A 72,089-nucleotide genomic window follows, 5' to 3' on the forward strand; every position below is an offset into this window, starting at 1 on the left:
TCCTTCATTTCTCCTTCACCCCTGGCTCAAGTAGAACCATGAAAAATAGCTAGGTTCTATCGCACATTTCAGAGGCATTAATTTTCCCTGGTGTCCCAGCCCACCAGTGCCACAGTATGGTCCAGAGTGGGCACTACAAGCGTTGCTGGCCTATTAGATAGGATAGGGGAGGGGAGGGGACGGGCTAGAAGAGGGACTCCAGAGGGTCATTAAAGTACAGGCACTACAAGCCTGGTTTTGGTTATGTCAGAGCCAAGGGACCACCTGGTCAGCACAATGACCACATCTCCCTTTTTGAAGAAGTCTTGGGCCTTGCCAACATTCTTGGCCAAGTTTACAGGAAGGTCAACATGGTCAGCCCAGGCTTCCTTACACAGAACAGGGAAGATACCATGGTACGGATGGGCCTGGCGAGCAGTCTGGGGATTGTATGTCACAGCAATGATAGGAGCACAAGGGCAGTACCTGACCACTTGGTGAACACTCGTGCCAGACTTGGTGAACACAATAGAAGCTCCATTGCATCACTTGACGGGTTCTTCCACGGGACTCCCACAGCAGCAGCTTCCTTGGGATCGCTGGTAACGGGCACCAGGCAGAGTTCCTCCAATAATTACAAGTGGTAGAAGGCAGGCTCTGCCTCTAGGGCAATCAAGTGCTGCATGAGAACAGCCTCCAGAGGGCAGTCCCCTTTGGCTGTTTCTCCAGACAGCATGGTGCAGTCTGCTCCATCTAGGACTGCATTGGCCACATAACTGCCTTCAGCACGTGTGGGGTGTGGCTTCTTGTTCATGCGCTCTAGCATTTGTGTGGCACAGATGACAGGTTTCCCAGCTTGGTTGTATTGCCCGATCATCATCTTCTGAGTCAGGAAGACCTTCTCTGCAGGAATCTCAATGCCTAGGTCACCACGAGCCACCATGATCCCATCGCTGGCCAATAAATCTCATCAAACCTGCGGACACCTTCACAGTCGAGTTTACTGATGATCTTGCTGTTCTTGCTCTTGTCTCCCAGGACCTTCCTAACCTCATGCACATCAGCTGCCTTGCAGATGAGAGACGCAAACACCATTTCTACATCCTGCTCCACCCCAAACTTCAGGTCCTCCATGTCCTTTTCTGACACATCGGGGAGGTCCACAGAAGCACAAGGCAGATCCACGCCCTTCTTGCTGCTCAAGGAGCTACCATTCTCTACCTCTGTCACCAGATAGTCAGCACCTTTCTCCTTCGCCTGCAGTGGGATGAGCCGATCGTCCGTGTAGATCTTGCTGCACACCTCCACCACCTTGCAGATGTTCTTATAGTTCAGCCACAGGATGTTCTCGTCATACTTCTCCATGTATACATTGTCCAGGGTGATCTTCAGAGTGGCTCACTTCTCCCTTTGTGTCCAAAGCTACTGCAATGGGACGGTAGAGAATGGGATCAGATGTAAAGCTTTCTGTGATTGCATGGACATTCTTATTCATTTCTTTTCTTTTCTTTTCTTTTTCTTTTTTTTTTTTTTCGGAGCTGAGGGCCGAACCCAGGGCCTTGCGCTTGCTAGGCAAACGCTCTACCACTGAGCTAAATCCCCAACCCGTGCATGGACATTCTTGATGGTCTCTGCATGGTATTCATGGGTTCCATGAGAGAAATTCAGCCGAGTCACATTCATCTGAGACTTCATCATCTCCTTCACTATCTCCACAGGTCAGGAAGCAGGGCCAGTGGTACAAATGATGTCAGTGTTGAGGGCCACGATGGGTGCGGAATCAATGTCCAGGTGGCACATGTGTTCCAGAAAGGAGTCAGTTATGACTGCATGAAGCTGTTGGGTCTGAATGAAGGCAGTCCCTGCTTCGTTGTGTGGCTTCTGCATGGTTCCTGGGGTCCTAGGCCTCACTTCAGATTCCTGTTGCGAAACCTAAAGTGAATGTCTGTTGAATCAGGATGTGACCCTGATGTGCAGGGGAGGTTTTTATTCTTATAAGAGGATTCAATATTGTATCCCTGTAGAATCTGTCTTTCTCTGCATTGCTTTATATGATTAAAATACATTTATTTAGTGATTATAGTCAATACTTTCAATGATGTCAAAGGAACCTTAGTGTTGAACTACATTCTATAATATTCTGTAAAACACGTTCAAAAAATCTCAAGAGTAACTATGTCAAAATAGGAAGATACTGAATCAACTCTGTAATCAATATGAACATGAGTGAAATAATTACAAAAGTAATTTATTTCATTGAGGAAAATTATATATATATATATATGTATAATGTTCGATATATTTGGTTCTTCAACATCACTGCTTATCTAGCAGTGGTAGGCAATTATACCCCAACAAAAATATCTACAGAAAAAGGTTTTACTAAGATATCTATGAGGCCACTGATGCTTGTTGATAATATATTACTAATAAATTATTCAGGAGTTGGTGATTTACTAGCCATAGAGAACTTTACCCAGATTATTCAGTTCTCATTAACCATAGTCGTTTTAGAAATATGTTTCCAAAACCTCTTAAATGTCAATTTATGTATTTATTAATCCTCTACAATAGCCATGTAAAGTGTCCAAATGTAAAAATAACACAAAATATTGTTAAACTTTTTAAAAAAGTTGTATCAGTAAGTCATTAAAACAAGGTCAACCAGATGGCTTAGAGAATAAAGGCACTGCCTTGCAGGGTTCACAGTCTGAGTTCTATTCCTGAAAATTATATGGCAATAGATAGTATTGAGTCTACAAATTGTCTCTTGACTTCTACATACAATTTGCCATTTGTTTACTGTGGCATCTATTTGTTCCCTCACTCACAGATGAAATCATTGACACACAAAGACACACACACACACACACACACACATACACACATCAAATGAACAGGAATTAAGGTACATTAGATATTAATGTCTCTCAACATCAATGAACTTAATTCCCCAATAAAAAGATACAGATTTACAGGATGGATGCAAAAATATGATTCATCATTCTTCTGTATGCAAGAAACATACCTCATCAACAAAGATATTTCCTCAGAGTAAAGTGCTAGAAAAAAAATTTCCAAGCAAATGGACCCAAGAGACAAACTGGAGTAGCCATTCTGATACCTAATAAAATAGACTTTCAACCAAAACTAACATATCGCAAGCTATGAAGGAGGACAATTCATACTCATGAAAGGAAAAATCCACCAAATCATGTTTCAATTCTTAGCATCAAATGAAAGGGCCCACATATTGATAAAGGAAACGTTACTAAAATTTAATCAAACATCAAACCCAATAGATTAAGAGTGATAGAGAGAATCAGCCACTCTTACTAATAGACAGGATATCAAGGTAGAAACTAAATAGAAAAATAATGAAACTCACAAATATTATGAATCAAATGGACCTACTAGATATCTACAGAAGATTTTACCCAAACACAAATGAGTATACCTTCTTCTCAGCACCTCACAGTCCCTTCTCAAAAATTGAACATATACTCGGTCACAAATCAAGCTTCATTAGATACAAGAAGATTGAAACAGCATAGTGCTGCTTATCAGACAGCCATGGATTAAAGCAGGATTTCAAAAACAATAGCAAGCCTACAAGCATGGAAACTGAACAACTCTCTACTCAATGACCACTGAATCACAGAATAAATAAAGAGAGAAATTAAATACTTTCTAGAAGTCACCAAAGGAGAAGGCACAACATACCCAAACTTATGAGAAACAATGAAAGCAGTGCTAAGAGGAGTGTTTATTTGGCTAAGTACCTTCATAAATAAATTAGGTATTTCTCATACCAACAATTTAAAAGTACATTTCAAAGTTCTAAAAAACATGAAGAGGAAGAGATGTTAGAAAATAATCAAACTTAGGACTGAAATCAGTACATAAGAAACAAAGAGGACAAGACAAATAATCAAAGAAACCAAGATCTGGATCTTTGAGAAATTCAACAAAATAGGTAAACTCTTAGCCAATCTAGCTAAAAGGGAGAGAAACAGTATCCAAATTTATAAAATCAGAAATGAAAATGGAGATATAACAACAGACACTGAGGAAATTCCAAGAATTATTAGGTCTTATTTCAAAAGCCTTTACAGGATTTGAAAATTTAAATGAAATGGATGATTTTTTTTCTTAACAGATAATACCTACCAAAGTTAAATTATGATTAGGTGAACCATTTAAATAGTCATATAGCCCATAATGAAATAGAAGCAGCCATTAATCATCTGCCAACAAACAAAAGCCCAGGAACAGATAGTTTTAGTACAGAATTCTACCAGACCTTCCAAGAAGAAATAATACCAATACTCCTCAAACTATGTCACAAACTATAAAAAGAAGGATTCTATAAGGCCACAGTTACCCTGATACCTAAACCACTAAAAGACTAAACAAAGAAAGATAATTTCAGACCAATCAACATGATGAATATTGATGCAAAAGTACTCAATGCAATACTCTCAAGTTGAAACCAGAAACTCATCAAAATCATCATCTACCATGATTAAGTAGGCTTCATCCAATGGATGCCTCAATATATGAAAATCCATTGACATAATCTTCTATATAGACAAACTAGAATAAAAGCACATGATCATTTTATTAGATGCTAAAAAAAGCCTTTGACAAAATCCAACACCACTTTATGTTAAAAGTCTTAGAGTGATCAAGGGTATAAGGATAATTAAACATAATAAAATCAATGTATATCAGGCCAATAGTTAACATCAAATTGGATGGAGAAATATTTACACCAATTCCAGTAAAATCAGAGACAAGACAGGGCTGCCCACTCTCACCCTATTTATTTAACATAGCACTTGACATTCTTTCTAGATCCTTAAGACAATAGTATACATACTTGACCACAAAATCCCTTCTAGAGATTTCCTAAGTTTATAAACTCCTTCACTAAAGTGGTTGGAAACAAAAACAACAAAAACCCAAGCAAACTAAAACAACAATCACAAAAAAACAGTAGCCCTCATTTATACAAATAATAACCCGTCAGAGAAAGAAACCTGAGAAATAACATCCCTCACAATATTCACAAATAGTATAAAAGCTGGAAATAGCCTAGGTGTCCCTCATTTGAAGAATGGATAAAGAAAATGTGATACATCTAAGCAGTGGAATACTATTCAGCTATTAAGAGCAAATACATCGTTAATTTTACTGGAGAATATCATCCTAAATGAGGTCACCCAGAGCCAAAAATACACCCACCTAATGTTTTCATGTATAAGTGAACATTATCCATAAAGTCTGTGATAACCATGGTATAATCTACAGAGCAAAAGAAAGAATATAATAAGGACATCCCAAAGAAAGATGCCTGAATCTCACTCACATGGGGAAACAAAATAGTCATCCAAGATGGAGGGATGAAGGGAACTGGTTAGGTTAGGGGGTAATGTAGGGAATAGGGATGGAAAAAATGTGGGGAGATATACGGTAGGAAAGGACTGGGATTGAGAACTGCAATTAATGTGGGGTGTCTCTGGGAGTATCTGGAGATGTGGTGGGAGACTCTCTGTGTCTTATTTGAGGGTGATCCTATCTAAGAGTCTTACCAGCTGCATATATACGGAGACTGAAGTGACCACCTCCTGTAGGGGAACATCACCTCATGTATAAAACCTTCAATATAATTTTGCCCTGCTTACAAGATGAGAAGGGTTAAAGTTGGAGCAGAGATAGAGGGAACAGCTAACTAATGACTGGCCCAATTTGAGACACAGACAGTGAAACCATTAATGATACTCTGCTGTGCTTGCAGAAAAATGCTAACATTAGTGTCTCCTGTGAGGCTTCACCCAGCAGCTACCTGAAGCATGGACAGACCAACAGTCAAACTTCAAGTGGTGCTAGGGAAGTCTTATGGAAGAGTGGGCAGTAAAATTGAGCAGGCTAGAGTGTTCAAGACCTACACAATTAACTAACCTGTGACTGTGAGTATTCACAGAGACTGAACAAAACACGAAAGAATATGTAGTAGATTAGACCCAGGTTCCCTACATATTCATAGATATGCAGCACCATCTTCATGTGGGACCCCAAACAATTGCAGTGGGGGATGTATTTGACTCTGTTCCCTACCATTGGATCCCCTTCCCTGAACTGGACTGCCTAGCTGGTCTTCAAAGGGAGAGAATTCACTTAGGCCTACTGCAACTAGATGTCTCAAGGTAGGGTAGTATACAAGGGAGTCCTCTCCTTCTCAGAAGCAAAGGGTAGGGTTTAAAGGAGGAGTTAGTTCTAAGGGTTGGGCTTGGAGGAGAAGATGGACAGGGCCTCCAGACAGGATGTAACATGAATAAATAAATTTAAAACAAATCTTTAAAAGCAAGCATCATTTTTTCATTCTAATGTTTTTCATTCTAGAAGATAAAATTTGGTTGTGATACATTCCTATTATGTTTCCTAAATTATCAAATTAAATTATATCTACAAAGCTTCTAATTATAAATTTAATATCATTGGTTCATGTGGAAATATATATTATATAGAGAAAATAAATATATAGTATTTAAACAATAAATAAAATATGTAAAAAGTAATAAATATTTCATATTTAATATAATAATTCTGCTCAACATGTACATATGCAATTATACATATAGCTATACACATATACATATGTAAATATATAAAATCAACAAAGCCAAATATTTTAATGAGAATATTAACACTCAAATGTTCTGACTACTTTTGCTGTTTTTAAAGTTTCCTTTTATTTATAGTGTTCAAACCAACAGGATTTAAGGATAACGCTGTTTTTCGTAAGGAAATAAATATGACATGTAAATTTTTATGAGTTCAATAAGAAATTCCAAATAAGGTAACTGTTCGATCTTTCTATCATGCATGTAGACATGTGAGGCAGAGCATTACATCTCTGAAATCAGCTTAGGAATGATAAGATGTTCTTCCATGATCTGCTGAATGATGAGTGTGTGGATTTCTCCACATCCCAAATACTGATAAATGTCAACAAACAAGTAAACAGATGTGATGCATCAATAGTTGACTATTGAGCCAGGAGCATATGGGCTATGTATTGTGTGTGAGTACAAACATACAAAGTGTGACTCGCAGAATGATTCCACTGCCCAAAATTGCTATACAAGTAGGACAAAAATTAATATAAAAATAAAAAAGAATGCCTAAAATTGACAAAGCATTGTGAACAAGAAAATTAAAGTAACTGGTACACTGTACAAAACCTATCACAATGGAAATATACAAAATGCATTAGTACTAAATATTTACAAAATAATAATACAATGTTTTATTCATAAACATTCATCATTATGTGCTTTGTGCCAACAAACATCCTACTTTCAAAATCATAAGTGCCAATACCAAACTCCTATTTTTAACTGACTCAAAGTATATGCTGTCCTAAACCCAACCAATTTACACTAAACACACTCAAAATGTAGCATACTGGCTTTAAGTACCAATGTAGAAATCACAGACACACACACACACACACACACACACACACACACACACACACTCACAAAAGAGACTAGAGAGATGACAGAGAGAGACTGACAAAGACAGGCAGGACAGACCGGTATAGACAAAGAACACGTGTACCTTCATACAAAATCTTTCTCAGAAACAGTGTACAAACCTATTTTTAAAAATTATTTTAGCACTTGTATGCATTGAAATACACATAAATTAGGGACCAAGGAAGTGACCCATTCTTTATGATTACTAACACAGAAGCAAATACTACAGTGTTTTGACCTCCATCCTGCCAGTGTTGGAGTAACAAATACTGTGCATTTTGGATAGAATTGGTTGTCCTTTTTGGAGAGTTCTTTTTCCTCCTGTCACATCTTTCTGTAGTTTATAGTCCGTGATCTTTCCACACTGTCTCATGATTCAACTGATGTAACTCCACCTCATGTTGGCACGATTCTATTTCATGACGTCTTGTCCAACATCTCCAAACAATGTAGTCTTCTTCAATGAGAATCATAAGTTAAAAAAAATCACCAATCCAAAAACCCAAAGCACAGAATAATCCTGATGAACTAAAAATAAAATAAATAAGATGAAATGAAAAATAAAAAAGAAAAACCTAGCAAGAACAAAATATTTCTATCGAAAATAAAAGTTGATATACTGAGACAGATTGAATTATTTCTCAGATATATTTCTAGTGCAAAAATATTATTACATACATAATTTCTCTTTATTATGTGTACATGATATTCTATGCTATTAAGTTCAGATAGGTTTTTAAGCTATTTTATGTATATGAGTGTACTATGGCTCTCTTCAGACACATCAGAAGATGGTATTGGATCCCATTACAGATGGTTTTGAACCACCATGTGGCTGCTGGGAATTGAACTCAGAACCTCAGAGTCAGTGCTCTTAAATTCTGAGCCATCTCTCCAGCTCCAAATTGGGAAAATAATATGTCATGGGTAATTTACATAGTTTATTTTCAAATAACAATTCATTAGTTTGATATATATTTAAGTGTATATGGTATAACATGAGAGTCTAGAACATATGAAATTTAATAAAACTGAATTTCAATTAAGTCAATATCATTTTCTAAACAATTTACATATAAGTGCTTATAGAAAATATAGCCAAATAAATATATCAAGGTTAATTAGTTAATGGAGTGAAACTCCAAGGCCATTGTGTGTCATGGTGTAATTAAACAAACATGAAAGCATCCTAAATTATAGGGAAATAAGAAGATGATATACAATTGAGTTTTAGAAAGTTGAAATTTACATTGACACTGAGTGTATAGTACTAAATTATAGGAGAAATAGGCTAGAAATATTTACAATAAAATATTCCTTAGTTCTTGTTCTATGTGAGATTATGTTGGTGGAATGTGTATGTACCCATGAATTGTGCACATATACAGATATTTATGAAATTATACAACTCAAAAAATGTATTACATTGCTAAAGATTGTACACTTTTAATTTAATCATAACATACATTTTTGTGTGTTCAATGTACTTTTATTCTTAGAAAAAAATGACTAATCAAAAGAAATCCAGGGTGACAGAATACTTCTTAATGATTAGAACAAGATGCATCATATGAAATCTGATAATCAACATCACTACAAGATATCTTAAAATTTACTTTGTCTTGTAGAAAGTATTTACAATATTTCTATTACATGAGGTATAATCAACAGAATAAATTATATAAAGGAAATCAGAGGAAAGGAGGGATGGAGTGAATAAATGTACAGCTTTCTATCCAGGTTGTATATGCCTCATATTTTTAAATTATTATTCTTTAATCATTTTTTAAAATCCAGTCATTATGACTTGTCCGGTCCAACTTCTGCCTGTTCCTACTCCATACCTCCTCCCCCATCTTTAAGAGGATGTCCCTACCTCCCCCACCCCACCCCCACCTCCCTCCAACACACATACCACCACACCTCCCCACTCCCTGGTGCCTCAAGTCTCTCAAAGTTTAGGTGCTTTTTCTTTCACTGAGACCAGACCAGGCAATTCTCTGCTGTATATATGTCCTAAGCCTCATATCAGCTGGTGTAAGCTGCCAGGTTGTGGCTTAGTGTCTGAAAGAAGAGGGGGGTTCAGGTTAGTTAAGACGGCTCATCTTCCTACTAAGTCTCCCTCTTCTGCAGCTTTTTCCAGCCTTTCTCTAATTAAACCACAGGGGTGCCCAGCTTTTGTTCATGGACAGAATGCATCTGCATCTGCCTTTTTTAGCTGCTTGTGGGCCTCTCAGAGGGCCTTCATGCTAGGATCCTGTCTGTAAGCACACAGTGGAATCAGTAATTGTGTCAAGCCTTGGTGAATCCCCTTGAGCTAGATATCAAGTTGGGCCTGTTACTGGACCTCTTTTTTTCCAGGATCATCTCCATTTTTGTCCTTGCAGTTCTTTTAAAGAGTAACAATTCTGGGTCAAAGTTTTTAACTATGAGATGGCAACCCCATTCTTCCACTTGATGTCCTGTCTATCTACTGGAGATGGACTTTACAAGTTCCCTCTCTCTACTGTAGGGCATTTCATCTAAGGTCTTTCCCTTTAAGTCCTGAGATTTTTTTCACCTCTCAGATCTCTAGTACATTCTAGAGGTTACCCCCCACATGTTATCTCCCAAAGTTGCCTGTTTTCAGCCTTTCTGCTGGGCTTCAGGGTTTCAGTCCTGTACCCCCAATACCTGATCATATTCCCCCTTTCTCCTCCCTGTCTCTTGTCCCACACATGTCCTTCCCTTCCTCTGCCCTCTGCTTTCTTCTCCTTCCCAAATTGGATTGAGTCATCCTCACTTAGACCCTTAGGCTTGTTATCCTTCTTGAGTTCTGTGGATTGTTTCCTCGGCATACTGTACTTTTATTTATTTATTTTTTTTGGCGATAACCACTTATTAGTGAGTACATACTGTGCATGTACTTTTAGGTCTGAGATACCTCACTCAGGGTAATATTTTCTAGTTCCACTAATTTGCCTGCAAAAAGTATGATGTCCTCATTCTTAATAGGTGAGTGGCACTCCAGTGTGTAAACAAACCACATTTTCTGTATCCATTCTTCAATCTCAGTGCCTTTTCGATTAGCATTTTCCTGATAAAGAACTTTGAACATTTCTTTAAGTGTTTCTCAGCCATCCGAGATTTCTCTGTTGTGAATGCTCAGTTTAGTTCCTTACCCCATTTTTGATTGTTTTATTTGGTTTTTTGGAGGTTAGCTTCCTGAGTTCTTTGTATATTTTGTATATTAGCCCTCTATATGATATGGGATTAATGAAGATCTTTTCCCAATTTTATAGGTTGCTGATTTGTCTTATTGACTATAACCCTCAACTTAGGGAAGCTTTTCTGTTTCATGAGGTCACATTTCAAGAATTCAAGGCCCATGACTAAACATAATAAAAGCAATATATAGCAAACCCACCACCAATATCAAATTAAATGGAGAGATACTTGAAGCAACCCCATTAAACTCAAGGATAAGACAAAGATGCCCATTCTCCCCAGATATAATCAATATAATACTGAAAGTTCTAGCCAAAACAGGAAGAAAAGAAAAGACCAAGGGGATACAAATTGGCAAAGAAGAAGTCAAGGTATCACAGTTTGCATATGATATGATAGCATAGGTAAGCAAACCCAAATTTTCTACCAGAGAAGTTCTACAGCTGATAAACAACTTCAGCAATGTGGCTCGATAGAAAATTAACTCAAATAATTAGTAGCCTTCCTTTATACAAATGATAAGTAGGCTGATTTAAAAAATAGCCAAAGGACACACTTTTACAATAATCACAAATAACATTAAAAATCGTGGGGTATCTCTAACCAAACAAGTGAAAGATCTGAATGACAAGAACTTTGAGTCTCTCAAAGAAATTGAAGAAGGCCTCAGAAATGGGGAGGTCTCCATGGTCATGGATTGGTAGAATTAACATAGTAAAAATGGTCATCTTACCAAAAGCAATCTACAGATTCAAAGCAATTCCCATCAAAATTCCAAAACAATTCTTCAAAAACATGGAAAGAACAATTCTCAAATTCATCTGGAAAAACAATCAAACAAACAAAGGAAAAAAAACAGAATAGCAAAAACAATACTTATTTATTTATTTATTTATTTGTTTGTTTGTTTATTTTTACACTCCAGACTTTATTCCCCTTCTGGTCCACCCCATGACTGTTCCACATCTCCTACCTACCCCCCCTCCCCACGCCTTAGTCTCCACAAGGATGTCCCTATCTCACCCACCCCACTAGACTGCTAAACTTCCTGAGGCCTCCAGTCTCTTGAGGGTTACGTGCATCTTCTCTGATTGAATCCAGACCCAGTAGTCCTCTGCTATATATGTGCTGGAGGCCTCATATCAGCTGGTGACTATTGGTGATCCAGTGTCTGAGAGGTCTCGGGGGTCCAGGTTAATTGAGACTGCTGGTCCTCCTACAGGGTTGCTCTCCTTCTCAACTTCCTACAGGTTTTCCCTAATTCAACCAGAAGGGTCAGCAGCTTCTGTTCATTAGTGAGGTGCACATATCTGCATCTGACTCTGGTTGTGCTGGCCCATGCAGGTAGGATTTGCTGTAGGAGACAGAGGCAGTAGGATCATGAGTTCGAGGCCAGCCTGGGTGAAAACAATTCTCTCTCTCTCGCTCTCTTGCTTTGTTTTCTTAATAATTAATTTTTATTGGATTCTTTTTATTTACATCTCAGATGTTATTTCCTTTCCCGGTTTCCCAGACATAAGCCTCCTATCCCCTCCTCTCTCCCCTTCTTCTATAAGGGTATTCTTTTTCCCCAACCACCTCCCCCTTTCCTGCAACCCCTGACATTCCCTGGGAGGACCATCCATGGCAGGGTCAAGGGATTCTCTTTCCATTGGCGCCCAGCAAGGCCATCCTCTGTTACATATACAGCAAGAACCACGGGTCAGTCCATGTATAGTCTTTGGTTAGTGGTTTAGTTCCTGGGAGCTCTGGTTGGTTGGCATTGTTGTTCTTATGGGATTGCAAGCCCCTTCAGCTCTTTCAATCCTTTCTCTAATTCCTGCAATGGGGATCCCCTTCTCAGTTCAATGGTTTGCTGCTAGCATTCGCCTCTGTATTTCACATACTTTGTCTCTGTCTCTCAGGAGACAGCTATATCTGGCTTCTGTCAGCATGCACTTCTTCTTTTTTTTTTTTTTTTTTTTTTTGTTCTTTTTTTCGGAGCTGGGGACCGAACCCAGGGCCTTGCGCTTCCTAGGTAAGCGCTCTACCACTGAGCTAAATCCCCAGCCCCCAGCATGCACTTCTTAACTTAATCAATCTTACCTATTTTTGATGGATGTATGTATATGGGCTGTATACCCAGGTGGGGCAGGCTCTGAATAGCTGTTCCTTCAGTCTTTGCAACCATTCTGAAAATCAATCTGGAGGTTCCTCAGAAAATTGGACACTGCACTACCTGAGGACCCAACTATAACACTCCTGGGCATATACCCAAAAGATGCCCCAACATATAACAAAGACATGTGCTCCACTATGTTCATAGCAGCCTTATTTATAATAGCCAGAATCTGAAAAGAACCCAGATGCCCTTCACCAGAGGAATGGATTCAAAAAGTGTGGTACATCTACACAATGGAGTACTACTCAGCTATCAAAAACAATGACTTCATAAAACGTATAGGCAAATGGATTGAACTAGAAAATTTCATCCTGAGTGAGGTAACCCAGTCACAAAAGAACACACATGGTATGCACTCACTGATAAATGGATATTATCCCCAAAGCTCAGATTACCCAAGATACAATCCACAGATCACATGAAGCTCAAGAAGAAGGACGACCAAAATGCAGATGCTTCACTCCTTAAAAGGGGGAACAAAAATATTCATAGGAGGGGATATGGAGACAATTCTGGGTGATAAAAAATTTCTGGGAGAATCAGTCTCCCTGACCTCAAGCTATACTACAGAGAAATAGTGAAAATAACTGCATGGTATTGGTACAGAGACAGGCAGGTTGATCAATGGAATAGAATTGAAGACCCAGAAATAAAGCCACACACCTAAGGGCACTTGATCTTTGAAAAGAAGCCAAAAGCATACAATGGGAAAAAGAAAGCATCTTCAATAACTGGTGCTGGTGTAACTGGCAATCTATGTGTAGAAAAGTAAAAATAGATTCATATTTGTCACCTTCCCAATGCTCAAGTCTAAGTAAATCAAGGTCCTCAACATATAAAAAGAAAAACTGAATGTAATAGAAGAGAAAGTGAAAAAAAGTCTTGAACTCAATGGCATATGGGGAATTTCCTAAACAGAACTCTAGTGGCTCTGGCTCTAAGATCAAGAATTGATAAATACCTCATCTTCTTAATTGAATAGGTATTTAAAATAAAATATTGTTTATGTCTAACGCTAGTCTCCTGAGATCATGTGTTGTCATATATATATATATACATATATATATATATACATATATGTGTGTGTGTGTGTGTGTGTGTGTGTGTGTGTGTATAGTTTTACTCTTCTCCTCTATTTTGAATACAATGAAGTGTCTACAGGGTAAAGGCAGAAATACCTATTTAATGGCAGGTCAGTTTGTCACCATTTATTTCCTTTTATGTAAAAATTAATTTGAATGGTTTGAAAAGCAAGCATTTGTGTCTGCAGCTAGAAGAGAGCTGAGAAAAGCTTATACACTCTCTTTACTCTTGAGAGAGTATTGCATTTGGTTCCCTAAGGTTTTCAATTGGCTGAATATATGTTAAGCCAGAGCTGAACACTATTAAGTTGACAGTTGAAAGTGCAAGTTGCACGCAGCATGTTGCCTAAATAAAATGCTAACCTTATAATCAGGAGCTACTTGCCCTGCTCTGAGGCCAAATATCACTGCTTCACAATTGGTATGATTTCCCTCTCCACTAAAATCCATGTTTTTTTCAAGTGCAGATTTGTAAGAGCACTTAGAAAGACAATGTTCAAGTGTGTTTTCCACCATATAATCTTCTCGATTATGGGTTCTGTTTAGCTCTTTACGGGTCCCAGTCTTGAGAGGTTTAGCTGTTAGGAAGGCGTAAAAACATTTTAAAATTTAATTTAGCAAGATGAAATACTGATTATTTTTTCATCAGATAATGCTCCCTCTAATTTTTAAAAAATATTGACCTAAAAATCCACCTTTATGCAAGCAATTTGATTTCATTATGCTGGTGTAAGTCTATTGGTAAATCCTTCTCTTATGATCTGTATAAAACAGCAGGGAAGAAGGATAATCACATGATAATTCTTGATAGTCGTTTTGGTGAGTTCCTTTGTGCAGGAGTACTTCTACAGCTCCACTAACTCTCCAAAGGAAATGTCATTCCCAGAAGATCTACCACTGTTTTATGAAAGACATTAAAGCTGAACACTCTATTTAATATTTTAGGCAAATATGTCTTGTATTATGAAAAGAAAGAAAAAATATTCATGATTTGTTTCATTCTTTTAATAAAGTAAACTCTGATTTTATTTCTTGAAAAGTCATCTCACCAAATAAACTCTATTTATTATATTTGATAATAGTATGCTTTATATAAACATGACAATGTGATCAACTCCATGTACTTACACATAAATTTACTGAATATACAAAATAGTTTTACAGTATGAAGTGAAATCTCAAAATATTTATTATTTATTCATTCTACTGTAAAATTTTGTATATTCTTGATAAAATATTTTATTCATAATTTATTATTTATTATTGTATATAATATATTATCATATATTATTTATTAGTTTAAAATATGAATAAAATATTCATAATATAAATTTATTTAAAATACTACTGATCTATTCAGATGTTGTAATTGATTGTAGTATTAAGTACATTTTCAAAATGGAGGGAAATCAATATTATATATGATAGGTGCCATTATCTTTTATGTGTTTTCCTTAAGAAAACAAATTTAATAAATTAAGGTACGTACTATAAATCAAAGACTTCTAATGTTTATAAAATATCATTGACTATCAAAAATCAATGATGGTTAGAAATATTTTAATTAATTGCTTACATGTGTTTTCATTATTAATTCTGTAGTAACCAAACCATTTATTCTTTATAATTTTTAGACTGGTCTATTTTATGTCTATGAGTATTTTGGCTTTAGGTGTGTCTGTGTAACAGCTGTGGCATGACTGGTGTTTGCAGTTGTCAGAAGAGGCTGTGAGCATATCTGGAAGGGGAAACTATCAGGCTTTAACAAATTCTAAGTTAAAAAATTATTCTTTCAACGTAATTATAGCTGTTTCATGCAATTTATCTTGATAATATTCTTTTCCATCTCCAAACGCTTCTCTGATACGCACACCTTCATTCCCACAGAACTTTTTCATTCTCATTCTCTCTTCCCCCTCAAAATAATTAAATAACAAACAAAAAACAATATGATCAAAAACAAAGAGGGAGCTGGGGATTTAGCTCAGTGGTAGAGCCCTTACCTAGGAAGCGCAAGGCCCTGGGTTCGGTCCCCAGCTCCGAAAAAAAGAACCAAAAAAAAAAAAAACAAAAAAAAAAACAAAAAAAAAAAAACAAAAAAAACAAAGAGGAACAAACAAAAACTATTGAAACAAATCTGAAGAAAACTGCTCTTTTCTCTTTCTCAACATGGATCAGTTGTGAATAGCTTCTTGGCTACTAAGTAACTTTGTGTCCACTTATTTGCTAGAATTTCTGTCTGCATTGAACCTGTACAGATTTGTGATTTCTATCAGTTTCTGTGAGTTCACATGTTTGGAAATCTTGTTATATCTGGAAGATATAGTTTCATTGAAGTTATCTACTATCTCTGGCTCTTACAATCTTCCTAACAACTTATCCAGGTAGATTCCTAAGCCTTGAGGAAAATGGTTTGGTAAAGGAATGTCATTTACAAATGTGCCCTTCAAAGTCTCTCACTCTGTGTACATTTTCCAGTTGTGAGTCTGTTAATTTCTAACTATTACAAGATTTTCTGACGATGCCTGAGTGATGTACTGATATATGGGCTTACCAATATACCATTTAGCATAATAATAGTTGGTAGCCCCTTAGGCCCACATGACCTAATTAGTCTTGAGTTCTTTGTTACTTATATTTTTAAAGGTGTATGTGTGTATCTGGGTAGAAGCACACGAGTGCAGATTCCCAGAATTGTCAGGTCTTTTCAATCTGTTGTTATAATTGCCTGTGTAAAGTCATCATCTCAAGAGCTCTTCCAAAAGAACTTAATACTAGAATCAATGACCACATCTGACTAGGCCAATGGTATGTTAAATCTTATGCCCAGATTTCTTTTTTTTTAAGGAGATAGGTTCTTTTACTATATAGAAGTGCTTATATTACCATACAATTCAAGATACACTGTATAATATAAACAACAAAGAAAGGATTTCATATGATGATGAATATTCATGAAACTAGAAGATGCAAAGAATTATATTTATCTATGAGTCCAGTTATCAAGCTTCAAATGATGAGGTGAGAGGTCAAGTATGTTTAAGTTTTAGGAAACTAAATCCTCAAATTTTTCTTCATAAATTTCATTTTTATTTGGTTAAACCTTTGCTGTATTAATATAAACATATTGAGGTTGTGTGGGTGAATGGCAGGATTCCTTTACACTAAAGATCAACCTGATAAATTTCCTGGCTATGCTAAGCATCAAACTTCAATACCACAGGGACAGTTTCTAGAACAAATTAACTGGCTCAAAAATATTGTCAAAGCTTGAAGAGATCTCCAGAATGTTTCCTAGATGCCCCACTATTCATTGTGGAAGCTGAAGGGTTTTTTTTTCTTTTATAGAAAATAGAATTTTTTCATTCAGTATATTCTGATTACAGTTTCTCCTATCCAAACTCCTCCCAGTTCCTCCCCACATCCTCTCTTGTCAGAATCCATATATTTTCTGTCTCTCCTTAGAGAACGAAGGTGAATATAAGGAACAAAATATGACAATAAAATAAGAAAAAAACAAAACAAACAAATTGGCATATGGAAAAATAACAGAAGAAAAAGAGCCAAAGAAAAAGCATAAGAAACCCATGTAGATACAGAGAAACACATTCACACAAATAGGAATCCCATAAAACCAAAAATCTGGAAACTATAATATATCCAAAAAGGATATTTAAGGATTAAAAAATGACTTGACACATTGTGAAATGAGGAATCTCTAAAGATGCATTGAGTTCATTTTCTGTTGGCCACCTACAGCTAGGCATGGGGCCAACCTTTAAGAATAATGTTTCCCCGAGTGATAACTTCGTTAGAGAAAACTAATTTCTCATTGGCAAGTGATTACCAAATTTTTGGGTTAAAGATAGTGTTACAATCAGAGCTAACAGTGTTTCAGAAAATTCTGACCAACATTCAAAAACATTGAAATATTTATTTACACATTCCATCATTGCTAGCAATAGGGAAGACGTAGAAACAAGCTGTTTTCAAACCTGGATAAATGGACTTCACAAATATGTGTCATACACAGGGAGTAAAACGTAATTAGGTAATTAAGAAAAGAACAAAGAGCTTCTTCTTCTTTGGGAAAACACCAAATGGCGGATGACGCGCGTGCAGTGGGAGGGCCCGAAGGACCCGGGCCCAGGATTAGGAGGCCACGGTGGCTTCCGCGGAGGATTCAGTAGCGGCTTTAGGGGCCACGGTTGTGGTCGAGGCCGTGCACTTGGTGGAGGCCGCGGGGCTCGTGGAGGTAAAGCTGAAGACAAGGAGTGGATCCCCGTCACCAAGCTGGGTCGCCTGGTTAAGGACATGAAGGTCAAGTCCTTGGAGGAGATCTACCTGTTCTCCCTGCCCATTAAGGAGTCTGAGATTACTGACTTTTTCCTGGGTGCATCTCTAAAGGATGAGGTTCTGAAAACCATGCCAGTGCAGAAGCAGACTGGCCAGCGGACCAGGTTCAGGGCTTTTGTCGCTATTGGGGACTACAATGGCCACGTTGGTCTTGGTGTTAAGTGCTCCAAGGATGTAGCCACTGCCATCCGAGGGGCCATCATCCTGGCCAAGCTTTCAATCATCCCAGTGTGGAGAGGCTACTGGGGGAACAAGATTGGCAAGCCCCACACTGTGCCATGCAAGGTGACAGGCCGCTGTGGCTCTGTGCTGGTGTGTCTCATCCCTGCCCCCAGAGGCACTGGCATTGTCTCTGCTCCTGTGCCCAAGAAGCTACTGATGATGGTCAGTATAGATGACTGTTACACTTCAGCCAGGGGCTGCTCTGCCACTCTGGGCAACTTTGCCAAGGCCACCTTTAATGCTATCTCCAAGACCTACAACTACCTGACCCCTGACCTCTGGAAAGAGACTGTGTTCACCAAGTCTCCTTATCAGGAATTCACTGACCATCTTGTGAAAACCCACACCAGAGTCTCTGTTCAGAGGACCCAGCTCCAGCTGTGGCTACCACATAAGGGTTTTTATACAAGAAAAATAAATGAATTAAGTCTGATAAAAAAAAAGAAAAGAAAAGAACAAAGAAACAATACTGCATTCGACAATAAACTCACTGTTGTTTAAAAAGTGGGAACTATCCAAAGTGAGTCATTCTCACAACAGAACAAATATTACTTAACCCACATGTGTGACAAATGCTAAAATTACAAACATTTATAAATATATTTAGGATAGTAGGTTTCAGATTCTGGGGTTGGGGAAAAGGCAACTTGAGCTTCAATGTATATGAGTTTTAGATATACAGGTTGTTAAGTAGTAAAGATTTGAAAAACAATGTGGCTCTTTTTCTTCAAATTCTGTATACTAACAACACGAAGAACAGCATCTCATGTTGTGTGTTCCTACAATCAAAAAGAAAGGGGCAAATGAAACATCACCAGGAAACCAGTTTTAAGACCTAGGAAGTACATTCTGCATTCATATATGGTGTCTTCTGTATTCACTACAGACTGACCATCTCTGAGTCTGTCTTGGATTGTATACCTCAGCCTATTGATTGGTGCTTGGTTTCAATCTTCATTCATATACATACAAATGTGTAAAATAAAACCATCCATGTGTACATGGAAGCAAAATTCAAACCGTTATGCTCATTTTCCAGTAAACACACCTTTAATTAAGTAATTTAGGTGAATAAATTTACACTAAGTTCTTTGTTTCTATAGAATGCTAGCTTATCCTATTCATTTGGACAAGTTTTATCTAAGTCTGACCAAATGGAGTAGGTTTTATTATGCTGTTAGATTTTTTGAGATTGTTTGGGCTCTGTATTGTTTTATAAACCAATCTGATGAATTATATTATTAATAAATCCTGATTACACATTGAGTAATTTTTGGATTTAATGACAACGAATATATAGTGGCAATAGAACCCAGAATTTGAGCTTCTGGAGAGATTAGTCAATGGTTAATAGGACCTGTTGATTTTGAAGCAGGCATGAATTTGGCTTTCAACACCCCAGATAGTGACTTATATCCAGCAGTGACTTCAGTTCCAGGGACTCCACCATCATTTGATCTTTGCAGTCATCAGGCACATACATGGTACTCATGTTTATATAACCTACAAAACAAGTATACAGATAAAATTAAATGAAGCTAACGTTCTTTAAGAAAAGAAATTTCCTTTTTTTCACTCTCTGTCTGCATTCGATAAGCCTGGTAACTTCTGGTAATTTTAAGTGTCAACAGAATGAATGCATAACTTGTTATTTAATTGAACATGATCATTTAATACTTCAAGATCTTCTGTGAATTATAGTCTCCATTCAATGGTAATGATTGTCAAAGTAAAAATAGATTGAAGATATTGATCATCTCAAATAGGCAGAAATTCAAGGTAATTCCTAATGTCCCTTAGTAACCTGCAGATATTTCTCTTTTTAATGTTATGACCTTGGTGCTAGACAGTTGGCTTAGTATTGAATAAATTTACTGTCACTGAAGAAGACAAGGGTGTTATTCTCTGCATTAACACGACAGTTACGTCCATCAGTAAGCCTAGTTATATGTAATCAAATGTCTTATTCTTGCTTCTTTTGGTACCTGGGGTATATTTGAGGTACAGACCTATATGTTAACAAATCTTTCATCCACACAAAATAAAATATTTTTTAAGGTTTTTACTTTAGGTACTGAAAATGTCTTGATTCCAGTAGGTCGATAGTTTATAATACCTAGTAGTCCATGGAGACCTTGTTTGTAACAAATTCTGTTGTACCCTGGCAATACATTTTCTTATTTTCCAGACAAAACTTACTCTATATATCATACTGTATGTTGTAGAGCTATTTCATCAAATAGAAACACTTCTGTCTAGAAGGAATGGGAAAGTCATAAAACTTAGAAAGTTACAAAACACGTTATAATGAAGAAACTCAAGGAAGTTGTGAAAGTCAAAAGACTTCTTCCTAAGTTAGCAGAGAAATATTGCTAGGAGAGAGGAGAGCATGACTGGTGTTGTTCTCTGCAACTTTAGTGGAAACCACAATAGTTACAGGTTTTATAAATTCTCAGTCATATCTGTGTGGTTCTTCATGCTAATGGGCACTTTTATTGAGCATTCACATTCCCACATGTGATGGTTTGTATGTGCTTGACCCAGGGAGTGGCACAATTTCGAGGTGTAGTCTGGTGGGAGTAGGTGTGTCACTGTGGGTGTTGGCTTTAAGACCCTCATCCTAGCTGCCTAGAAGTCAGTCTTCCACTAGCAGTCTTCAGATGAGGATGTAGAACTCTCAACTACTCTTGTACCATGCCTGCCTGGATGCTGCCATGCTCCCACCTTGATGATACTGGACTGAACTTCTGAACCTGTAAGCCAGCCCCAATTAAATGTTGTCATTATAAGAGTTCCCTTGGTCATGATATCTTTTCACAGCAGTAAAACCCTGACTAAGTCAGAAGTTGTTTCTCAATCCTCTCCTTAGCTATTTTTTGTTTGTTTGTTTGACAGCAGTGCAAGTACATTCCTAAACTTTTAAGGAGCAAAAATAGAGGTGTGATGGTCTCCATCAGACTCAGAAGGAGTCAGTGAACACGATCAACAGCTACGAACAAACATGAAAGAAAAGTGCTAATTTCATCATTCCTATTACAGTTGTATATCCCTACATGTTCATCACAATGTCAATCACAGCAAAACTGAGTTACAGTTGTTCATATACTTTAAAATATTGATGAACGTAATCGTTTGTTGGTAACAATTATTTGCAGTAACATGACTCCTTTTATGTTTCTACCACACATCTAAGATCCATAATTTAGATAATATATTATACCTTTGTTAGAAATGATCAAAACACTGACTTTCTTACTATTCTAACTTTCTTTTAAAATTTGAATTTGTTGTCTAAAACATTTTTAACAAAATATGCTTTACTGTCTTTTTTGAAGAAAAAAATTGGAAGGAGGCATTTTAATGAAATTTTCAATAGTTCCTTACACTATATTATCATACTATTTTTTAGTCCTTACTTGACATACATGTCATATATAAATCAATATATATGTTGTTGTAATGTATTGACATTGTTTATAGTAATGGAAAGTTAACTTCATCAACTTTAATTTAAACAAATATTTTGACATATTACTACATATAAATGATATTAAATGTTACTGTTAGTAATTTTCTAAGATAATATCCTAGATTTATCAGTATGGCAATATTTAATATAATAAATTTATAAAGAGTAACTTTTCTACATGTTTAGAGATTTATAGCATAATATTTTATTAAGCAATCTTGATCTAAACTTTGAATTGTATAGTTATCAGCTCAATAACTTTCAATTGTTAAAAGGAAAATAGGCCAAATTAATAAAATATGTAGATTTTGAATTTCAATTGATTGGTTTATTTTGATAAATATTTCTATATTATAATAGGTTTAAATAGTACTGCTCAAATATTTGTATGAAGATTATCCAGTGTTGAAGACTTGTCCATGGAAAATCAAATTAAAGCTTCGTCAGTATGGTTAAACTTTAAAACATAAACATTTATATAATTTTTAAAATTTTTCTATACTTACTTCTAAACATAATATTTTAAAAGGCATAGGCATAGACATGATATTTGATTAACTTCTTACCTAAATATAATTGTTACATTTTAGTATAAATATTAACCACATTTTCTCTTTCTAACATTCAAAATCCATTATTTTGCCAAAACATAGCTATGTGCGAAAGTTCACAAGAATTATTTATGCTTTCGAGGAAAATATTTTGATTTGCATTGACTTTCAATTACTTTCATCAGTACTTAACTCATGATATCTTCTTCAAAATGATAGTATTTCTAAATAGCACTATCAAGTAGAATCTCATCCTCATTGAGGGGATAATACATTTTAATGCTAAAGTACTATCATATTGAAGTCTAAGAAAATATACATGTTCTCAGTAGACTGAAAATCCTTGTAAGTATAGACTTTCAGTTATGTAATTTTCAGTTAGAACTTTAAGAAATATAAATTTTTATAACATTACTTATTAAATTAATATTAATGGTTTGGAATTTTTCAGAAAATTTACTAATATGAAATAAAACAGTTGCTTTCAGAATATCAATGTTTATGAAGGCCTTACTTAGATAAAAGTTTGATTTGTTTTATCAAAGACTTTTAATGGATATGGCATAAATTGTTTATAGAATAGATATACCCTGATATTAGAAATATTGATGACCTAATAATTATGAAAATGAGATCTTTATGTAAAAATCTTTTACAAGTATATTATTATTATTATTTGAAAAAATATGTTATATATCTATGTACTAATAAATGACAACTGGTTTCAATTTTCTTTCTGGAATATCAATATTCTAAAATATATCATCACGTTCAAATTTGATATGAAAAACCAGGTAATAAGGGCAAGCAAGGTATCTCAGTGGATAAAGGAAAGCCTGACAACCAGAATCCAATCACCAGGACCCACAAAGTGAGGGCATTGAACTGAGACCTATGAGTTGTTCTTTTACATGTTCTTACACGTGCACTGTGGTACACATATACATATGCAGAAAATATACGGTAAATAAATAAATATATACTAAATGGTAAAGTACATAAATCAAATAGCCAATTAAGCTGATCATTTTTATTTTCAAAATTTCAGCTTTCTTTGAAACAAAGAGAACGTAATATGACAAAATGAAATTGACTACAAGTCTCCTGGGTCAAGTCATCTAATTGGAAGAGGATTTATCTGCCAGAAAGTCATTTGACTTATTTTCTTTTACTTATAAAGCTTTTTAATGGTCAGAATAAGATCAATGGATCTAGAAAAAGGTGTCAGTATGAATATTACACTAAATTACTTTTTGCAGCCAATACCCAGAACATCCTGTGGGTGGTAGGATCAAAATTCATAGACCTGCCGTTAATGGTTTTGCACTCATGCCCCACTAATGAAAATTGACAAAAAGACAAATAGTATACAAAAGAGGCATAAAGGTTTAAAATCGAAATTGAACAAATTAGCAGAGAAAGTTAATAATCTGGAAACTGCAATCAATGGCCCAGAGGAGCTGACAGCAAACATCGACTGTGCCATTACGTGAACCTCAAAGGAAATGATACACTCTAAAAATTCTGCACTAGGTGGTAGAAAGGCAAGGTAAAGTTTTGAGATTTTAACTAGAAACCAGTGATAACTACACATGCTCCATAAACAACTTTCACTCTGGGGAACCGACTAAATCAACCAGCTCAAGGAAAAAGTGATCATTTTAAAGTCTGTTAGCTCAACACAGGAGGAAGTAAGCTGATTCCTCAGGAAAGAACACAATGGGGAACCTGCGCTGATTTATTATAAGCCTAGCTTTCAGTAACCAGCTGTTTTTAAGTCAACAGTGGTAAAAAATAACCTGAAAGGCAGACATAATTGTCTTTCTAGATATTATACTATAGTAATCTCCATGGCAGGAAAGTTTTACACAACATTAAAAGTACCTGAAGATACTGAGAAAGCATTTGACAAAATTCAACACCCCTTCATGATAAAAGTCCTGGAAAGAATAGGAATTCAAGGCCCATACCTAAACATAGTAAAAGCCATATACAGCAAACCAGTTGCTAACATTAAACTAAATGGAGAGAAACTTGAAGCAATCCCACTGAAATCAGGGACTAGACAAGGCTGCCCACTCTCTCCCTACTTATTCAATATAGTTCTTGAAGTTGTAGCCAGAGCAATCAGACAACAAAAGGAGGTCAAGGGGATACAGATCGGAAAAGAAGAAGTCAAAATATCACTATTTGCAGATGATATGATAGTTTATTTAAGTGATCCCAAAAGTTCCACCAGAGAACTACTAAAGCTGATAAACAACTTCAGCAAATTGGCTGGGTATAAAATTAACTCAAATAAATCAGTAGCCTTCCTCTACACAAAAGAGAAACAAGCCGAGAAAGAAATTAGGGAAACAACACCCTTCATAATAGACCCAAATAATATAAAGTACCTTGGTGTGACTTTAACGTAGGAAGTAAAATATGTACAATAAGAACTTCAAGACTCTGAAGAAAGAAATTGAAGAAGTCCTCAGAAGATGGAAATATCTCCCATGCTCATGGATTGGCAGGGTTAATATAGTAAAAATGGCCATTTTACCAAAAGCGATCTACAGATTCAATGCAATCCCCATCAAAATACCAATCCAATTCTTCAAAGAGTTAGACAGAACAATTTGCAAATTCATCTGGAATAACAAAAACCCCAGGATAGCTAAAACTATCCTCAACAATAAAAGGACTTCAGGGAGAATCACTATCCCTGAACTCAAGCAGTATTACAGAGCAATAGTGATAAAAACTGCATGGTATTGGTACAGAGACAGACAGATAGACCAATGGAACAGAATTGAAGACCCAGAAATGAACCCACACACCTATGGGCACTTGATTTTTGACAAAGGAGCCAAAACCATCAAATGGAAAAAAGACAGCATTTTCAGCAAATGGTGCTGGTTCAACTGGAAGTCAACATGTAGAAGAATGCAGATCGATCCATACTTATCACCCTGTACAAAGTTTAAGTCCAAGTGGATCAAGGACCTCCACATCAAACCAGATACACTCAAACTAATAGAAGAAAAACTAGGGAAGAATCTGGAACACATGGGCACTGGAAAAAATTTCCTGAACAAAACACCAATGGCTTACGCTCTAAGATCAAGAATCGACAAATGGGATCTCATGAAACTGCAAAGCTTCTCTAAGGCAAAGGACACTGTGGTTAGGACAAAACGGCAACCAACAGATTGGGAAAAGATCTTTACCAATCCTACAACAGACAGAGGCCTTATATCCAAAATATACAAAGAACTCAAGAAGTTAGACCGCAGGGAGACAAATAACCCTATTGAAAAATGGGGTTCAGAGCTAAACAAAGAATTCACAGCTGAGGAATGCCAAATGGCTGAGAAACACCTAAAGAAATGTTCAACATCTTTAGCCATAAGGGAAATGCAAATCAAAACAACCCTGAGATTTCACCTCACACCAGTGAGAATGGCTAAGATAAAAAACTCAGGTGACAGCAGATGCTGGCGAGGATGCGGAGAAAGAGGAACACTCCTCCATTGTTGGTGGGATTGCAGACTGGTAAAACCATTCTGGAAATCAGTCTGGAGGTTCCTCAGAAAATTGGACATTGAACTGCCTGAGGATCCAGCTATACCTCTCTTGGGCATATACCCAAAAGATGCCTCAACATATAAAAGAGACACGTGCTCCACTATGTTCATCGCAGCCTTATTTATAATAGCCAGAAACTGGAAAGAACCCAGATGCCCTTCAACAGAGGAATGGATACAGAAAATGTGGTACATCTACACAATGGAATATTACTCAGCTATCAAAAACAACGACTTTATGAAATTTGTAGGCAAATGGTTGGAACTGGAAAATATCATCCTGAGTGAGCTAACCCAATCACAGAAAGACATACATGGTATGCACTCATTGATAAGTGGCTATTAGCCCAAATGCTTGAATTACCCTAGATTCCCTAGAACAAACGAAACTCAAGACGGATGATCAAAATGTGAATGCTTCACTCCTTCTTTAAATGAGGAAAAAGAATACCCTTGGCAGGGAAGGGAGAGGCAAAGATTAAAACAGAGACTGAAGGAACACCCATTCAGAGCCTGCCCCACATGTGGCCCATACATATACAGCCACCCAATTAGACAAGATGGATGAAGCAAAGAAGTGCAGACCGACAGGAGCCGGATGTAGATCGCTCCTGAGAGACACAGCCAGAATACAGCAAATACAGAGGCGAATGCCAGCAGCAAACCACTGAACTGAGAATAGGTCCCCCGTTGAAGGAATCAGAGAAAGAACTGGAAGAGCTTGAAGGGGCTCGAGACCCCAAAAGTACAACAATGTCAAGCAACCAGAGCTTCCAGGGACTAAGCCACTACCTAAAGACTATACATGGACTGACCCTGAACTCTGACCTCATAGGTAGCAATGAATATCCTAGTAAGAGCACCAGTGGAAGGGGAAGCCCTGGGTCCTGCTAAGACTGAACCCCCAGTGAATTAGACTATGGGGGGAGGGCGGCAATGGGGGGAGGGTTGGGAGGGGAACACCCATAAGGAAGGGGAGGGGGAGGGGGATGTTTGCCCGGAAACCGGGAAAGGGAATAACACTCGAAATGTATATAAGAAATACTCAAGTTAATAAAAAAAAAGAAAGAAAATATAAATTCTAACGTTATTGAAAGACAAAAAAAAATACCTGAAGATCTACCAACTATACATGCAAAAATACTTACCTAAACTGGAAAGTACAATTTTTGGATGATTTTCTCTCAGTAGCTCAGTCTGTCCTCTATTTCTGATCATCTGAAATCAGCTTCCAGAGTGTTTGGGGTTGAGGCCTTTGCTACCATACATTTCTTGTTTGAAGTACTGCATACTTATCTATATTTCTGGAGTATGGTAATAAGCACACTGCAACTGAACTATATCAGCAACCCCTTTTTTAAAATTGACTATTTCAAGATAAATTATATCCTATCATTAGACTTGATTTTTGATTCCAGAATTACACAATGTCCAAATATTCCCCAATTTTCACTGACACAACTTGGAGATGTTTGAATAATGTTTTATTTATTTAGCACCCTTGTAAGGCTTGAGTTCCTGGTGATCTAGTACATTCTACAAACCTCCATTGAACGTACACTAATATTTCCATGTTATGTCACATGCACAAAAGCACACAAAATAAAAAGTAAAAATGGTTTTACAAATTTATATTTACTCATTTAAGGAGCTAACAAATGTCATTATGTGAAACAAAAACAAAATCAATTGCTCTTTCCTTTCCCAGCTAAACATTTAAAATATGATGTTATCAAATTAAGATTAATTATTTCAATGAAACAAACACTTGGAAATTAAATTTAAAAACCTCTAGGTTAACATATCTTGATTCTTCTTGTGTAAAATAGAAAATGAAAAATCTAGAAAATGAAAAATCTACACTAATGTGACTTTTCTAAAGTCTATAAATTAGAACATATGAAATTGTTCAGGTATAATATTTGAAAGTGATCTTAACTGAAAGGGGTTGCTACCGCATAAAAACAACAATGCCAACCGACCAGAGCTTCCAGGGACTAAACCACTACCCAAAGACTATACATGGACTGACTCATGCCTCCAACTGCATATGTAGCAGAGGATGGCTTTGTTGGGCACCAGTGGAAAAAGAAGCCCTCGGCCCTGACAAGGTTGGACCCCCAGTGCAGGGGAATGTTGCGGGGGAGAAATTAAGGGGGAGTAGATGGGGGAACACCCTTATTGGGGAGGGGGAGGGGATGTGGGGGCTTATGGACAGGAAACCAGGAAAGGAAATAACATTTGAAATGAAAATAAAAAATATATCCAATAAAAATAAAACAAAAAGAAGACAAAAAATCAAAGTGATCTTAATTTGCAGTATGTTCTCAAGCAAATAAAAACAATTTTTATAAATCATTAAATAATTAATTTAATACTTGATGTGGAAAGAGGAACAAAAAAATGTTAAGAAAAGAGCTGAAGAACAAGAATGAAGATCATGAAGAGCTAAAAATATCTGGGTGCCTACAAAGGTAGGTATTGACTTATACATTGATAATCTTTCAAATCAAACATAATATAACTGGGGATGCAGCATGGTAACAAACCTCTGATTAAGTATGCACAAGTTGAGTGGCTCTTTCCTGTCACAAAATGAACGAATACATACACAAGAATTAAAATACACATGTAGAAAACATTAATGTTTCAAATAGAGCAAAGAAGATATGAAATCTAATAATTATGAAATGTCTATAAAAGAATGTAGTATAAAATATAAGCAAAGAAAACGAACATATTCAATATAAAGACAAAGATTTTGAACACTAAACTAAAGAAGAAACAGTGCAAATAACCGTCATAACATCACACTTAGTATTATCTTTCTTGGGAATATGCCTATTCAAAGAGCTTGGGAATTTCTCAACTTTGCTATTATGAGTACCAAGTGTTATAATCATTTTGGAAGATTTTCAGTGTTATATGGAAATAATTATGGACTTAACATCAAGTGCAATGATTATATTTAAGATAATTTTGCAAATATATTTTCCATAAAATCTGCATAAAATTTAGTTATAAAACTTCATAACCACTAAAAACAGAAAATGTGATGACTTCCAGTAAATAGGTTTATAAAGGGATTTTATGCATAAATGTAAAGGTATGACAGAACAGAAAATTAAGTCATAGAAAACATAGATGATTTTAAAATACAGATTTCAAAGAAGTCAGTTTAGGATGTCTATACCATGTATGCTCATTTTATTTGACATTCTAAACTATCAAATATCTCTAGTTTCCAAGGACAAGTATATTTCCAAGGAAAGTGTATTGAATATGTCAGAAAACTAAACTGAGGTTCATTAGAGTGTAGAACAATTTTCAAGTCATAACATGGATGTAGAACATTATGTTCTTGTCAAAATCCATAGAACATTATAGCAAAATGTGTGAACTTATTGAATGCAAATTAGAAATAAATTACAGAAAGAGCTAGGAGAATCCAAAAATTGAAATAAGACATGACAAAACAAACTGAATTTATTGAAAATGTGTGAAACAGGACTACTGAAATGAGTTGGGCAAATGTTCCTTTGGATATTAGTGGAGTCTTGGAAAAGAATGCCAATTTAAAAAAGCATTTCCCAAAAGATATGAAATATAGTTTTGAATCAAGTTAAAGATATTAATAAACTCATTGGATGATGAAAAGAGTAGTTTTCCATCGCCAGAATCACTTATCAATGGTAGATATTTTGTTCACATGCAGGAAGATGAAAATATAGGTATGATAATACAGTGGTAGAAGAAAGTATTAGATATCAAAATAATACCCTTGAAGATAGCCCTAAATGTTGGGGTTTATGGAAAAATAGACTATGAATGCTCTGGTAATGTGGATGTAGTCAGGGGAATTTGTTTCCCTACATCTTATAAGCAATGCCTTTGCCATTTTATTACATAAAAAGAATGATCTAATTTAAGTCTAGATCCCTACACAGACAACAAATCTCACTTTATTTCCAGTTCTCCATATCTGTGACTTTTTTTCATCTGATCATGCTGAATGATAGTTTTGATTGTTCTTTGATTCAGTTTGCAAGAACTTTATGGAGTATTTTTTGCATCAATAGTCATAAGCAAGATTGGTCAGAAGTTCTCTTTTTTGGTAGGGTCCTTGTGTGGTTTAGGTATCAGAGTAATTGTGGATTCATAGAATGAACTAGGTAGTATTCCTTCTGTTTCTATTTTATGAAATTGTTTGAGGAATAATGGTATCAGGCCTTCTACGAAGGTCTGATAGAATTCTGCACTAAATCCGTCTGGCCCTGTTTTGTTGCTATTTTGTTTTGTTTTGTTTTGCAGGTTTTTAATGGCTTCTACTTCTTTATGGGATATGGGCCTGTTTAGAAAACGTACCTGCTCTTGATTTAATCTTGGTATGTGGTATCCATCTAGAAAACCATCCATTTCATCTAGATTTTCCAGTTTTGTTGAGTATAGGCTTTTGTAATAGCATTTGGTGATTTACTCTGTTTCTGTTGTTATGTCTCCCTTTTCATTTCTGATATTCTTAATTTAGATACTGCCTCTGGGCCCTTTAGTTAGTTTGGGTAGGGGTTTATCTATCTTGTTGATTCTCTCAAAGAACCAGCATTTTTAGTTTTGCTGATTAGTTGATTTCAGCCGAGTTTGACTATTTCCTGCCATCTACTCGTCTTTGGTGAGTTTGCTATTTTTTGTTCTAGAGCTCTCAGGTGTGCTGTTAAGTTTCTAGTGTAAGATCTCTCCAGTTTCTTTACAAGTGCACTTAGTGCCATGAATTTTCCACTTAACACTGCTTTCATTGTGTTCCATAAATTTTGTATAATGTGTCAACATTTTTTCATTAAATTCCGGGAAGCCTTTTATTTCTTTCTTTATTTCATCCCTGATGAAATTATCATTACGTAGAATTATTCTGTTTCCATATGTGTATCAGTTTTCTGTTGCTTTTGCTGTTATTGAAGACCAGCTTTAAGTCATGGTGGTCTGATAGGATGCATCGGATTATCTCACATTTTTTGTATCAGTTGAGGGTTGTTTTGTGACCAATGAAATGGTCAATTTTGCAGAAGGTACAATAAGTTGGTGAAGAGAAGGTGTATTCTTTTGTTTTAGGGTAAAATGTTCTGTAGATAACTGTTAAATCCCCTTGGTTCATACCCTCTATTAGTTCTGTGTTTCTGTTTAGTTTGTTTCAATGACCTGTCCATTGGTGAGAGTTGGGCATTCAAGTCTCCCATTACTATTGTGTGGGGATCAATGTGTGATTTGAACTTTATTAAAGTTTCTTTTCTAAATATGGATGCCCTTACACTTGGGGCATAAGAACTTAAAGACTCTCAAGAAAAAGATCAAAAAAGATCTCAGAATGTGAAAGATCTCCCATGCTCATGGGAGAATTAACATTGTAAAAATGGCTATCCTACCAAAGGCAATCTACAGATTCAATGCAATCACCATCAAAACCCTAACATAATTCTTCAAAGACATGGAAAGAGCAATTCTCTAATTCATTTGGAAAGATAACAAAGCCCAGAACAGTGAAAAAATTCTTAACAATAAAAGAATGGCTGGGATATCACCATCCCTTACCTCAAACTATACTACAGTGGAATATTGATAAAAACTGCATGATATTGGTACAGAGCCAAATAGGTTGATCAATGAAATAAAATTGACAACCTAGAAAGAAGACCACACGTTTATCCTCACTTGATTTTTGACAAAGAAGCCACAAATATACAATGAAAAAAAATAAAGCATCTTCAGTAAATGGTACTGGTCTAACTGGATGTCTGTATGTAGAAAAATGAAAATAGGCCCACATTTGTCACCATGCACAAAGCTCAACTCCATGTGAATCAAGGACCTCAGCATAAAACCAGACACACTCTATCTAATAGAAGAGAAAGTGGGAAAGAAACTTGAAATCATTGGCACAGGGAGATATTTCCTAATCAGAGCTGCAATGGCCCATGCTCTAAGGTCAAGAATTGATAAATGGGACCTCATGAAACTGGAAAGCTTCTATAAGGCAAAGGACATAGTCAATAAGACAAATCACAACATACAGATTGGGGGAAAAATCTTCACTAGCCCCACATCTGATAAAAGGAAAATGTCCAAAATATACAATGAATGCAAGAAGCTAAGCACCAAAAACACAAACAACCAAATCACAAAGTGGGGTAAAGAACTAAACTGAGAATTCACAACAGATGAATCTTGAATGTCTGAGCAACACCTAAAGAAATGTTCAAAGTACTCAGTGATCACAGAAATGCAAATCAAAACGACCCTGAGATTCTAACTACACAAGTCAGAATAGCAAAGATCAAAACCTCATGTGACAACACATGTTGACAAGGATGTGGAGAAAAAGGAACACTGCTCGATTGCTGGTGGGATTGCAAACTGGTGCAACCACTCTGGAAATCTATTTGGAGGTTCTTAAAAAAAATTGGAAATAGACCTCCTAGTGACCCAGCAATATCACTCTTGCAAATATACTCAACAGATGCCCCACCATGCCATAGGGGCACGTGTTTCATTATGTTCATAGCAGCCTTATTTGAGTTAGCCAGAACCGGGAAACAACCCAAATGTCCATTGACAGAAGAACGGAAACAGCAAATGTAGTTCATGTGGTTCGGTATTGCACAATGATTCCATTACGCAGCTATTAAGATTGAGGATATCCTGAGCTTTGCAGGCAAGTGGATGGAACTAGAAAATATCATCCTGAGTGAGGTAACTCAGACCCAAAAGGACATACACTGTATGTTCTCACTAATAAGTGGATATTAGCTCTTCAAAAAAAGCACAGAACAAAAGTACAGACTACCCAATATACAGTCCACAGAACTCAAAAAGGTCAACAAGCTTAAGGGCCGAACCGAGGTTGCCTCAGTTCCCCTCTGGAGGGAGAAAAAGCAACCGCAAAGAATGGTGGTGGGAGGAGAGGGGAACATGATCTGGTATGGGGTGGGGGAAAAGGACTGAAGCAGTGAGAGCGAACAGAAAGAATGGAAAGAGCAAACCTCAGGAAGAAGGAGGTTGGGAGGACCCTCCAGGATGTACTAGAGACCTGGGAAGTGAGAGGACCCTCAGGCCTCAAAGCGGGGGACCTTACATGAAAAGCCCTACAATGGGGAGAGGGAACTTGTTGAGCCCACCTCTAGAAGAAAGACAGGGCATCAAGTGAGGGATGGGGTTGTTATCTGACAGTCAAAATTCTTCCTATCTGGAAGATATGCAAGGATGAAAATGGAGTAGAGCCTGAGGAAAAGAAGGTCCAGCGGCAGGATCAAAGTGGGAACCACTTTAATGGGAGGCCCCAAGACCTAACACCATTATTGATGCTATGGGGCACTCACAAAAAACAACCTATCATGACTGCCCTCCAAAAGACCCAACAAACAATTGAAAGAGTCATATGCAGATATATGTACCCAACCCATGTTCCCTCTGGTTGACCCCTCTGGTTGACCCCTCTGGTTGAATTAGGGAAAAGCTGGAGGAAGCTGAGGAGGAGGGCAACCCTGTAGGAGGACCAGCAGTCTCAATTAACCTGGACACCGAGATCTCTCAGACCCTGGATCACCAAGTTGGCAGCGTACACCAGCTGAGATGAGGTCTCCAACACATATGCAGAAGAGGACTGCTTAGTATGGATTCAGTCAGAGAAGATACACCTAGTCCTGAAGAGATTGGAGGCCCCAGGGAGTTTAGAGGTCTGGTGGGTAGGGCTGTGGAACACCCTCCTGGAGACCAGGGGTTGGGGGTGTGGCGAGGTGGAGGTATTAGAAGTGGAAGAGTGGGAGGGTGGACCAGGAGGTGAATAAAATCTGGAGTGTAAAAAAATATATATAAAAATAATAAAAAGTAAAACATATATTTTACAAAAAAGTAGGATAAGTTAACAATAATCAAATCTGTCATGGATAACCTTAATTAAGTGATTAAATTTAACATGATCAGAGTTGAATATCTCAAAATCATGCCTGAACTTCATCCTAAGTAATGAGAAGAGTAGGCTCCGTTGTCACATTTCTGGCAAAAGAACATCATAAATCCGATAGAATATTAAATGTGCCTGAATCAAATGTATTCACTAGAATAATTGGTCTGGAACTTTCATCCATGTCAATCATGGACATAAATATTACAAGGTTGTTATAATGTAGTAAAAGAGCTGGCAGCTGAATAAAATATGTGATTCTTAACTATTCTTATGAGTCTAAAATAAATGACCCAAGTAGTATCAGCTTGCTCACTTTCTGAAGATAGCATAGTGGTAGTAATCTGTGAGATTCTGAACTTCAGTCCATGGTGAGCACTGGGAAAAACGTACAAACAGATTACTCCACTCGATTTACATTTCTAATATTATGATTATTTTATTATTCCTTTCTAATATTAAGTATAAGTATTACAATAAGTATAGTAATACTTATTGTATAAAGCTAGGATAATTAAGTTTTCATACTGACATATTTGCTATGTATTATCCACACTAAATGTATGTTTAATTCGGCAATTTCTTACCACTGTTTGTCGTGTCCCACAAGCTTTCATTGTTCAATATCATGCATTTTACTTTATAATAATTTGGATAAATCTTAAGCTTTCTCTTTCACTGAACAAGGCTATTAGTTTTAAAAGAATTATTTTCAATTAATTTAGACGAAGCTACATTTGAAGCTCGTAATTTGAAAAGGAGGAGTAGTAAGTTAGTTGTACCCTATAATATACAGAATATAATTCTGAGTTATGGTGCTAAATTTACAGTGTCATCTTTCAAAAGTGCTATCTTTTCTACAAGTTACACAATTTTTACTTAATATAAATATTAAAATTCTTAATAGCTGTAGTGATATGAGATATTTTGATACTTAAAGACAGAAAAGTATTCTGCGTAAATTCATTTCTAATGTTATTAACAGGGGTGTACTGTTTTCCATGGGTTAAAACTTTCTTATATTTTATTCTAACCTTTTAAATCTTATAGAAGTGATAGTTAAAAGATGTGCAATTATATTGTTATCTATGTATCATCAAAAGTATTATATGACTAATTATTATAAATTTTCATGGATATACATGGATAGGTGAAGACAACACAGGGTTATTCTTTCAAATACCTTCTCACTAATTTTTCATAGACAATAGTCATCAATCCACACATAGAACAAGTTACCACTTGAACATCATGCTTGCATCAAATAATTATTTAATCTAGACATAGCTTATTAGTTACATGGATGGGAGAAATTTCTGTTAACTTCTGATTTCAACAGAGCCTAAAGACACACTATACTAGCTACTATACCTGCTGCCAACATCTTATTATTAAGATGAATAACACATATTTCTGATGTGAAGAAATATATACTTTTACAACAAGGCATTGTTGGTGGTGATGTTAATTAAACCAACTAAACACTTTGATTACGAAGATTTTCAGTGGGCACAAGACAAGACAACTGCAGTGACACAATTTAATCACCAAAATATTTAAAAGTCATGTTGATTTTAGTGGCTGTCTAAAATGCTCAACAGAGGTAAGCTTATTTTAAGAGTGCTGTAAAACCCCGCAATAAAATAACAGATAACACAGGAAGGCTAAATGACAGGGATATGTATAAATGGCCCATTTTATTTTCAGGACCATAGGCAACACAGGTGTCAAAATGAGAGCTTAGCTTCCCCAATCCCACAGTTTAGTTATTTGCTAGGAGTTCTGAAGACCCCATGCAATTTCCTACCACTAAATCTTTATTGGTTTTGGCTTTGAGGTTCATGAAGCATCCTGGGCATGGTGATATCTACTTCTTTTCTTCTGTTGTCCTTTTTGTCCTTTCTTATGGCGATGCATGTGATATATGACAAACCTAAAGCCTTTATGAGTAGCAGCTACACATTGCAAATAGGCTGCACCTTGATCCTTCCATTTAGTATGCAACCCGGCAGTTTGTCACTGCCGTCCTCTGTAAGGTTTTAGAAAGTAACTTAATCAGCTGTACACTTCTGTAACCCTACCTTCTGCTACTTTATCCATTCCACTCTCTGTCACATGCACAACAAAGTTCTTCTCCTCAATTCCCTTTCTGTATTTGTTACCTAGATGACATATATTTCTTCCAGATTTGTATATGAACATTTGTGAGTTAACTCCCACAAAACTTCACTGGTTTTGGCTGCTAATGCTTAATTTAACTTACATTTATTGTTGTAAAGCGCTCTTCTACTGTACAGTCTACTGGGTACCCATTATCATGTAATTTATCATTCAGCTCACTGTGAAAATATTTTTGCAGTGAAGTCTGGACAATGGATTATAGAAGAAAAAAAGCCTTGAATTTTTTTTTATGATTTCCACACTGTAAGTGTTCTTATAAAAGTTTTTATTTAACATAACAACGTGAATGATTCTAAAATTACATATAAATAATATTTGCAACATTTAATAATTTGTTAAAGAAAAATATATTTTGCCAAGCTAACCCACTGTTGAATATCTGTGTGGTTGGCTTTGCTTTTCTCCAAAGGCCTATTAAAGAAACAGGTATTCAATAGTAATTTCAAAATATTGGTGAATAAGTTAAAGACATACCTTTCTTAATTTACACTTTTTATTTAAATCATGCCTCCATTCAAATAGCTGGCTGATTTCTATATTAAATGATTTACATGATTATAATTACAGTGTTGGTTTTAATCATATTTGGGCAATTGTCATGTTTCATCTAATTTCAAAGATTCTCTTCACTTAGGTTAAATTTATTCTTTTTTTTTCTTTTTTTCAGATCTGGGGACCGAACCCAGGGCCTTGCTAGGGCCTTGCTCTTGCTAGGCAAGCGCTCTACCACTGAGCTAAATCCCCAACCCCAATTTATTCTTTTAAATGAGCAAAATATTGAGAACAATCCTAGGTATTTAATTTTTTGGAGATTCACATATGTTGTGGTTTCATAAAGAATTGCCATATATGAGTTATAAATCCATTTCTTAAATCATCTTTTATTTCCTTCAAGATTATATAAGAAATCTATTTAAGTATGTATATTGCATGCTATTTTGAAATGCCTAAAAATTATCATATTTATGATATATTATATATATATTTATATAAAATCAGAAACAAAACAAAGCTTTTACAACTTCTAAACATAAATTGTGTTTCTAGGCAGAGGATGAAAATATATATATGTATATATATATATATGTACATATATATATATACACTCATGGAGATGAATGGAAGGATTTGAGCAAATGCTTTATTTCAAAAGGTAATTTCCTTAAAATATCCTGACTAAGGAATAAAAAGACTCTTAGGTGTATGAGTTATCTTGAACACCCTGTGCTTGTTATATTGTATATATGAAAATACAATTGAATACAGTTGTATTTTTTCTTGCTTTCCCATTTCATCTTCTTAATGTCCGTAGTGTTTATTCAATTCATACAACATATGCTTAAAATTTAATAATATTTTCAATAACTGAGAAGTGTAAATCCCTGGCTATAATAATCATCTCACCTCTTTGTCATATGTGTCTGCACAAGTTTCAAATTATAGTTGGAAATCACTCATGATGATTGTTTCCAGTTCGATGCATTTGCCTGCAAATTTCATATCATTTTTTCAAAAGCTAAGTAATACTCCATCGTGTAAATGGGCCAAACTTTCTTGTCTCTTCATTCATTCTTCCACTGAGGAAAATACAGGTTGTTTTGGTTACTGTCTGTTATGAATATAGCCACAATGAACATGTTTGAGAACAGTATCCTTTTGGTAGGATGGAGAATCCTTGGGGTAGATGCCCAAAACTAGCACAATTGGGTTTTGACGTCAATTGATTCCCAAATCTGTGAAGAGCCATCGTATTGATTTCTACAGTAGCTGTACAAGTTTGTACTCCCACCAACAATGAGGGAGCGTTTCCTTTGCTCCACATTCTTGCTGCCATGAACTGTCCCTTGTGTTTTATTTATCTTAACCATCTGATGAGTGTAAAATTGGAATAGGAAAGTAAATTTTGATCCCCTGCCCCGATGACTAAGGATGTTATGCGCTTCTTTAAGTGTTTCTCAGCCATTTGTGATTTGTTGGTTGAAAATTCTCTGTGGAGATTTGTATCCCATTTTAAAATTATCTCACTTTGAAGGAGGAATAAAATAGTTAAACTGCCAGGTGAAGGGAGCGAATTGGGTGGAGGAGGGGATAGGGAAGGGAATGGGACATCAGAATCTCTTTTGGGGAGAGACAGGAGAGATGGCCATATGGCAATGAGAATGAATGCAGATCTGCAACGGAGTGGGTAGGGAGTTGGGCCGCATTGCCATGGCATGACAGAGACCTAGAATAAGGGAAGCCCCAAAGAAAAGGTATTACCTTTGTTTGTTTGTTTTGTTTGTTTTTTGCTTTCTTTTCCTTTTCCTTCTCCTTTTTCTTCTCCTCCTGCTTCTCCTCCTTCTCTCCTCTTCCTTTTCCTCCTTCTTTTTCATAAAGAAGCCAAAGATAAAATACACAGTGGGAAAAATAATCAGCATCTTCCGCAAATGGTTCTGGTCAAGCAAGATGTCTGAGGAACAGAGCATAACCGTACAGTGAGAGGCTACACCCAGCAGCTGACTGAAATAGATGCAGAGACCACAGCCAAACATTCAATGTAGGTTGAGTAGTCAAGACTTGTGAAAGATTTGCAAGAAGGAATGAGGGGTCCAGCGAGAATAGGGACTCCACAGAAGACCAACAGAGTCAGCTAAAGTGGACCCTTGCAGGTTCCTAAGGCTGAACCACCAACCAAAGGAGCATAGGCTGGACCTAGTTTCACCCATCCCCATCCCTGTCTCCACATATGTAACAGATGAGTAACTTGGTCTACATGGGGGTTCCTTATCAACTGAAGAAGGGCTCTGTTGCCAGCCCTGGAATCCTAGTCAAACTGGGCTGCATTATCTGGCTTCAGTGGGAGAGAATTGTGGGGTCAGCAGTGAGTTGCTGTACCTGGAGGGGAGGGTGGGAGGTGGTAACCTTGGAAAAAAAGGTGAGAGACCTGGGGAGAAGGGCTGTGTGAAGTTGGCTTTGGAGGAGAGGGGGGCTGTGATCAGGATATAAAGTGAATAAATATATTGATTGGGGGAGAAAATTAATAATAAAAACAAGATGTCTGCATATAGAATAATATGAATAGATCCATACTTATTACTCTGCACAAAACTCAAGTCTCAGTTGAACAAAGACCTCAACATAAAACGGTATGCACTGAACCTGATAGACGAGAAAGTGGAAATTGCCATGGGTGCACTGGTAGAGGGTAAACTTTTTTGTATAGAACACTGATAGTTCAGACACTAGCACTTAGGTCAACAGTTAATTAAAGGGATCTCATGGAACTGAAAAGCCTCAATAAGGCAAAGAACACCATCAATCTGAGAAAACATTGACCGCAGAAGGTAAAGTGTTGAAATATTAAAAAAAAGTCATTGAAATTTTATAGATGCATGCAATGTATCTTAATTATATTTGCTCCACATTTATTCCCCTTGGCATCTCCCTTCAAGTTTCCTCCTTGGTGTTCCTCTCTGTTTTGGTTTTGTTGTCGTTTTGTTTTTAAACAACTGAGTCCAGTTAGTGCTGCCCATATGTTCATGGGCATGGGGTTAACATGTAGCTATGATACAAATGAAATGATTCCTCACCAGCATCCATCAACTGCAAACAGCTCCTCGGCTAAGGGTTCAGATGAAAGAACCCTTTCTTCTCCATTCTAGAATCCTACAATGGCTTGATTTTGTGTGACTAATCATAGCTTCTGTGTGTTTATATGTGCAGAACCAATTATGTCTAATGGATAGTATGTCACAACACTCCTCGTCAATGACCCTTAGATTATTTATGCCCTTCTTCTACATTACTCCCTAAGCCTGGGTGAGACACTTGCTATAGATGTCTCATTTATAGATCAGCAATTATGATCTTATATTCATAGCACTTACGTACATTTACCATCACTGCATTAACCACTAACACTGTAAGTAACACCTTTTCTGTTTGAGGTTTATAGCAGCACAAAACCAGGGTGAAAAAATAACCATTTACGTTTAAGAAAAATCAAGAGATTTTCTTCTTGTGTCTATAACATCGCTAGGGATGAATTCTGACTGTGAAAAACTAACAATGAGTTTCTGTTTGTGGCGAAGAACTCAAATCCGATGAGAAAGCAGTTAGTTTTTCCTATAAACAGTCTTAGCACTATTGCACCAGTGTGTATACCTTAGATGGCAGATTTGTAGCATATGGCACAAGATACAGTGGATAGTCCATTTCTGTTTTGTCTTTTTCAGTATTGCACATAGCACCACACAGAACTATGAAAGCCAGAAATCAAAGAGGAAGCATCCTGATTCTGGAAGTTGATTTCTCTATGTGCTGTACACAAAATGTTTAGGATCTTCAGGAATAGTTATCATGGCCAACAAAGAGCAGTGAAAGAAGCCTGTGTTGTTCTTGGTGATTCTAGAAAGTCCTGATCATAAAAGAAGTATCCTGTGCTTTTACTGATATTTTATTAAATACTAAATTCAAATAAGAGCGTATATATTAATATTTTAGTGTAAGATAGCACTTTCACAACTAAACTAATATATTGCAAGAGAGACAATGAATATTAAAATGAAAGTTTTAACATGAAATGTTATTTTAAAATAAAATAAAAGCACATTTTGTAAGCATCAGGGATATAATTTTTCTCTGGGCAAGAGAACAATCCAGTTACAATGAAATTGCAAGAGCAGTTTTATTGACAACATATGGTGCTCTATGCATAAAATGACAAGATTAGGAGGGTTTAATAAATTTCTTGATTCAATTGTCTCACCAAACCAATACTAAAATTAATTCAAATCAACAGTTTGTTTTACTTATTCTACATTGAAAACACTGAAGCATGCCAAACATATTTTCTATACACCATTGTTTCTATTTTTCATATATAAATTGTATTTATGTTAAATATATGTTTTTATATTTTGGAGATGTATTTAGTGAAAATGTTATTATAAAAACATGAATTCTTCTACTTTTGAAATTTGGGAAGACATAAATATTAATTGTGAAACTTTTAAGTTGTTAAATTCAAAACTAATATTTGTTTAATTTTAATTATGTACATATTATCTAGATGTTTTTGGATATTATATGTGAGTGTCAGTTTCTGCCAGTCATAGGTATCTGATTTCTATGGAGTCAAGGGGTACAGGTGATTATGAAACATAAGATGTGAGCTCCTCTGAAGGAGCATGGTATACATTTAGTCACTGAGCCCTCTGTCCAAACCCCTACCACCAAATTAATTTTAATCCAAGATATTTATAAAAATACAGACAATTTTAAATTGTAGATATAATCATTCATTTAAATGATCTCAAAAATAGAAAAATAAATATGAAACAAATTGTATACAAAAATGTCTGTTTTAATCAATGTTCAAGTCATAAACATAATTTGAACAACAGTGGTGGAGTTTGAAATCTGAGTTTCTCCATATTTATGAAATATTTTGTATAGTAATGTTACATATGACATTAAAAATTCTAGTCTTAGCTGGGTATATTAGCTCTCACTTTTTAATCAGTATACTCTTATACCAAGGGCATGTGGATATCAGTATTCAAGGCCAGCCTGGTTTGCAAGAAAAACACTGTCAAAAGAAATTCCTAATGACTTCATCTATAAATTCATCAAAAATCATTTCTTTAATTACATTATATAATTTATACAACCATTTTTCAAAATATAGGAGTGCTACATTGCTTACCTTATTTATAAATTTAACATCCTACCAACAAATGCTGAAAAGCACTTTAAATGAAGAAATTGTACATTAGCAAGCAGTAGCAAAATATATGAAAGCCATCAAAATGTTATTAGCAAATCCAATAAAACTCCTATTGATAAAAAAATCAATTATTAGGTATTTGATACTTAGCAATAATTTCCACATTGACCATATACATAATAGATCATTTTAATGTATCATTAAAATTAATGTATTTTTGAAAGTAAGCATGATAAAAATGATGAAGTAAACAGATAGAAGCTGAATTTACCTACTTTGCCCATGTTAACAAAAATACTCCTGCCTAGTATGCTATTGAACGACAAATTGCTGAACTCCCACCATTGTAAGTTAACAACTTCCAGCAATGTCAAAACATAGGGTTTCTTTGCACACAGTCTCATAGCTTTCAATCTTCCCAGAAAGATTGAATGCTGTCAAAAAAATTTAAAAGGTAGTGTTTGATTATCATGTCATATAACAAAGACAGTCATACATGAAGTCAAAGCTCCATTCACTCTTTTCTTAGCTCTATATCTACAGCTGATAGTTGAAAATATGAATATGCACATTGTCACCTCTAATAAAGTAGAACTTGGACCAAGCTGTGGCACTTTCACTCTCTCTTTGTATTATTATCTCATATCTAGAATTTTCTTCCTGAAAATTCGAACCTCCTGTGGAAAAAAATTGGTAAAATATGGTATAAAATTTCTACAAATGTAGTTTGAAATGGTATGCCATTATCATCTAAACCTATTTAGCATATTTAGAATATTTTACTAACCATATCTTTTAAATGTACCCTATAAAAGGAAAATATATGTGTACATGCTGTGAATAGGAATGCATATTGACTGCAGATGGAAATGGGTGAGGAGACCCACAGCCTGACATTATAAATACAGAAAGCCAACAGGATAACATGGCCCACTTAAACAACTAAGTATGGCAAGGGGCCTGTATAGGTCTGCACCAGGTACTCTGTGTATCTATTGTGACTGTTAGAGTGATGTTTTTGTCGTCTCCTCACAATGTAGGCAGGTATATCTCTGACACTCTTGCCTGTATTTGAGACTCCTTTTCTCCTATTGGGCTGCCTTTTCCAGCCTGTATATGAAGCGTTTTGCTTTGTCTTTTATATCTTGTTTTCTCTCTTCTTGTCTCTTGAAGACTTGCTCTTCTCTAAAGAGGGAACAGAATAGGAGTGGATATGCAAGACAAGAAGGTGGGTGGAGCTAGAAGTGGAGGGAGGGGAAACTGTAATTGGGATGTACTGTGTATGAGAGACTTTAAAAATAAATGAAATCGATGCATATTGACATATTCTGTGTAGAAGTAACAATTGTAGACATATAATAAATTTAACTGCAATAAATAATAAAAATGCATCAGATTAAAATACAAAAATACCGTATTTTATTTTCTGCAGCATAGAAAACTACTCTTGTCTCATACTAAAGAATTGTTCAGAAGAGTGTGCTAAAGTTGGTGTACAAAATTCCTCCCTTTTTCTTGTTCCCTACATAAAAAGCATCTCATAAATGCTTAGCTATAATATCTGCTTTCAAATAATCTCAGAAATCCATTAGAGATCTCTAAGAATGGTGGTAGACAGAGCCAAAGAAACTGGATAATAAGGAGGACCCACGTAAAAATGTTTAAATTTCATACAGAAGGGGAAACAAAGAGTCATCAGAGGTGGATATAGAGAGGGAACTGATGGGAGAATGGGTGAAGAGGCTTATGGGAAGGGCAATCATGTATTGGGGGAAGGGAGAAGAAAGATGGCTGAGAGAATGGAAGTCACCAGGGGACATCTCAAGAACTAGCTGGAGACTAACTGGGACTAGTTGTGGAGGCTACTAGGAAGCTATGTGATGACTTTACATAAGGTTCCTACCAGCAGGAGATATAGAAACTGCAATGGCTACCTCCTATAGCCAGATAGGATTTCCAGTGGAAGAAGGAGTCACCAATCCACCCACAAAATCTTCAACGCAAAATTTGTCCTGCCTACCAGATATATAGTGTTAAAGATGAAGTAGAGATTGAGGAACAGCCAAACAATGACTGGCCCAACTTGAGACCCATCTCAAGGGAAAGAGACAACTCCTGAGACTGGTAATGATAGTCTGCTATGCATGCAGAGAGCAAAATTGTATAACTCTCTTCATAGTGACTTCATCCAGAAGCGGATGGAAACAGATGCAGAGACTCACAGCCAAACATTAAGCATAGCTCTGGGATTCTTGTGAAAGGATTGAGGTAGGATTGAGCAAGCCTAAGGGGATCAAAGACAACACAAGAAGACCTACAATGTCAACTAACCTGGGCCCATCAGGACTCACAGAGCCCGAACCACTAACCAAAGACCACAGAGGGACTGACCTTAGGTCAACAATACATTTGTATCAGATTGCTGCTTGGTCATCATGTGTACCAACAATTACAGCAGGGACTATCTCTGACTCTGCTGCTTGCCTTTGAATCCCCTTCTCGAACTACCTTGACTGCCTCATTATACCTTAGTGGGAGAAAAGGTGCTTAGTCTTGTTGGAACTATAAGTCCCAGGGTGCGGTGGTACACAAATGAAGGAGGTATCCCATTCTCATAAGAGAAGGTGAGGAGATAAAGGTAGGAAAGTTCGTTATGAGAGTAGGGGGAGAGGATGGAGGGAGCTGTGATTAGGAAGCAATGTGAATATAAAATCAATTATTAAAAACAAACAGAAAAAGAGTTGTGGCAGAAAATATTTAAAGGTAAATCAGCTACATTATATTTATAATATAAATATATATGCATAGATCTAAACTCCACTCACAGAGTGGACATTATTGAAAGGTAGATAGTAAGGGAAATTGCATGGGAGATGCAATTTATCTGAGTTGGCAATCTGGGGAATACAAGGGAAAGCAAAGCCACTGAAAATTTACTTCTACACCATGTTTGATGGTTCCATTATTTGTGATTCTGAAGAGGAATTTTGATTCAGCAACATGTGCAGAGAAAGGGAGTTAGGTTCCATTCAGAGGTCACTTCAGTTTAATCCAGTTCAGTTTATTGGAAGTGAGCTCAGTTGAGATAGAAGCATGTCGGTTCAGAGAAGTTCAGTTCATGACATTCTGAGGTAAATTTTCCAAGCCACAATTTAGTCAGAAACCCAGAGAAGCCAGTTTGAATCAGTAAGCTTGGAGAGGAGTTTGACCCAGAAGCTGAGTTTAACCAGCTCATGAGAGTTTAGAAAGATCTAAAAGGTTTTGGAAATGTATCTCATCTCATCTCAATTGAAAAAATAAAAACAATATATTTGGCACCCAGTGTGGTTGGAAGAAAACCTAACTCAATGTTAATGGAGAAGGAGAAGACACAACAATATTGCCGAAAGCAGTAGACATCTGACAGAAATCTCACATAGGAAAGGAAGCATCTCACAGAAAGCTGAGGAGAAATTTGCCTGGAATCATCTTCCCAGGAAACAACAGTTCTTTGAGATCAACTGAATGCCCAAAGTGATTTAGAAAACTCCAAAGCTGCAGGAGATTCAGAGACAATGAGTCACAATAGGCTACCCCAGAAAATAATTTTAATTAAATAGACAAAAGTTTCCCTGCATTAAAAAATAGGAAACTCCATGTCAGAACACTTAAGTGCAAGGGTAGGACTTGAGGAGATAAAAATATTACTTTTAAAAGGTCATCCAGCCTCCCAGTCTCCATCTGGACCCAGAGCTAAGACTCTCCCACAGCCCTCCATAGCCAAATCCTGCATGGAGACAACTGGTCTCCTAGGAGTGCTCTCACTCCTAAGCCCACAGGTGACAGCACACTTTTGCTCCAATAACTTTGCAAAGAGGGACCCACCAGAAGCACACAGGGCACAGGAACCTCAGAGTAGCCTGGGACAGGATCCCTCCTGACTTCATCTGTGCCTGAGCTAAGGCTGTCCCACAGTTCCCTTTAACCAAACCCCGCATGGAGAGAGCTGGTATCAGAGGAGTGCTATCACTCCTAAGATCTCAGTCACAGACCCACAGAAGGACAAGCTCCAATCAGAGACAGCAAAGCAACTAACTCCAAAGATAACCAGATAGTGAGAGGCAAGTACAAGAACATAAGCAAGAGAAACAAAAGCTCCTTGGTATCATCAGAACCCAGTTCTCCCACCCCAGCAAGAACTGGATAACCCACCACAGCTGAAAATCAAGACTTGACTTTAAAATCACATCTAATGATGATGATAGATGATTTAAGAAGGATACAATAACTCCCTTAAAAAATATAGACATACAGGAGAACACAAGTAAACAATTGGAAGCCCTTAACGAGGAAACACAAAAATCACTTGAAGAACTACAAGAAAACAATACCAAACAGATAAAGGAATTGAAGTAATCCATCAAGGATCTGAAAATGGAAATAGAAACAATAAAGAAATAAAGCAAGATAACCCTGGAGATAGAAAATTTAGGAAAGAGATCAGGCATCATAGATGTAAGCATCACCAACAGAGTACAAGAGATATAAAGGAGTATATCAGGGGCACAGATACCATAGAAAACAATGACACGTTAGAGACTACAACGGAATGAGGTTACACATAGGCACCGCTGGGTGGCTATTAGCCCAAATGCTTGAATTACCCTAGATCCCTAGAACAAACGAAACTCAAGACGGATGATCAAAATGTGAATGCTTCACTCCTTCTTTAAATGAGGAAAAAGAATACCCTTGGCAGGGAAGGGAGAGGCAAAGATTAAAACAGAGACTGAAGGAACACCCATTCAGAGCCTGCCCCACATGTGGTCCATACATATACAGCCACCCAATTAGACAAGATGGATGAAGCAAAGAAGTGCAGACCGACAGGAGCCGGATGTAGATCGCTCCTGAGAGACACAGCCAGAATACAGCAAATACAGAGGCAAATGCCAGCAGCAAACCACTGAACTGAGAATAGGTCCCCCGTTGAAGGAATCAGAGAAAGAACTGGAAGAGCTTGAAGGGGCTCGAGACCCCAAAAGTACAACAATGTCAAGGAACCAGAGCTTCCAGGGACTAAGCCACTAACTAAAGACTATACATGGACTGACCCTGGACTCTGACCCCATAGGTAGCAATGAATATCCTAGTAAGAGCACCAGTGGAAGGGGAAGCCCTGGGTCCTGCTAAGACTGAACCCCCAGTGAACTAGACTATGGGGGGGAGGGCGGCAATGAGCGGAGGGTTGGGAGGGGAACACCCATAAGGAAGGGGAGGGGGGAGGGGGACGTTTGCCCGGAAACCGGGAAAGGGAATAACACTTGAAATGTATATAAGAAATACTCAAGTTAATAAAAAAAAAAGAATAAAACACATACCTGTAAGTGCCTCCAAAAAGACACACCAGAGAGTATACACTAGTACCTTGACAGCACACCTGAAAGCTCTAGAACAAAAAGAAGCAAATACACCCAGGAGGAGTAGAAGGCAGAAAATAATCAAACTCAGAGCTGAAATCAACCAAGTAGAAAGAAAAAGAACTATACAAAGAATCAACAAAACCAAGAGCTGGTTCTTTGAGAAAATTGACAAGATAGATAAACTTTTAGCCAGACTAACCAGCAGGCATAGACAGAGTATCCAAATTACCAAAATCAAAAATGAAAAGAGAGGCACAACAACAAAACCTGAGGATATTCACAAAATGACCAGATCCCACTACAAAAGCCCATATTCAACAAAACTGGAAAATCTGGATGAAATGGAAAATTTTCTAGAAAGATACCAGGTACCAAAGTTAAATCAGGATCAGATAAGTCATCTAAAGAATCTCATTAAAAGTCTCCCAAACAGGGGCTGGAGGGATGGCTCCGACTGCTCTTTCAGAGGTCCTGAGTTCAATTCCCAGCAACCACATGGTGGCTCACAACCATCTGTAAAGAGATCCGATGCCCTCTTCTGGTGTGTCTGAAGACAGCTACAGTGTACTTATATATAATAAATGAATAAACCTTTTTTTAAAAAAAAGTCTCCCAAACAAAAAAAGCCCAGGACCAGATGAATTTAGTGCAGAATTCTATCATATCTCCATAGAAGACCTAATACCAATACTATCCAAACTATTCTACAAAATAGCAACAGAAGGAACACTACTCAATTCATTCTATGAAGTCACAATTATACTTATACCTAAACCACACAAAGACCCAACAAAGAAACAAAACTTCAGACCAATTACCCTCATGACTATGTCAAAATACTCAATAAAATTCTCAAAAACTCAACCCAATAACACATCAAAACAACCATTCACCATGATCAAGTAGCCTTCATCCCAGGGATGCAGGGATGGTTCACTATACGGAAATCCATCAACGTAATCCACTATGTAAACAAAGTCAAAGAAAAAAAAAAAGAAAACAATGACACAATAGTCAAAGAAAAGGCAAAATGCAAAAGGCTCCTAACCTGAAACAACCAGGAAATCAAGGACACATCAGAAGACCAAAGGAAGGATAACAGATATAAAAGAAAGCAAAGATTCCCAAAACAAAGTAATACCTATGAGCATACAAGAGGCCTACAGCGCTCCAAATGGATTGGAACAAAAAACAAACAAACAAACAAACAAACAAAATAAACTCCTGTCACATAATAGTTAAAACACCAAACACACAAAACAAAGAAAGAATATTAAAAGTAATAAAAGAAAATGGTCAAGTAACATATAAAGGCAGACCTATCAGAATTACACCAGATTTCTCAGCAGAGACTATGACAGCTGTCATACAGACCTTAAGAGAACACAAATACCAGCCCAGGCTACTATATCCAGCAAAACTCTCAATTACTATGGATGTTGAAAACAAGATATTCCATGACAAAACCAAATCTACACAATGTCTTTCCAAAAATTTAAGCCCTACAAAGGATAATAGATGGAATACTCCAACACAAGGAGGGAAAATACACCCTACAAAAAGCAAGAAAGTAATCTTCTCTCAACAAACCCACTGAACAACAAAAGTAACAATAAGAAACAAAGACTACTCTTTAATTTCTTTCAACATCAGTGGACTCAATTCCCCAATAAAATGTCATAGAATTTTAGAACAAAACAGGACCCAGTACTTTGCTTCATACAAGAAACACACATCAATGACAATGAAAGATACTACCTGAGAGTAAAAGGTTGGAAAAATTTTCAAAACAAATGGTCCCAAGACAAAAGCTGGAATAGCCATTCTAATACTGAATAAAATCGACTTTCAACTAAGTCATCAAAAAAAAAAAAAAAGGAAGGACACTTCATATTCATCAACTGAACAATTTAGCAAGATGAATTTTCAATTCTAAATGTGTATGCTCCAAATGCAAGGGCGCACAAATTGATAAATAAAACTTTATTTAGCTCCAAGTATATATTGCACCAGACTCTATAATAGTGGGAGACTTCAGCATCCCACTCTCATTGATGAACAGATTATGGAAACAAAAACTAAACAGAGTCAAGAGAAATTAACAAAGTTATGAACCAAATGCATTTAACAGATATCTATAGAACATTTTATCCTAAAAAAGATATACCTTCTTTACATCGCCTCATGTTCCCTTCTCCAAAATTAACCATATAACCAGCCACAAAACAAGTCTCAACAGATACAAGAAAATTGAAATAATCCCATTCATCTTATCAAATCACCACAGACTAAAGCTGATCTTCAATAAAAACAAAAACAACAGAAAGCCCACATATACTTGGAAGCTGAAAAATGCTCTCTACTCAATGAAAACTCAGACAAGAAAGAAATAAAGAAAGAAATTAAAGACTTTTTAGAATTTAATGAAAATGAAGGTGCAGCATACCCAAACTTATGGGACACAATGAAAGCGTTGCTAAGAGGAAAACTCATAGCTTTGAATGCATCCAAAATAAAACTGGAGACAGCATACATTAACAGCTTGACAGCACACCTGAAAGCTCTAGAACAAAAAGAAATAAATAAACCCAAGATGAATAGAAGGCAGGAAATAATCAAACTCAGAGCTGAAACCAACCAAGTAGAAGCAAACAATCAAACAAAAAATTATACAAAGAATCAACAAAACCTGGAGCTGCTCTTTGAGAAAACCAACCAGATAGGTAAACCCTTAGCCAGACTAACCAGAGGGTACAGAGAATGTATCCAAATTAAGAAAATCAGAAAAAAAAATTGAGATATAACAAGTGAAAATGATGAAATTGAAAAAAATCATCAGATTCTATTACAAAAGCCTATATTCAACAAAACTGAAAAATCTGGAAGAAATGGGCAATTTTTTTAGAAAGATACCAGGTACCAAGTTTAATCAGGATCAGATAAACCATCTAAACAGTCACATAAACCCTAAAGAAATAGAAACAGTCTTTAAAAGTCTCTCAACCAAAAGAAGTCTAGGACCAGATGGATTTATGGAAGAATTCTATCAGACCTTCAGTGTAGAACTCATACCAATACTCTTCAAAGAATTCCGCAAAATAGAAAGAGGAGAACTACCCAATTCGTTCTTTGAAGCCACAATTACCACACAAAAACCCTACAAAGAACTTCAAACCAATGTCCCTTATGAATATCAATAAAAAAATTAATAAAATTCTTGCAAACCAAATCCAAGAACACAACAAAATGATCATTCACCAGGATCAATATGCTTTATCTGAAGGATGCAGGGATTGTTCAATATGCCCAAATCCATCGATGTAATCCTCTATATCAACAAACTCAAAAATCAAAACAAAACACAACACAACAAAACAAAATCCACATGGTCAACTCATCAGATGTTTAGAATGCATTAGCTAAAATGCAACACCCCTTCATGATAAAAGCCTTAGAAAGATTAGGAATTCAAGGTCCATACCTAAGCATAGTAAAAGCAATATGCAGCAAACCAGTAGCAAACATCAAACTTAATGGAGAGAAATTTGAAACAATCCCACTAAAGTCAAGGACTAGACAAGGCTGCCCACTCTCTACCTACGTATTCAATATAGTGCTTAAGGTCCTAGCCAGAGCAATCAGAAAACAAAAGAAGAACAACGTGATACAAATTGGAAAGGAACAAGACAAAATATCACTATTTACAGATGATGATAGTATACTTGAATGACCTCAAAAATTTCACCAGAGAAATGTCATACCTGATAAACAACTTCAGGAAAATGGCTGGATATAAAATTAACTCAAACCTGTAGCACACAAAGGATAAACAGGCCGAGAAAGAAAGGAGGGAAACAACACCCTTCACAGTAGTCACAAATAATATAAAATACCTCGGTGTGACTCTAACTGAGAAGTGAAAGATCTGTTTTAAAAGAACTTCAAATCTCTGAGGAAAGTAATTGAAGAAGACCTCAGAAGATAGAAAGATGTCCTGTGCTCATGGATTGGCAGGATTAAAACAATAAAAATGCCCATCTTGTCGAATGCAATCTACAGACTCAGTGCAACCCCCATCAAAATTCCCACTCAATTCTTCATAAGATGAAAAAGCAATTTGCAATTTCATTTTGAATAACAGAAACACAGGAAATAAAAAAAATATTCCCAACAGTAAAAACACTTCTGGAGAAATCAACATCTCTAATCTCAAGCTGTATTACAAAGCAATAGTGATGATAACTGCATGACATTGGTACAGAGACAGGCAGGAATATCAGTGAGATAGAATTGAAGACCCCAAAATGAACCCACACACCTAAGGTCACTTATCATTGACAGAGGAGCTAAATCCATTCACTTAAAGAAAGATAGCATTTTCTTTTTGTTTTTTTTTAATTCTTTTTTATTGGATGTTTTTAAATTTATATTTCAAATGTTATCCGCTTTTCCGTTTTCCCATCCATAAACTCCCTATCCCATTCCCCCATCTCCCTTCTCCTATGAAGGTGTTCCCGCTCCCAAACCACCAGTCTCTCCTTCCCTCCCCACCCTGATATTCACCTACACTGAGGGGTACCAACTTGCAATCCCACCAGGAATGGAGGAGTATTCCTTTCTCCACATTCTCACCAGCATCTATTGTCACCTCACTTTTTTTTTTATCTTAGCCTTTCTGACTGATAAGAGGTGGAATCTCAGGGCTATTGTGATTTACATTTTCCTGATGACTAAGGATGTTGAACATTTCTTTAGGTGCTTCTCAGCCATTCCATATAACCCAGTTGAAAATTCTTTGTTTAGCTCTGTACCCCATTTTTAATAGGGCCATTTGGTTCTCTGGAGTTTAACTTCTTGAGTTCTTTGTATATATTGAATATTAGCCCTCTATCATATGTAGGATTGGTAAAGATCTTTTCCCAAGATTTATCCATTATGTCCTAATGACATTATCATTTGCCTTAGAGAAGCTTTGCAATTCTTTTTTTTTTCAATTTTTTTTTATTTCTATATTTTTTTTCTTGATCTTACAGCATATGCCATTGGTGTTCTGTTCAGGAAATTTTTCCCAGTGCCCATGTGTTCGAGGTTCTTTCCCAATTTCTCGTCTATTAGTTTGAGTGTGTCTGATTTTATGTGGAGGTCCTTGATCCACTTGGACTTAAGCTTTGTACAGAGCAATAAGAATGGATCCATTTGCATTCTTACACATCTCTCCACCAATTGAATCAGCACCATTTGTTGAAAATGCTCTTTTTTCCACTGAATGGATTTAGCTCCTTTGTCAAAGATCAAATGACTATGTGTGTGTGGGTACATTTCTGGGTCTTTAATTCTATTTCATTGATTTACCTGCCTGTCTCTCTAGCAATACAAGTTTTTTCTGTTATCGCTATTGCTCTGTAATAAAGCTTGAGGTCAGGGATGGTGGTTTCCCCAGAAGTATTTATTATTATTATTATTATTATTATTATTATTATTGTTGTTGTTGCTGTTGTTGTTGTTGTTGTTGTTGAGGATAGTTTGTGCTCTCCTGGTTTTTCTGTTTTTCCAAATGAATTAGCAAATTGCCTAAGTTACCTTTTCTACTCCATGAAGAATTGAGTTGGAATTTTGATGGGGTTTACTTGGAATCTGTAGATTGCTTTTAGCAAGATCACCATTTTTACAATGTTAATCCTGCCAGTTTATTAGCATGGGAGATCTTTCCATCTTCTGAGATCTTCAATTTCTTCCTTCAGAGACTTGAAATTCTTATCATACAGATCTTTCAATTGCTTGGTTAGAGTCACACTGAGGTATTTTATATTATTTGTGACTGCTGTGAAGTGTGTAATTTCCCTAATTTCTTTCTCAGCCTGTTTATCCTTTGAGTAGAGGAGGGCTACCGATTTGCTTGAGTTAATTTTGTATCCAGCCAGTTTGCTTAAATTGTTTTTCTGGTTTCAGAGTTCTCTGGTGCAACTTTTAGAGGTCATTTAAGTATACTATCATGTCATCTGCAAATAGTGATAGTGATATTTTGATTTTTCCTGTTCAATTTGTATACCTTTAACCTTTTTTCTTCTTTTTTCTTTTTCTGATTGCTCTGGCTAGGACTTCAAGCACTATATTGAATAGGTAGAAAAAGAGTGGGCAGTCTTGTCTAGTCTCTGATTTTAGTGGGATTGCTTCAAGTTTCTCTTCATTTAGTTTGATGTTGGCTACTGGTTTGATGTATATTATTTTACTATGTTTAGGTATGTCCCTGAATTTCTGATCTTTCCTAGACTTTTAACATGAAGGGGTGTTGAATTTAGTCAAAAGCTTTCTCTGAATCTAATGAGATGATCATGTATTTTTTTCCTTGACTTTGTTTTTACAGTGGATTACGTTGAAGGATTTCTATATATTGAACAATCCCTGCATCCCTTGATTGAAGCCTACTTGATCATTATGGATGATCATTTTGGTGTATTCTTGGATTCGGTTTGCAAGAATTATATTGAGTATTTTTGCATCAATATTCATAAAGAAAATTGGTTTGAAGTTCTCTTTCCTTGTTGGGTCTTTGTGTGGTTTAAGAATAATCTTAACTGTGGCTTCATAGAAGGAATTGGGTAGTGCTCCATCTGTTTCAATTTTGTGGAATAGTTTGGATAATATTGGTATGAGGTCGTCTATGAAGGTCTGATAGAATTCTGCACTAAACCCATCTAGCCCTGGACTCTTTTTGGTTTGGAAACTTTTATTGATTGCTTCTATTCCTTTAGAAGTTATCGGGACTCTTTAGATGGTTTATCTGATTGCGATTTAACTTTGGTACCTGGTATCTCTTTGAAACTTTTCAATTTCATCCAGATTTTTTCAGTATTTTTGAGTCTAGTCTTTGGTAGTAGCATCTGCTTTTTTTTTAATTTCCTCAGTTTTTGTTGTTTTGCTCGCTTTTCATTTATGATTTTGTTAATGTTGATAGTCTTTTCTGTGGCCTCTGGATAGTCTGGCATAGGCTTTATCGATTTTGTTGATTTTCTCAAAGAACCAGCTTCTGGTTGTTTTTGATTCTTTATATAGTTCTTTTTGTTTCTACTTGGTTGAATTGTGCATGAGTTTGATTATTTCCTGATTTGAGTGCCTCTTGTGTATATTTTCTTCCTTTTGTTCTAGTGGTTTTAGGTGTCAAGCTGCTAAAATATGTTCTCTCCAGTCTCTTTTGGGAGGCACTGAGAGCTATGAGTTCTCCTATAGCACTTCTTTCATTGTTTCCCATGAGTTTGGGTATGTTGTGCTTTATTTTCTTTAAATTCTAAAGACTCTTTAATTTCTTTATTCCTTCCTTGACTAAGTTATCATCAAGTAATAAAGCCTTGTTCAACTTCCATGTGTTTGTGAGCTTTTAATCATTTTTGTTGTTATTGAAGACAAGCTTTAGTCCCTGGTGATCTGATAGGATGCATGTGATTATGTCAATCTTCTTGTATCTGTCGAGGCCTATTTTGTGACCAATTATGTGGTCAATTTTGGAGAAGGTAGAGTGAGATGCTGAGAAAAAGGTGTATCCTTTTGTTTTAAGATGAAATGTTCTATAGATATCTGTTAAATCCATTTGGTTCACAGCTTATGTTGTTTCACTGTGTCTCTGTTTAGTTTCTGTTTCCATGATCTGTCTATTGATGAGAGTGTGGTGTCGAAGTCTTCCACTATTATTGTGTGAGGTACAATGTGTGCATTGAGCTCTAGTAATGTGTCTTCTATGAATATAGATACACTTGCATTTGGAGCATAGATATTCAGGATTGAGCAATCACCTTGTTGGATTTTTCCTTTGATGAATATGAAGTGTTCTTCCTTATCTTTTTTTTTTTGGTTGAAAGTCAATTTTATTCATTATTAGAATGGTTCCTCCAGCATGTACCTTGGGACCATTTGCTTGGAAAATTGTTTTCCAGCTTTTTACTCTGAGGTAGTTGCTATCTTTGTCACTGAGATGTGTTTCCCATATGTATCGGAATGATGGGTTCACGTTATGGATCCAGTCTGTTAGTTTATGTCTTTTTATTAGGGAATTAAGACCACTGATATTAAGAGAAATTAAGGAACAGTGATTGTTGTTTCCTGTTATTTTTGTTAGAGGTGGAATTATGTTCGTGTGCCCATGTTCTGTTGGGCAAGTTGAAAATAGATTATTTTCTTGCTTTTTTCCGGTGTCATTTCCCTCCTTGTGTTGGAGTTTTCCATCTATTATCCTTTGTAGGGCTGGATTTGTGGAAATATATTGTGTAAATTTGGTTTTGTCATGGAATATCTTCATTTATCCATCTATGTTCATTAAGCGTTTTGTTGGATGTAGAACCATGGGGTGGCATTTGTGTTCTCTTAGGGTCTGCATCACATCTGACCAGTTTCTTTCAGCTTTCATAGTCTCTGTTGAGAAGTCTGGTATAATTTGATACTTCTGCCTTTACATATTACTTGACCTTTTTCCCTTACTGCTCTTAATAGTCTTTCTTTGTTTTGTGCATTTGTTGTTTTAACTATTATGTGACAGGAGAAATTTCTATTCTCATCCAATCTTTATGGAGTTCTATATGCTTCTTGCATGTTTATGGGCATCTCTTTTTTTGGGTTATGGAAGTTTTCTTCTATAATTTTTGAAGATATTTACTGCTCCTTTAAATTTGGAATTTTCACTCTATTCTATACACTTTATCCTTAGCTTTTATTTTCTCATTTTTTTCCTGGATTTATTGGATGTGTTGGCTTAGATTTTTGCATTTTACATTTTCATTCATGGTTGTGTCAATGTCTATTATTACACAATGTTTTTTTAGTAGCTTTAATAACCTAAGATAAGGTGGAGGGACAAGGAAAATATCTCTGTCATTCACAAAGATTTTACAAAGCCTCAGAGAAACTTTTACAGGTTTCTCACATAGATTAACATCTACTATAAACAGAGCAATGTCAGATTCAGATGTGCATAGATATAAATTGACACTATTCCTTCAAAAATACAAATGGAAAGTGTTAAAACTCTCTTAGACTTTTAAAAACTCAATCAGCACCTATGGATGCATGGATTAAAACTCCTGTTGATATTGACCCTAATCATTAAGTAACTGGACAAGCAATAGCCAATAATTCTAGATATCAAAATCTTTGTTTTAAGTGAGGAAGATGAGGTCACTTGAGAAAAGATTGTAAGATAGACCTCGGCCTTGTGCGGTTAGTATATATTGTTGTAAGGGCGGACATGACACTACTGCATGTGGATCAGTAAAATATTTTGAGGCTATATGTGGGCCAAGTGGATCTTGCCATCAGAAAGAAGAACTAGTAAGATTGAAACTAGTTTAAAAACTTGTAATTGTTTTATAATTATATAAGTCTTATGTAACATAATATTATAATTATATAAGTCTTATACTTGAGAACAGCAGGCCTGTCCTTGAACAGATAATCATGACACCCTGTGGAAAGGGCCATGGCCGTCATGTAAGGACAACACCCCATGCCAATAAAGCATCCCTAACATCTCAGACTGAGCCAATGGGAAGCATTTATCCCTGTACCCTATCTTATACCCAAAACATTTATAATGCCCTTATCCATATTGAATAGAGTGCACAAGTTATTACACCAAGAATCATTTCAGCATGGCTGATTTATTTAGCTTTCACACTATGGGAAAGTGTTTTCTCTCCTGAAGCAGGCATTGTGGGACCTCAGCTCCACCCAACGCCAAGCAAGCTTGCTATTGCTCTCACCACAGCTTCTTGTTAACACTGCTCCCAGGTGCCTTTCAATGAACATCATAGCCACATCCTGCTACTCCCTTGGTGGCTCCAGCTCCTGCTTCTGGCCACCTCCCTTGGTTATTCACTACTGCTGCTACTAGCACTGGGCTGCAACAGAATAGCTGGAATAGCTAAGTTGAACCAGGTAGCTATAGTTAAGAAAGGGCCAGAAAATTTTGAGATTAGTTCTCATCTCTTTCCTTCATCTGAGAAAATAAAAACATTCACAATGCTTCAGTATAAGTGGGTTAATATTCAATTTGAAGCTGAATTCACATTATTCTAGATACCCAGTAAACACTGTCAGCAACCTGCCTCACACAGAGAAAGCCTCTGTTCTCAGAGCAAAATGGTACAACTATTGCCATGATCTTCTCTTACAGCTCCCATTTAAAATGTAAATAAATAACATTCAAATTTTGTCACCTGCTCCTTTATCTACTATATGAAAAAACTAACCTGTAGAAAACTTATTTAATTTAACCATTATTTTTCAAAAATTTAATCAGAGTCACTTAAACTGGGCTGTATGTTAATGATTTTTTGAACAAATGAAATTTCTAACAAGTGTCATTGCTTTATATTCGTCATATTTCTTTAGTGTGCTCATTTTTAAAGCATACAGTACAATTATAGAGATACTATCATGATTTTCACTTAATTTAGCATCCTTTCCTTTAACAATTGTAATAGTTTTTCTCACTATTCTTTGTCATACACAACTATAGCTTAATGTTTTGGTTTGAATACATAGATTCTTCCTTAGTTTTACATTGTTTTCATTTATGGTTAAAATATAAAACTTTGCTTCTTGAAATACTGGGATTTTTCATAAATATAAGCATTTTATTTAATTATTTTGATCTTTGAATTGAGGCAAATTGATGTGCACACTTTTAGTTCACAAAATTTTTATTACTGCATTTGTTTTGATTATAAGATTTATTTTAAAAAAAACAATTTCATAAGCCATTGACCTGCAATTGGACATTTACTACCTCCATTCCACTTGATTTTTCTATTAAAATGTTGTTCTTATTAACATACATAAATGCAGTAGTATCTCGGAAAATATTTCTAAGATTAGTATATGGCCAATTTGTAAATTATTAAATCAATGTTATAGATAGTATGATAATTTAAAAGAGCACAATGGAAATCAGGAAATGAAGTACAGTTAAATTAGAGACTGAAATATCAGTAAGATTTTCTCTCTACTCTTTCTATTAGATTTTATTTTAATTATATGCATCCATTCATGGATGACTCAGAGTTACTGATAGAAACATTTCATTCAGAACTCAGTCAGTATTCAATAATCAGAATATCAGTATTAAACAAAAACCATGAAATCCTAGAAAGGTGTTGGCTTCATCATAGGTTCAGGACATCTAAAACTGTACTGTAAATGAAATATCTATTTAAACTTGCCATTTAATTCAAATATATAAAAATTTGAATTACTCCATGCTTTCTTTATTACTTAATATTGGTGATTTGTGTTCTGTATTACTGACTAGAAACACTAGTTCATTAGTGTACACTTTCATTACTAGGATTTAAGGTTATGCTTCTGTTTGTCACATTGTGTTTCTTATAAAATTCATGTTACTCCACATTCTCAAGCAAATTTTATTTAAATATATGCAATAGATTCAGAAATAGTTACTATAATAATGTAAAGTAAAATTATAACCAGTCTTTTAACATACGATCAAAGAATTAGGCATTTGTCATGTGCCATAGTAAGATAAAGAGATGAGCTTACTAAAGGAAGGTCAAGAGGCCTAGAGAAAAAGCTTTGAAGTATATAGTACATCAAACGAATGTGAGGATTAGATCTAAAACTTTGATATGAATATCTATACGTCCATTACTATGAACTTAGATGTCTTTTTCTGAAGATGCAAAAGGCTAACTGCAAAAGAGACTTGACTTATTCAAAAGATATCAAAGACAAAACAAAAGGCAAACCACAAAAGAAAGACTACTTGAAAAATTGCATTTTCCTTGATGCTATAACATTGGAAATTAAGGAACTGCAAAATTAACATACTTAAAGAAATAACTGGAAAATTTGACAATGTAATTTAAGTAAACATTTGACCATAAAACATAAAATGTATGGGTAGATTACTCAATATTATAATTAATAATTATCAATACTAAAACTAAAGAAGGCAATTGGTCATGAGATCAATACTGTATATGTTTGTAGTATACCTAATATATACCCAAAGGATCCATGCAGTGCTGCTTCAGTTTTGTGAATTCATATGTAGAATTACATTTATACACTCATATGTCATATCAACATTTAATTGAATGGATATCATATTTTTCTTTCTGCATCTGAGATATCTCACTCAGGATGATGTTTTTCTGTTCCAGTTCTATCAATTTACTTGCAGATTTCATTCCTTCTTAATAGATGATGTATAGCCTGTTGTACATGTATCTCATTTTCTTTATTCATTCTTCTGTTTATGGATACCTAGGTTGTTTTCAACTTCTGGCTATGATGAATAGCCATGGTTGACTACTGTCTCTTTAGTAGAGTGAAGCATCATTTGGAACTGGCACAAGGATATCAGTAGTCACTACACCAATTTGCACACCAGACAGTTATGGATGATTGTTCCCCTTAGTCCACCTTATCACCAACAGCTGCTATCATTATATCTCTGCTAAACTGCTCAAGATTGGGCCTATAATACTAAATTATAAATGAGAGATAGATTCCTGAGGCCCTTCCACTCACTGAGGAGTTAAACATTGCAATGTGGGAAGGATTCATGAGGTCTTACACTTCCGAGAAGAGTTATAGACATGGTTTTAATAATTTTAGAGGAAAAGAGAGACATTCTCTTCTGCAGTGCTGTAGCCACTGGCAAGTGTTCTATGCACCTACAAAAAACCTTTCTGTGCACTAATTAGTAGTACGAATGAAACCTATTGTATAACCTAAAAGGTTAAAAAAAAAAGACATCCTAGTAGAAAAGGGGACAGTTTAGAATGCCACCTTCTACATTCTGATTTTTTTCCTACCAAGTTCTAAAATGAAAATTATAAATTATCCAGTTTAAATTCTGTGATGAACCACACAAATAGATTAGGGATGATCATATTATGTCCTCCCAGCATTTCACAAATACTCAGGCTTAGCTACTCTTCAAGTATTTGCTTTTGTTTTGTTCACAATGTAGTTAACCCTTTAATGGTTGTCTGCACTAAATATATGCCTTAATCATGTGTCACTATTTTCTAAAAGGATAGAAATTTCACAAAGCATATTCCATTTATATTTTATTAAGGATTATAGGTAATCTAAAGATGACTTTAAAGAGTACAGGAGAATGCTTGTAAATTAAACATGCATACAGCATCCTTTTTATTAGTAAAGAGTGAGTATATGTGGATGGTGGTGTCCAGGAGTATAAAAAGGAAACTAAAGTACAACTTCACCTATTTGAATAAAAATATGCAAAGATAAAAAATTTAATATAAACTAATGAAATATTAATTATTATATTTAGATCAAATTTCCTGCTCTTAGTTTTAAAACAAATTATTTGCAAAAACATACAATGATCAATATTAAAAAGTATAGAAAAGAGAGATTACTAAATATATTACAAAATACTGACATTGGAACCCACACACCTATAGTCACTTGATTTTTGACAAAGGAGCCAAAACCATCCAATGGAAAAAAGATAGCATTTTCAGCAAATGGTGCTGGTTCAACTGGAGGTCAACATGTAGAAGAATGCAGATCGATCCATGCTTATCACCCTGTACAAAGCTTAAGTCCAAGTGGATCAAGGACCTCCACATCAAACCAGACACACTCAAACTAATAGAAGAAAAACTAGGGAAGCATCTGGAACACATGGGCACTGGAAAAAATTTCCTGAACAAAACACCAGTGGCTTATGCTCTAAGATCAAGAATCGACAAATGGGATCTCATAAAACTGCAAAGCTTCTGTAAGGCAAAGGACACTGTGGTTAGGACAAAACGGCAACCAACAGATTGGGAAAAGATCTTTACCAATCCTACAACAGATAGAGGCCTTATATCCAAAATATACAAAGAACTCAAGAAGTTAGACCGCAGGGAAACAAATAACCCTATTAAAAAATGGGGTTCAGAGCTAAACAAAGAATTCATAGCTGAGGAATGCCGAATGGCTGAGAAACACCTAAAGAAATGTTCAACATCTTTAGTCATAAGGGAAATGCAAATCAAAACAACCCTGAGATTTCACCTCACACCAGTGAGAATGGCTAAGATCAAAAACTCGGGAGACAGCAGATGCTGGCGAGGATGTGGAGAAAGAGGAACACTCCTCCATTGTTGGTGGGATTGCAGACTGGTAAAACCATTCTGGAAATCAGTCTGGAGGTTCCTCAGAATATTGGACATTGAACTGCCTGAGGATCCAGCTATACCTCTCTTGGGCATATACCCAAAAGATGCCCCAACATATAAAAAAAGACACGTGCTCCACTATGTTCAGAGCAGCCTTATTTATAATAGCCAGAAACTGGAAAGTACCCAGATGCCCTTCAACAGAGGAATGGATACAGAAAATGTGGTACATCTACACAATGGAATATTACTCAGCTATCAAAAACAACGAGTTTATGAAATTCGTAGGCAAATGGTTGGAACTGGAAAATATCATCCTGAGTGAGCTAACCCAATCACAGAAAGACATACATGGTATGCACTCATTGAGAAGTGGCTATTAGCCCAAATGCTTGAATTACCCTAGATGCCTAGAACAAACGAAACTCAAGACGGATGATCAAAATGTGAATGCTCCACTCCTTCTTTAAATGAGGAAAAAGAATACCCTTGGCTGGGAAGGGAGAGGCAAAGATTAAAACAGAGACTGAAGGAACACCCATTCAGAGCCTGCCCCACATGTGGCCCATACATATACAGCCACCCAATTAGACAAGATGGATGAAGCAAAGAAGTGCAGACTGACAGGAGCCGGATGTAGATCGCTCCTGAGAGACACAGCCAGAATACAGCAAATACAGAGGCGAATGCCAGCAGCAAACCACTGAACTGAGAATAGGTCCCCCGTTGAAGGAATCAGAGAAAGAACTGGAAGAGCTTGAAGGGGATCGAGACCTCATATGTACAACAATGCCAAGCAACCAGAGCTTCCAGGGACTAAGCCACTACCTAAAGACTATACATGGACTGACCCTGGACTCTGACCCCATAGGTAGCAATGAATATCCTAGTAAGAGCACCAGTGGAAGGGGAAACCCTGGGTCCTGCTAGGACTGAACCCCCAGTGAACTAGACTGTGGGGGGGAGGGCGACAATGGGAGGAGGGTTGGGAGGGGAACACCCATAAGGAAGGGGAATGTTTGCCCGGATACCGGGAAAGGGAATAACACTCGAAATGTATATAAGAAATACTCAAGTTAATAAAAAAATACTGACATTGATCCTCATTTTACAATCAATTTTTACTGGTAAAAGTATAATATTTTTCTCTTAGCCTGTTTACAAAATGTGTTAACTACAAATCTCTGTTTTGTCGAAATTTGTTAGGAACTAAAAACAATTTCTGAAAAACATGTTTTAATCTTTCTTTTATAACATAATAATTTCAGACTATATAAAAGAAAAGAGTTAAAGTAGAGATTTTTTATCATTCTCTTCATTAAAATTGAAACAAAATATTTAAGGGTCTATCTACATAACAAATATGACCTTAAAATAATTACCATTTTTTTAAATTCAATGGGAAAATGTAAACACACATTTTCATTAAGATATAATAATAAACTTTATATAAATTACTAATATTTAAATGAAATTTTATTTCAAGTAATATTAATCCAATTCTTCCTGCTTGCATACATGCTCATGGAAGACATATTAAAGAATGCATATTATAATTTTGTATCCAAAACAGGGCTATGTAGAACACTTAATTCTCTTAAAATGCTTGTAAAATATTTGTATTCTTTATTATAAGCTAGTTGGAAAAGGTTATGCACATTATTGTACATAGCATGAATTTTGACTGTATACATCCATTGTGGAATTGACAGGTGAATCTGATATCTAGCGGAACATTAAAAAAGTAAAAATAAAGGACTTTCACTAGGAAATTATTCCACTGATTTTTTAATCTGCAAATCCACTGCCTACACTTGAATATAATTCATTTCATTGCAAATGGTAGGTAGCACAGCATTTACCCTTTACATAAAGATACATTCTATAGTGGATGAGAGAAGAAAGAATAATAGAATTGGAGGAATGACAGCCAAAGCTCAGCTATTCTCTGTTGATTTCTCTCATAAGGGGTCCTTTTCATCTGCTAAACAAGTAGCCAGTTGTTGGCAAAGGGAATAGAGCTTTCCAACTGTGCCAACTCTGAGCACCTGCTGCAACTAATTAGGTGTGATTATAAGGTAGTGAAGAGGTGGCAACATTGTCATTGCCACCTGAAATGCCTGATTTGTTCAAATGCCCAAAATTTTAGGGCATTCAACCAACAAAGAAAAAAAAGTGGTCAATTGTTTCACAGGGTTTCTAAAGTCATTTGTTTAGACAGTGTTTTTCAGCTAACTATAGTATCCTGTCAACAACCAAATTAAGTCTATTTATCATAATATCAAACAACAAATCAACATGCAAGTTATTTCAAGTGCTATATATGGCTGATTAATTTTTCTATGAAAAGAATATGTTTATAATAAACAATAATTTTATTTTAGGTAATAAATTTCCTGGAATCATTTACATGTGACATTTTTCAGCATACCTCAATGATCTGAAAATGTCTAGTAATGACAGTTATTTGTAGACTTATTTTTAAGAAGACAATTTCTAATTCATGGAATGTAAAGCAGCCATCTAGGAAACCAGTAAATCAATTAATTCCTGAACACTCTCCAATGTGACTTATATATTGCACATCTCAAAAAAATAAAAAATGGAGTTCAGTCATAAATGGCAAATTAGGTCGGCAGGCGTCCAAGCTCTTTCCTCAATATGTAGACTTAATTAATTCTTCTAATGTTGAATAGGGGATTGCCAGTGCAATGTTTAAAGCAAATGCATAAAATGTAGGAAAACAGGATTAAATAAGAAAACTTTTATATGAATTCAAATTTAAGCACTAAGTTTATACCATAATATTTTTTAAGTGGAAATCAGATCCTTTAATATTACCCACTTCACTTTCACACTTTTGAGGAATTAGTCAAATGTTGAGGTGCGCACATTGAATCTTAAAAGACTATTAGCATTATAAGTGATCAGCATAAACATGTGAAGGATTTTAACCACTTGGGGTTTTAATAACCCTTTGACAGTGGTTACTTAACATGAAGGAGTTCAAAATAGGAGCACAATTACAGCTATAAAGTAGCACCGAAAATATGATGGTTGGTGGTCACCACAACATGAGGAACTCTATTAAAGGGTCACAGCATTAGAGCTGTGTCATAGAGAACCACTGCTCTAAATCAATTGAGCAAGGCTCTTATGAACTCACAAGTGTCTGAAGCAGCATCCCCAGGAACTTCATGGGTCTGCACCCAATTTTCTTCCAATCTATTGTCGTTCTCAGTTTAGTATTTTCTGGCATACCTGAGTGTGTAGACAAGTGAGTTTCTATTTCTCATACCTTGTCTTGGACTCGTTCCTCTTTTTTCCTTGCCAATTTCAACATAGTAGTTTTCATTTTGTTATATTATATCGTGTTTTGTTATGTTTTGTTATTATTTTCTAAAACCCTGTTCTTTTCTAATGAGAAACATAAAGGGAATGGACCCAGATGGGAGGGAGAGTGGGCAGAAAATGGGAGTATAAGGAGAGGAAACTATAATCAGAATATATTATATAAATTAATAAACTGTATTTTAATTAAAACAATTATTTTTAAAATATTTTTAATTGATAAGATTTATGGCAAGATCGAAATGTTGGAAATATTACATGTTAACTTCAAATTTTCTAAGTTTCTAATTATTTTCAATTAATTTTATTATGCAAAGAAAACAAACTAATATTAATTTGAATCAATCAAATATTAATTTGAAAAAATAATACTAAGGCTCAGTTTGCATTGTTTTACATAAGAATATAAATGGGCATCAATGTAATTTCACTGTAACAATTCATTGACAGATAAGACAGTCAGTAGCCTATGGTTTTGGTGGTATGGATTCTTGTAACTATGATTTAAGGTGTAGTTTTGAGAATTGCAAGAATTTTCACTCATTGTCATAATTTCAACCCTCATTCACAGGATCCTATGGGTAATTAAACATATATATCTTCTATTGCTTTCTAACTATTTTATATCCAAGTTGGAAAATTCACCTTAGCTACCTAAAAACAACCTCCATGGATTAAAATTACTGGTAACTTTGAGTAGGAACAATTTTAAAGTACTCTATAGTAGAATTTAATAAGGAAATTAAAATAAAGTACGTCACTTACAGTTGAATGTTCCCAGACTGAAGCAGAAACAATAAAAAGGTGGACATTTTTGACATGTTTGTAGCTGTTTTCTTGACAATAGCTGGAACATACTTTAAAAAAACCTAAATTTGCATGTAATAGAAAAAAATCTACTTCATTATAATGACTATGAACTGAATATTTGGCAGATTTCCATATTAAACTTACTAGAGGTATGGCTGACAGTAATAACCCACTGAAGAACCATTTATTTTCCCTAACGAAATGCACTGACCTCAATTCTGAATATATTCATAATTTGAGAATATATTCATAATTTGAGACGGATATGCTTAATTGGATGCTAGATTAAGGTAAAATGAGCAGGATAAACAAACAATAACATATAAGTTATTTAAAACTTTCTGTTCCTCAGCACTCTGGGACTCAATAGATGCATGTAGATCTCATCTCCTCCAGTGCACTGAGCCTTTTCAGAAAATCATGAATGTAATTACAAGACATTAGGGGAGACTTCAGAGAGTAAATTTTAATTGACCACTTCATCATGCTGACTACATAGGTAATATTAACCACGTATATCCATAGAATTTTATTAGGCAATTGAAAATAAAATAGGCAGCGAAATGGCTGACATGGTAAATGTTCCTAAAACAAGTTCAAATAATATGAATACCAAATGTGAGAAAAGAATATTTTTCAATAATTAACCTGGTGTTTTATTCAGAGAAGAAAAAGCAAACATGTATTAGTCTAATATTCATTAGATGAGGAAAAATGCTTATAACCCTAGCATCTGCATAAAAGGCTAAACATGGTAACAAGTATAGACAGAACACAAGGAGACAAAGGTGGGTGGATCTTTGATGCACTTTATGTTGCTTTAAATTTAATATATAGTCTTTATTACACAGTATGTAATAAAATACTTGATTAAGTCAATTTCTATGCTATAGGCTCACATAAAGACAGTTTTTGATGTAAGCTCAATTTATCCAGCAATTCAACCCCTCAATTGTAACACAATATTAAAAGTAGAGTGAAGGAAAAACCTTAACTCGTATGTACTGTTCTGACATATCATGGCTATTTGAGAGTCAGTTCATAGGAACTAGCTATCATTGTCTTACTTTTTCTGAATATCAATTTACCTTAAAGATCAAAGAAATATTATTGTAATTATATATTACTTAGATATTTTATTCTTGAAGGCTTGAATTGTTTTTATCAAAGCTACATTCATCCTATGATTTCAGAGCACAGCTTATTCATAATACTAAATATTATTCTGATATTTTTATACTCAGATAAATTTTCCCAGTCAATTCGGATGACCATTTTCTCATTTGATCCCTTAAGTTGAACAACACATAGACTTTATCATCTCTTCTTCACATTACATTCCAAAATGATACATTTTGCATTAACATTTTACAGATCTTCCATTTTTAAAGATTTCGTATAATTATAATTGAGACTTGTGTCTTCATTTTCTGTGCCTTACACATCCAGGGCTGAAGGCATTATCTTTTATGACACACGGTTAAAGGAAACACTGTGAACATCTATTTATATGCATCCCTCTTTTACCTACCCTGTGATTATCATAAAAACATAAAGGAATTTAGGTTTCAGAAAAAAATATACAAAAGTATAATTTAGAAGCAAAGGCGGGTAAAATATGCACATTTGGGAAATCATCCAAACAGAAATTTCAAACCAGTTTTGAAAGAAGCGAGTACAGCTGTCAAGAGGGCTCACTCAGTGACTACTCAGAGTGAAGCATGAGGACCTGTTAGATGGTCCCTGTACCTACCAAAAAGTTCATTTTCACCAAATCAGGAATCTCGGGACTCTTGGCTATGAGTGACAAAGAAGTATTTGGAAAGCAAATGAAGAAAAAAACCCACATGAACATAAGTGCGTATGTTAGAAATTTCGTCTCCTTGTATGTTTGTCTCTGGCCTTCTCATTTTTTTTATTAACTTGAGTATTTCTTATATACATTTTGAGTGTTATTCCCTTTCCCGGTTTCCAGGCAAACATCCCTCTCCCCCCTCCCCTTCTTTATGGGTGCTCCCCTCCCCATCCTCCCCCTTTTGCCGCCCTCCCCCCAACAATCACGTTCACTGGGGGTTCAGTCTTGGCAGGACCCAGGGCTTCCCCTTCCACTGGTGCTCTTACTAAGATATTCATTGCTACCTATGAGGTCAGAGTCCAGGGTCAGTCCATGTATAGTCTTTCTCATTTATTTTTAATGTTACCCTTATTTGTTCATAAGCATTGCCAAAAGGAGTGTTCTGTGAAGAACGGCAAGTATGTATTTAAATTTCACATTATTTCTCCCCTAGGGGCTCAAGCTATGTGAGCCTTTCTCCGTTTTTCCGCACCATGAATCTTCTTCAAGAAGGAAAACATTGACGATGCTTCCAGAGGTGAAAATATCTCTACATCTATGTGTTGATGCTTACGCAATATAATTGTCCCGTTATTTTGCATTTTTCCCCTGTCAAGTCAAATTAATCTCAGTAAGGCGTTCTTTTATAAAAATGTTTACAGAATTGCATCACTTGCTAAATTTTATAAAACAATAACAATAATATAGTATATATTGCTTTTGCTTAGTGTTTAACATTGAATAAAAGCAACTGTCTTTTAAGCTTTTTTCACTTTGTATTTAAGTTATAACATGAGAAGAAATGACGGTTCCTTCCTCTTGTTCCATGTAAAATGCATGTAATATTTATGCTCATTCAATCTATTTCTGGGGGGGGGGAGGCAGTGCTGTCTCTAAACTTTAGAAATGGGGACTTCACCATGGTCTTTTCCGTACATTTTTTGATTCCTATTTAATTCTCATGTTACACTCCTTTTCCTCTTGAAAGCCTATGGTCTTCCCTGTATAAAGTTTATATTTTAGGGCATTTGAAAGATAATGACTTTTCTAAAGGCAATGGCCTTGTGGAAGATCTCTCTGTAATAGGATTAGACACTATAATTAGTAGCAGATGAATATTCTAGTCACTTGTGGTATTTATACGCAATTTTCTGGGAAATGTTTCAGTTTGCTTTCAAGTAGTGATCAATATGTTAGCTAGTTGTATGGGGCCATAAATCTAAAACTTTCAGGGAGAACTCTCACTTTCTGAGGTTATAATTTTCAAATAAGCCTCGGTAAAACCCAGGAACATGAAGATTACAATGGAATGAAGTTTAAAACAAATGTGTACTACTTGAAAGATTGTGAGTGTAATTATGTTCCTTAATCTTTTACTACTTGATTAAAGAAGACATAGAAGTTGTGTTTAATATGATGTAAATAAACTATTTTTGATGAAATGTGATGTAATCTATTTGATTAATGCTTAATGCATTTCTGACATGCTATCACAATTTTGATATAGTCCCTATAGAAGCAAGAGTGAAATCTATTACTGGTTTTCATAATGATCCTAATCCATCCACTCCTCTCAGTCAATAGTTTTAAATTAATTATCCTTATATCTTTAAACATACATTAATGACAGACCCTACTACTGCCTGAACTATATAAAGGTGAGTATTATTTCTTTTGATTAAAGAAGGTTTAACATCAATAAGCATTTCGACAGAATATAGTAAAACTAAAAAAGAAGTTACCTATAAACATAAATGTTAGAGAAAAATAACTTTAATGATCACAATTTTGGAGAGGTAGGAAATGTTGGAAGAGTTAAAGTTTTTATTAGTCCTACAGATATAAACTGTCCCCATATCCAAATCTATGAACTTGCCTAGTAAGCATTCCTCCTGGATTCAATACAAGTTTTTAGAGCATAATTTGTTTTTTTCTGACATTCCAGCAGACCAATATGGTAGACTAGTTTGTTGGACAATAATCATCTTAACTTACTATAAATTCCAACCACTTTTTAGTTGACACAAGAAGGAAATAGAGAGACTCAGTTTAGGAAAGTGTGAAGACTGGAAAATTCTTGGCACTTTTGCAGATAATTGTCAAGAGACATTGTGGAATCCCGTAGCTGATATACTCACGAGCACAAAATTGTGAGGCATCACTAACTCCTGATACTATCTAATAGCTATTTTATGTCTTTTAAAGTAGAGCTGGAGTTTATGTAACAAATAGTTATTTAGATATTTCTGTGTTCTTTTATTTGTGTTTTGAATTTTCATATATGAATACAATATAATCATATTCACACCAACCTGTTTCCAACTTTTCCTAGAATCTCCTACTCATAGCCCACTTCAAATTGGTATTTTTAACTCAGTGGGTCTAATTAGAACTGTCCTGATTCACAGGTGTATACCACCATCCAGTGCTGCATAGTCATCATGTGAGAGGGGACAGGCATGACAGAATCACATTCTCTTGTCTCCAGCAACATTAACTGACAATAAATAGCTCTTCAGCTTGTCGGGCCTTCTACATCATGGTGGCAATAGGCTTAATCTATTGTGGATATTGGGCAGGCCAACTCAACTGGTTTGAGTTCTTCATTGAAACAATTCTGCCATGTCCAAAAGACACTGATTTGCAGCATTCTTCAAGACCTCAGGCTCTCACAGACGAAAGTTCCTGTTCTTGGTGGTGTTCTCTGAATCTTGGATAGAGATTAGATGATCATTTGGGGATAAGCAATCCAGTTAGTTTTTCTCTGCCCTTTGTTATTTGCTGGTTGTCTCTCTTGTAAATATCAGTCACTTAAATAAAAAGCTTTTTGGGTGAGGGATAATAATCTCATTGTAAAAGGGAAGTATATTCATTTAGAAAAATAACAGAAGTTTCTGCTCTAAGATATCTGACTTCTGTATACACAGGATTGATTGACAATGCTAAGTTGAGTCCCCACTTGTACAGAGAGATTGAAATCCAATCAGAAGGCAATTAGTTTCCCATAAGAACAACAATGCCAACCAACCAGAGCTCTCAGGGACTAAACCACTACCCAAAGACTATACCTGGACTGACACATGGCTCCAGGTGCATATGTAGCAGAGGATGGCCTGTTGGGCACCAACGGAAGGAGAAGCCCTTGGTCCTGCCAAGGTTGGACCCAGCAGTGTAGGGGAATGTTGGGGGAGTGGGAAAGAAGGGGGTGGGTGGGGAGGGGAAAACCCTTATAAAAGAAGGGAAGGGAGATGGGATAAGGGGTTTATGCCTGGGAAACCAGGAAAGAGAATAATATTTGAAATATAAATTTAAAAAAATCCAATAAAAGAAAGCATAAAGAAAGAAAGCAATTAGTTAAATCCGTAAAATTTCTGTGACTATTGTGCTGGTTTTAATAAGAACTTTATTTTGGCATTATCTCTAGCCTTGAAAATGAAAAAAAGAAATAGAGAATAAATTCAAAATAAATCAAGTTTAGGTTGCTATGTTAGTTATTTAAGGAGTATATATCTGGATTTGGCATTCTTTTTTTTTCTTTGCTTCTTTTTTTATTGGATTTTTTAAATTTACATTTTAAATGTTCCTGGTTTCCCATCCAGAAAACTGTTATTCCATATACCCCCCTCCCCGCCTCTATGAGGGTGTTCCTTCACCTACCTATCTACTCAATCCCACTCCTCGCCCTGACTTTCCCTTACACTGGGGCATCGAGCCTTGACAGGACCAAGGGCTTCTCTTCCCATTGATGCCCAACAAGGTCCATCCTCTGCTACATATGTGGGTGGAATCATCGGCCCAACCCTATATTTTCTTGGGATGGTAGTTTAGTGCCTGGGAGCTCTGGGGGGTCTGGTTGGTTGGTATTGTTTTTATGTGGTTGCAAATCCCTTCAGCTACTTCAGTCCTTCCTCTAAGTCCTCCATTGGGGATTCTGTTCTTAGTTCAATGGTTGATAAAAACAAAGGAATGATATTCTGACACAAAGGGAAAAAAGACAGAAAGAAAAGGAATCAAGAAATTCACATGTAAATGAATAAAACTAGGGAAAAATCATCCTGAGTGAAGTAACTCAAAAAACAATGTTAAAGATGAAATGAAATCCCTTTTCTGATACATCATCAAAAAGCAGCCTCCCATTTCTACTCCCACAGAGGTTAGGTAGACAGTAAATGAAGAGTTGGTTAGACCTAGGAAGGGAAAATGGAATAGATAAATTAGAATTGATAAGTGTAGGTGTTGGAATTGGAGGATCATATGGGAAAAGAGAGGGGATCAGAAAGGTTATATGGGGAAAAATAACTAAAACTAGGGGGGTTTGAGGAGTTATATGAAAACCTAATAGAGTAGAAGCTTCCCAAAATATATACCCAAATAAAGTGATCTAATTGAAATTGTCAAATAATGTGGGTGACAGAACACCAGCTTAAAACCTGTTAGCACACCCGCGGATCCCGGCCCGCAGCAGCTCTCTGCTCCCAGACCCGGTGAGAGAGAGACCCAACCGCCTGGTCAGGTGGGCACTCCTGAGGCTGCAGAGCGGAAGAGACCACCAACACTGCTGAC

At 35.9% G+C, this 72,089-nt stretch overlaps 2 pseudogenes; one reads left to right on the forward strand and one right to left on the reverse strand.

Annotated features, from left to right (window-relative positions):
• Positions 1-209: 209 nt before the first annotated feature.
• Pkm-ps15 (pyruvate kinase M1/2, pseudogene 15) lies at positions 210-1,866 on the reverse strand (annotated as a pseudogene).
• Positions 1,867-18,073: 16,207 nt separating this feature from the next.
• Rps2-ps38 (ribosomal protein S2, pseudogene 38) lies at positions 18,074-18,955 on the forward strand (annotated as a pseudogene).
• The last annotated feature ends 53,134 nt before the right edge of the window (positions 18,956-72,089 follow it).

The sequence above is a fragment of the Rattus norvegicus genome, chromosome 11 (genome assembly GCF_021556685.1).
Source record: "Rattus norvegicus strain SHRSP/BbbUtx chromosome 11, alternate assembly SHRSP_T2T, whole genome shotgun sequence".
NCBI lineage: Eukaryota > Metazoa > Chordata > Mammalia > Rodentia > Muridae > Rattus > Rattus norvegicus.